The sequence below is a fragment of the Antechinus flavipes genome, chromosome 3 (genome assembly GCF_016432865.1).
Source record: "Antechinus flavipes isolate AdamAnt ecotype Samford, QLD, Australia chromosome 3, AdamAnt_v2, whole genome shotgun sequence".
NCBI classification, from domain to species: Eukaryota; Metazoa; Chordata; class Mammalia; order Dasyuromorphia; family Dasyuridae; genus Antechinus; species Antechinus flavipes.
Window position 1 is genome coordinate 287,673,970 of NC_067400.1, and position 72,089 is coordinate 287,746,058.

Genomic DNA, 72,089 nt, shown 5'->3' on the forward strand with positions numbered 1-72,089 from the left:
ACTACCAGAGTCCTAACAAAAAACTTTCCTTGCAGAATAAGACCACTATGTAGTGGCTCTTTGTAGGCCCAAAATATACAGGGCATGCTTTTGTGCAGAATTTAGGACACAAAGCTCCAGTTCTTCATGGTTGCCATAGCATGATTTCTAGGAAATTTAGTGATTTATAAAAATGATGCCAATGTATGTTAATAAAATCATCATACCAAAGCTGATGGTTTACATGTCCTTTGGAAGAAGAGTGTTCTGGTGGGTGGAGATCAATTCTGATTATTTAAAAATTAATGAGATAATGAACATTACAATGAAGGACTGAAGCTATCTCAACAAACTTTTATTATGTCCTTTACTTGTAAGCTATCCCCAGTCTTGGGCAAACTATTCAAAGAATTCATTCCCAACCATACCTTAGTAGAGCACAATGGCCTCATTACCTAACAAAATTGTTAAGAATGTTAGTCCATTCTCATGATCAGTATCCTTCAGGAGACTAAATTTTTGTAATCAAGACTTTAGAAAAAGGGGGGGAACTCTGGATCTCCTCAAAGCATTGGTTATTCTTATAGTTCTCTTAAAAACTCCATGTGTTCCTGTGAAATAATGCTGTAACCTAAAACTTCAGATCCACAGAAACAATCTTAGAGAGGTTACCATCACCCATTCATTTGAAAGACTTAAATCATACATCCAGAAATTAAACTTTATACTTTTCTTTTCCGGCGAAGAATTGCTTTTAGTCAGAGACAGAAAACAAAAGATAAAAAGTAACAGCTTTACTATGTATTATATTTGTAACCTATTTGTTATTTTACTTAGGTCTTATTTTTTCACCTTGAATTTCCATGTTATATAAAGAAATTCTGAAGGTTTTTAACCTTATTTTTTCTTTTTAGAAACTTCTGATGAAAGCAACCATTTCATGAAATGGTTCCTCAGAAGAAAAATATTAATCTGATTACTAATTAGCGACTATATTTCATCTCTGTTGCTCTTAAAAACTTATTAAATCTTGATGCCTTTGAACATGGTAATACTTTCTCTGTCATTTCATGGATACAGAAATGTCATTTCAGACATCTTGAGTTTCATAATAAAATGGTAGATATTTTCCCTACAGGTTCAATTTTACTCATGGCAACAATCCAACATGTTCCTAAAAAATGCTGTTCTCATTTAAAACTTTTGTTCCACAGAAGCAATCTGAAAGAAGTTACAATTCCAAGTTCATTTGAAAGACTTTGATCATACATTTAATACAATGTACAGAAAATAATCAATTCAGTTTTTGTCCCCACAGCACAACAGTCTTCAGTAGAAGTGACAGAAAAATGAGAAAAACATGAAAATTTATTATGTACATGAAATGCTTCTTGTAAGAAAACTTTAAAATCTTTCATGCTAGATAACTCACATGGATCACATAACAGAATATAATATTACATAAGCATAAACATAACATAACATAATCAATTATTCATTGAGCAGTGGCACTCCCAACAGCCATTTCTTTGGATGGATGACATCATAATGGACCTGTTTTGATTGGTCTCCATGGTAGCAGGAGCGGGCAGAGTAGTTACTGACCATTACTCCTGAGGAGAGTGCTGAGATAGGAGGTGTGGACTTTGTTGTTTATAGTATTTTGTATCTTCAGGTGAGGTGGTGTGATTTTGTTGCACTTTCCAGAATTGGCTTTGGAAACTGAGGTAGGTAGTGATCTCATTCATTTCCCATCGATACATAGGTATCTTAAACTCAGCATTTCTAAAGTGCCATTATTACCACTCTCTTTTTGAAACTTTCCCTATTTCTCACTTCCCTTTGATTACTGAAGTACCACTACCATCCTCCTAATCACCCAAGCTCACCATGGAAATGTCATGCTCATCATCTCTTTTTTTCTAAGCTCCCTTTCTTCCCACATCCAATCACTTACCAAAATCTCTTGATATTTACTATCTCAAAAAATATTCTATCCAACTTGTGATTTTTCTAAACTTTCATTTTCAAAACTGATGAAATAAGCTTTAAACACCTTTACTCTGGACTATTACAATAATCTGATGGTTAATTGGCCTGCCTGTCTCTTGGTTCAAAGTCATCTTTAAGCGGGTAAGATCATGGCAGGTCCAGCCTTCTACTCAGGCCAGCCATTTAGCTCCTTCAGCCCTGTAGGAAAGAATATAAAGTCATCTATTAGGCCTTCAAAGCCCTTCATAATCTGATTTCCCATCTGCAGGCTCAGTACCTCACATTTCCTCCCAAACATATATTTCCCGGGCTGAGAGTCATTAATATCATGGGTTGTATTTAGAGAAAGAAAGTTATTAAGAGCATATAATCCAATTCATGCTCTATTTTATCAAATTGTGGCCCAGCAGAGTTGTGTCTTGTCTATGGCCACACAGTTAATACATATCAGAGATCACAAAGTTCATACTCATCAGTGCTTTATCCTCCCTTAGTTGAAGGATTGGGATCCTTCCTAATTGATTCAAAAAACCAACTTTCATGGAGTGCTACTTTTATTTTATGAGCTGTTCTTGCTTCAAGTTAAAACAGACTCCTCCTAGATATGCAGCTCCCCATGGTTTGGGGGATTTCCCTTCATTTTATGCAGTAAGTCATTTTGAAAATGTAGGTATGTATATAATGTCTTGTATACATAAAGACATAGAAAAGGAAAATTTCACAAATGGAGAATAATGATTAATCAATGAACAGTTCCTAAATGCCTGCCATGTGTTAGCCATTGTACTAAGTGGGGGCAAATAAATAGACAATTGAGAAGTGTTTATACTTGAATGACAAATATGAACATCAGAACCGTAAACATTCCATATCTGAGGCTTATTGAATCTTAATGTAGCCTTTCTTTCAAGTATACATTATTTAGAATCAGGTCATTACCTTCTTTTTATAGTGCATTATTTGACATGTTTAATAATTACTCCCTTGATGTCAGTATTTTAGATTTTTTTGTAGGTAATGCTGAATTTCATGTTCATTTCTCTGTGAGAGGTAGACAAATGAGTACCACAGATTAGGATAATTCATTTTATCCCTTCAATATTTATTTTACATTGTCCATTTAGCATTTTTCCATCTTGATTTTCTAAAATACATGAGATGCTAGATGATTTCATTTGATTTTTTTTTAACTAACATCTGATGGAAAAAAATAATTTCATGAAATGTTTCCTCAGAAGAGAAATAGATTCTGGTTGCTAAATAAGATCCTGATACTTTTCATCCCTGTTGCTCTTAAAAACTTATTAATACTTGTTTCCTTTGGACATAGAGAGTCCTCCTCTGCCCTATCTTGGTACAGAAATATGTCTTTTAGATATGCTGAATTTTAAAATAGATAATATTTTTCCTACAGGTTTAGCTTGATTTATACCAACAATTCCACAGAAACACTGTTCTAACCTAAAATTCAGGTAGATAGAAGTAAAGTGTGAGAAGTTATATTCCAAGTTTATTTGAAAGACTTTGATCACACATGTGATGCAGTATATAGAAAGTAACCTATTTAGTTTTTGTCCCCAGTGTACAAGTCTTCACTAGAAGCGACAGAAAACAAATGAGAAAAATATAAAAACCTTATTATATACGTAAAATGATACTAGTAAGAAAAATTTAAGATCTTTGATGCTGAATAACTGATGGATCACGTAACAAAATATAACATGACATAAAACATAACATAATCATTCATTGAGCAGCAGCACTCCCAACAGCCCGTTCTTTGGGTAGGTGACGTCATACTGGACCTGTTTGGATTGATCTCCATGGTAGCAAGAGTGAGCAGAGAGTAGTTACTATTACTCCTGAGGAGATGTTGGGATAGGAGGTGTGGACTTTGCTGTTTGTAGTATTTTGTACCTTCAGATGAGAAGGTGTGATATTGCTGCACTTTCCAGAACTGCTTTGGAAATTGAGGTAGGTGCTGATCTTAATAATTTTCCATTGATACACTATAGGCATCTTAAACACAGTATTGCTAAAGCTTAACTCATTATCATTTCCCTCTTGAAGCTTCCCCTAGTCCTGACTTGCCTTTCCTTGTCTCCTACCAGTCACACAAACTCATCACAAGAATGTTATGTTCATCTGGAGTGTCATCTCCTTTCTCACCCCCATATCCAATCAAATATGAAAAGTTGTCAACTTTTACCATACAAAAATATATACAGCTTTTGTTTCATCTTGTCCTACATTGTCACATAGTATTTATCTGCCTTAATGTTGGGAAGGTGGTATTTAGCTTAGTTCTCCTCCTTGAACTTAATTTCAAATTTTTGTTAGGTACCAATTTTACTTCATTGATCACTGAGAGATAAAGATCCTTGGAGAACATGTTTAACCTATTGTTTTAAATTTTAGCAGAGTATCTTTTTAAGTTACTTGACCAAGATCTTATAGGTAATAAGCATAATTGATTAATCCATCCTTAATTTCAGGTATTAGGACAGCATTTGATTCTTAATAGAACTTAGGTAGCCTGCAGCTTTATTTCTCCATTTCAGAAAAAATGTTGCCTCATTCAGGCTTTCACTCTTGTGTAAAAAAAGTTAATAGTCTTCACCTAGAAGATCGCCATTTTGTGTTTTTTCTCCATTAATATGAACAAAACAAAAGTTGTGTTTTACTATATGCCTTTGGTATAATTGAGAAATTTAGAAGTTGCATTTGTGCTCTCAAACAAAGAAAAGCACATGTTTATAATGGTACCAGACATATTCAGTCAATGAACATGTCTCATATGCCTTATTTGTGTCAGACACTTTGCTAAATATTGCACAAGAATATATAACATAAATGTAAATAAAAAAGACAAATAGGAAGAAGAAAGGAATTGACCCAATGCACTTAAGTTTGCTAATCATAAGCAGAAACCGACACTAGTATTAAACATGCAATAACTCTGGCATCCACAATGCTATGGTGTTAGTGATGTTAGTCATGATGTTAGTATCCTGCTCTAATATTGCATTAAGATGTCTCATCTGTATGCTGCCCTCATTTCTTCTATATTTATACTGATTTTTCCTTGACTATTTTTCTTTTTACTAAATTATTTCTAGTTCAATGTACTTCAGAATATAAACAATGCATTTCAATTAAAATCTTAGTGTTTACATGATAGTGAAAATGGGAATCTGTTTTAGAATCTAAGATGATGATGTTCATCTAAAAGGAATGAGTTTGCATGTTTATCTTTAAATGATTATATGTGTGTGTTGGTGTTCTAGATATGTGTGTATATATATATGTATATATATATGTATTTACATATAATATATGGATGCTTCTGTGTTTATAGATTGCATATATATCCATTAAATGTAGTGCCATATTCCCATTATGTTTATGTCTAGAAATTCAAAGCTCTTATCATTGTATGAAAGTGTTGGATCTATCAGCAGAACAAGGTTTTCCTTTCATTCTTATACTTTTAAAAAATGTACATTTTGGGTTATCTGCAATATCTACTTTTTTGGAATTCTACAAATCCCTTTTATTCTGTCATCTACCTGCCAATTCAAATAAAGGGTAAAGGAAAGAACAAAGATCCTGTATAAGTTTTGAAAGTGAAAATTAGTTTTCCAGTCATACGGTCTCCACCTTTCAAAGTCAAGGATGATTCCTTTTTGAGAGAACTTCTCAAAGCAATAAAGAACAATTAAGGAAAAATTCCTTTCCCATATACCACTGCATATTTGTCTGTTTAAAACTTGGAGTTATATTTCAATAATTTTACTTCCTATTTAAGGGAAGCTGATGATAACAACATTTAGAAAATATGAAAGAGGAGTTCTGTTTTCCATAATCAGAGGCTGATGAGTTTATTAACTTTTTTCATATTTGTAGATTTTATGACATATACAGTCATTGAATAAATATTGAGAATGCAGCCAATCACTTTTAGTGAAACAGATTCTTGCTAGTTTTCAGCCTAATCTAGAGAAGTTTCTCCCAGTATTGTATCTGGAGTAATTTCCCTTGGGAAAAAAATACTTAATAATAGAGATTTTGCTAATCTCAAATGGCTATTTTTAAAATTATATTTTACTACACATTTTCATTATTTAGTGGTAAATGTTTATGAGTGGGGAGACATTTATTCCCAATCCAAAAGAGCCCATCTCAGATGGTGAATTCAAAATTGTTTCTACATATACTGTATCCATGCCAGTATCCAGTGGCTTATACTCTGAGCATCAAAGTTTCTATATTCATCCTTTTTTGTATCAGGCATAATAATCAAAGAAATTCTGAATATGTATGTTGTTACAATGAGTTGTACTGATAAAAAATTCTAGATGAGTAAGTAACTGCTATGAAAAGAATTTGAGTATAGTCTTATGAATATATGTGCACACATGCTGTCTCTCAGGGATGATGTGCTCTAGCCACTAGTACGCATGGTCAAAGCAGAAATCCAACCTGTACTTCCTGACTCAGGAGCACTCTTTCTACTCCCTGGGAGAATTAAGTTGTATCATGTAATTTTTATAGACTTCAGTTTTCTCATGAGTACAAAGAGTGTCAGACTGCATATCTCCTTTCTTTCAGACCTTCCTTCTTGCTCCAGCATATTAATCCCGTTCTGTGTCAAAAATAAAAATTTACTTATTGACAGTGGCGGGATCTAATAGCAGAAAAAGTCCTTTTTATTGGATTTGGATTTCAATGTTTTTCTTTCTATTCCAGGGATGTCAATGATGGAAATATCACCTTCAAAGATGGAAGATATTATGATCAATCAGAATGATGAACCTGGTCAGTTGGATTAAATTATTTCTGCTTTTGAAGATTTAACACGATGTTTTAAAGGAGACTTAGATGAGCTAAGTTTTTCATTATAAGAGTCTACATGGAAAATAGAGGGTATTAGAGAAGTTAGGCTCCTTCTTTATTCATTTTTGCTTCTTCAGCATGTCTAATTTCATATATATATTTATTGATAATGATTATGGGTTACCTAGTGAAGACAATAACAGTTTTATTTTTCAAACCCTTTACATTCTGGAAATTTCCTATTTATGATCATTGATAAGCAATGCTTTTCTGTTGATATGGTCGTGTTTTAGTTAAAAAAAAAAAGCACCACATCAATGTAAGTAACCTCAAGTTTGTAATATTCCTCCATTCATTCATTCATCCAATTAATAGCTTTAAAAATATCTTAGAGAATCCCCTGACATTTTAAGAGTTCTAAATGTTTTGATATGATTCACATTTAAACTCTTGATCATTATAGATGAAACTGTTACCATCTATGTAAAAGATGAAAAGAAGCAGACAAAAGGAGGAAGGGACAAAACTATTATGCAGGAAAGTATTCATGATCAGCAGGCATGGTGAGCTTTTTATGTTAGTTGAACTTTGAATATGATTGGTTAAATAAGTATACAGTTTTCTCAAGAAAATTCCATCTCAAAGAAAATATTACTTGTACATAAATAAATCATGCTGGAGGAAAATTCTTATATATAGCCATATCAAAGAGGATTTAAAATGGGATAGTTGGTGCTGCAAAGGTAGAAATGGCATTTAAGTTACATCATGATCCATTTTTTAAGTTGTCTGACAAAATCTGTTTATATGCTGATCAGTCTTTAGATACTGTCAGTGAAAACAGAGATTATGTCTTTTTATTTTTGCAGTAATGTTATTTCCAAAAATCTTTTGAGTTTAAAGAGAATGAATAATAGCGAAATTAGAGCACACAGATTAGATTGGGTTTTCCCGAGAAAGACTTGGGTTGAATTAGACTCCTGGAATTATGCTGCTTGTACAAAATGAACATGGAAATGTTTTACATGATTATTGCACATGTATAAACTATATTGGATTTAACATGCAGTTTTTTATGGGGCGGGGAAAGAATATTAGTTTAGAAAATAGTCTCCTGAAAGAGCATTCACTTTTAGAACAAATGGAGTAGAAATGACACATCTTTATCTAAAGGGTATTGCTATGTCAAACCACCAAGCACTTGCTTTGGGAAACATGTATCTTATAGAATTCCAAGATATTGAAAAAAATAAATTCCAGGATATAATGACACATAATTTGTTCATTTGTTTAAAGGATACTAAACTCTTTGTGACACCATTTGTTTTGTTTTTGTTGTTAGTAGTTTGTCATTGTCTTTTTCTGCTCACCATATAGAGGCAAATAGAGTTAAAAGTCTTGCCCTGGCTCACCCAGCTACTAAGTATCACATAGTACTAAGGTGCTAGAGTTGACCTCAGGTCTTTCTGATTCCAGGCCTAGAACTTTATCCCCAGGACCATCTAGCTAGTCTCACATAAGCAGACAGCTTCAACAAAACTATGGTCAAAATATGCTAAATAGATGATCATGCTTAAGAAACACATCTGAACTCTTTGAAAGAAAATAAACTTTTAAAAAAATTTTATTACAGCTTTTTATTTACAAGAAATACGCATGGGTAATTTTTCAGTATAGACCCTTGCAAAAACTTTTGTTCCAACTTTTCCCCTTCTTCCCCCCACCTCCTCCCCTAGATAGCAGGTAGATGCATACATGTTAAATATGTTAAAGTATATGTTAAATACAATATTGCACAAGAAAAATCAGACTTAGAAATAAGGTAAAAATAACCTGAGAAGGAAATGAAAATGCAAGCGGACAAAAACAGAGGGAGTGGAAATGCTATGTTGTGGTTCACACTCATTTCCCAGAGTTCTTTCCGCTGGGTGTAGCTGTTTTTCTTCATTATTGAACAAATGGAACTGATTTGGTTTATCTCATTGTTGAAGAGGGCCAAGTCCATCAGAATTGATCATCATATAGTATTGTTGTTGAAGTATATAATGACCTCCTGAATCTGCTCATCTCACTCAGCATCAGTTCATGTAAGTCTCTCTAGGCGTTTGTAAAATCATCCTGCTGGTCATTTCTTAAAGAAAAAAGTATAGTATTTTCACCTTGGTCTTTTGTTTGCTTTTTTTTTTCTTTCTAGTGATTTTCCCCCCACTTTGACCTGATTTTTATTGTTCAGCATGACAAATATGGAAATATGTTGAGAAGAATTGCACATTTTAACCTATGTTGGATTCCTTGCTGTCTAGGGAGGGGAAGAAGGGAAGGAGAAAAAATTGGAACACAGTGTTTGCCACAAGTAAATGTTGACCATTATCTTTGCATACATTTGGAAAAATAAAATGCCATTATTAAAAAAAATAAACATTTTTTCTTTAAAAAGTAAAATAGTCTCTCATATAAAAAAGGAAAACTAAAGTTCTCATGCATAAGTTTTTTTTTTTTTTTTTTTTTTTTTTACCTGAAGTAAATTTTCTGATGAGTACAATGGGGCTAATAGTATGAATGGCTATTTTTTTTCTGCACTTTCCTCTAGCTTCTTCCTGTTCCATGTCAAAAATTTCAAAGCTTTCCTGAGTCTTGACAGTGTGAGATCTGATAGTTAGAAATTTTCTTTCTTTCTTCTCAGTTCTTATGCTTTGTTTTAGGGTAAGCTATCTCTCTACCTTGATGATTTCTTATTCTAAAATTTCTAGTTAGATTTTTCAATAATCACATGTATTAAGGTAAAGGATAAGTATAGAGGGAAATTGAATATATTATTTGGGTCCATATATTTAAAATATTTAGTTTAATGATATAGACTATCTTTCCCATACTCTAGATTCTTTTGCAAAGGACTTTCATGAAGTGATAAAAAAAAAAATGCTGTTAGAAATAACATTATGTAGGCAATTAGGTGGTGCAGGGGATAGAACACGAGCCCTGAAATCAGGAGAGACCCAAGTTCAAATCTGGTCTCAGATAATTAGCACTTTCTAGTTTTGTGACCTTGGGCAAGTCACTTAACCCCAACTGCCTCAGCAAAAAAGGAAAAAAAAAAAAAAAAAAGAAATTTATCCAAGAAATAACATCCCAAAATTTAACAATTGGATTTATATTGAAATATTTTCCTTTCTATTTCAGGGAAAACAACAATGAAAATATTCCCACAAACATGGAAAGGGATGAGATCTACCACATGCACAAGCCCAGTGAGTTGATAAAAATTATGTTCATATTTGTAATTTCAGAATGCAATAGTCATTGGAGCAATGTGGTAATTCAAGCATATGTCAGTGAAATTCTTATAAATGTCAGTAAAATCTTGAGAAAGTTTGAAAGTTGGCAGAATGTGAAGAAGCATTCCCACAAATGAATAATATTTTAATTCCAGTGAGTTTCCAATTTATGAATATTTAACAAGAACCCTTCACTTACTGGAACCATTCAAAGGCTACTCTAGTTCCATTGCAATAGTCAATTCTAGCTGCTGACGTGAAACTTGTTGTGTTACACAATGTTTCATCCATACTGGTGGCCAAAATTTCCAGTATCAATGTTTTTGATTCTATGGTTCAATTTCTGTAACAAATAATTTAAGTGATATCCAACAATTCATTGTTGTATAATCATAGTCTCCAAAAGACAAAAGTTCTAGAGCATTTTAAAGCATTATTTAGTCCTATTTGATTCTTTAATGACATCATTTGAGATTTGTGTTTGTTTTTTTCAAAAATACTGAAGTGGTTTGCCATTGCTAATTCCAACTCAATTTACAGATGAGAAAACCAAGACAGACAAGGTTAAGTGACTTTCCCAGGGTCATAGAGACAGGTAGTTTCTAAGGCCAGATGTATATTCCTATCTTCTTGATTCTAACTTTGGGACTACCCAGATACTCTAAATGGAAAATCTTTGAGAACTAATGCTGTGAATCCTTGTTTATCTTCAATTCCTTAGCATGCCTGATTTAAGTAGATGGTTTATTTCATATCAGCTATAGGAATGACAATGAAAGTTTTTTAACATTTTTAACCCATTAATACTTTTGAAATTATTTCCATTTGTCATAATTTATAGGCAATCTTTTTCAATAATGTTTTCTTTGGGTTAAAAAAAGTCACATTGCATGAGTATAAGACTTGAGGTGTGGAAATTACTCCACTAATTCATACAATTCAGCTCTTAAAAAAAAAAAAAAAACCAAAAAACCAAACAAACAACACCCAAAACTCATGGAACTGCCTGATACTTCGGGGTATTCCAAATGATTTGGCATTTCATATTGGAATACTTTTCATTGCAGATGAGCCTGAGGCATGTGATACTGTGGAGATGAATGATAAAATAAATCAATCAAACTCTGAACAAATTGAGAGGATGATTTCTGAGGAAGGTGGGGGTGATCAGCATGCATGGTGAGTTCTACTTCAGCTTATATTTTTGGAACATCTAACTTTGAATAAAGTCATTTTTAACAAGTACAAAAATGTCTCAAGGAAAAAACAAGTGAAAAAATATCACCTGAAATAATTCTAAAGAAAAACTCAAAAGGTCAAAATGAATTTAGCATTTAAAATTGAAGGGATACTACTGTTAGGTGGCAATGACACAAAACTTCCATGAGAATCCATCTGGACATGGTCTGAAATAATGGACATCTATTTACATTTTGATAAATTATAAGGCCTCAGCTATTATCATTCAATGGAATTTCATTATTCTGGGCAGGGTTATTTTCAAAATTCTTTGAATTCAAAGAGAATAATCACATTGCTGATTGGGCAAATTGGGTCTTACCATAGAAGGCTTAGGTTGTGGTTTGAATTAAGCTCCTGAACTAGCAATTGAATAAAAAAAGACACTTAACAGCTATGATATATCTCTTAATGACTGGGTATTCCTAGGAAATTCCTAGGCAGCCACTGTTTAGGGAAGGATATCTTAACAAGTGAGAATATATTGATAAAGCTTTACATAATCCAGACTATAGGGACTCATAAGAAGCCAAATTCAATAAAAATGAGACCAAACAGCACTACCATCCATATTCAAGAAATATGTTTGAATTCCTTCAAAAACTAAAAGCAAATTTGCTCAAATATTCACAAAACTAAGAAAAAATATTTTTCCAAGTAAACTCTGGATTGGAAGAACTTCAGTTTTCTATTTCTAAATGGGTGGTGAAGTACTTATTTCAGGTGAGTTCACTCAAACTAAAGAAAACATTTTTAGATCATCCTTTTATTAGTCATCCAAACTCTTTCCTTGTCTCAAGGAGGCTTGGGATTTAAGCACAAAGCATTATTCTAGATTATATAAAAGTGTACCCATCCCAACCGAGGTAGTTCCTCACTGTATAATGACAATTGGTTTTTATGAATCAGATCAATATCATTTGGCCAAGATGGAATAATGTTACTCCAGTTATAGTCTGTGGGAATAGAATATGATTCAATCTATCTGATGCCCCAAAATGAAAAGAATTAGGTAGTATGAAAATACCAAGACAGCTGTCTGGGGAAAAAAAGATGAGACACATTGTTTGAATTGATATTCAAACTTCACAGATGAGAAAATATATTCTACCACTGAAGATTGAGTATCCTCAAATTCATTTTTAAAAAGAGAATCAAATACATATTCAGGTCAAATGATTCAGTGTTTAAGAAAGGAAATAGACATGGAAGAAACAGCACTGTACCATGTATATCCAAAATCATAAGACCACCTTCTAAAAGTCACTCTTGGTGATTTTTGATCTTAATATCTATGGGCCCTGGAGTTAACTCCTGGGTATAATGGGGTTGGCTGTCAGACTGCATGTCCACACTCTTTCTGACCTTTCTCCTCTAGAATATTATTTTCTTAGTTCTAGGTCTCAAAAGCCAAAGCTTTTAGCTTCATGAGACATCAGAGCAGAAATAAGCCTTTTCCTTAATTCCCAAGCTTTTATTTTATAAAAGCCCTCCCAAAGTTCTAACTCCCCTGCCTCCCTTCTTTGGATTTCTAAAAATCAGAATTCCACTGGGTCAGTATCCATATAGTCAGAATGAATGTTTCAAAGGTAAGATATGTGACTAGATTACAGAAATAAAAATTAAGTAGATATTATAAGAACAAATTTAAAACAGATTCTTGGAGTCATATAGACTGACTTTCACAGAATAGACTTCTTTTAAGTAGAACTTTGCTGATGTGCTAGAGGATAATGAAGATCCTGCTTACAAATAATATTTTTATCATATTCTTCATTTTAAAAATTGGATTTGGGGGCAGTTAGATGGCATAATGGTTAAGAGCACCAGCTCTGAAAGCCAGAGGAAGACCTGAGTTCAAATCTGGTCTCAGAAACTTAACACTTCCTAACTGTATGACCCTGGGCAAGTCACTTAACCCCAATTGCCTCAGGGAGAAAAATTGGATTTGCATTAAAGTGTTTTATTTTTCTATTCCAGCAATGCTAATACTGGCAACAAAAGCATAGGGAAACACCAAATATGTAAGGATAGTTATCCAGGTAAGTTTATTAAAATTATATTCTCATTAGCATATTTTATGGCATATGTAGTCATTAAAACCATATTGAGATTTAACCATGGCATAGTGAATGTCTTAAATCTCGCAAAAGTTTTGAAGGTGAGAAAATTTGGGGAAGTTTGCTCATAAAACAGGAACAAATCACAAGTCCTCAACTAATGAACATTCTCCACATCCAAAGGGCCTCCCTTATAGCAATATATCTCATTCTCTGAAAAGAGTCCATCTCTGAAGTGGGATTTGTGTCTACGCAATCATTTATCCAAACCACTGGTCAAGTGGAAGAGCACTGAATTTCTATTATCAACCATTCCATGAATCCTTAAGTTCTACTACAATACTAATGTTTTAAGTAGATATTAGCAGACTTGCCAGGAAAAATAGGAACTATAACAGGAAAAGAAATGGAAGGAGGTTGAGAACAAAGGTTTATGTCCTCCTTCATCTTTAATTCTTTCTCATGCCATCTCAAGATGCTTTTAAACCCACATTGCCTCTGGGTTTCCAACTAATGATAAAAATGTTTTAGATTTCAAACCATTTTTGCTTAAGAAATTCAAAAGCAAGCTTTTTAAGATTGGTGGTGGTTTTGCTTTTGGTATAAGAACAACATCGAACCAAAATAAGGAACTTCCAATAGGTGAACATTAGCTCCCTAATTCATCCAATCCAAAACTGTTTAGAAAGTTATTTTCTTAGGAAATACCCTGAGTTGTCTTAAGTGCTCTGAGTGATTTGGCAATTCATATTTGAATTAATCATTGTAGATGAAAATGATGAAGAATCAAAATTTGGAGTGAACAAGAAGGAAGGAGCTGGTGATAACTATGGATGGTAAGCTTTTAATTTGGTCCAGATCTTCACTAAATTTAACTTTGAATACTGGTTTTTCAGCAAGAATTTAAATGTCTCTTGTAAACAATGTATCTTAAAGTGTTCCTTGTAAATAAAAATCACTCAAAAATAAGGCAAAATGTGTAACTAGCATTTAAAAAGAATTGAACAAAGTTGTAAAGTTGGCAGGGAGAAAAAATTTCCATGGCAACCCAATTTCCAGTGCTTTTTACAGTAATGGGAACTTGTGTTGTTCAATTGCAAAGTTTTAGCCACTGCCAGTTCCTCCATGGCATCTTATTGGGATCTGGGATAGTATTATTTCAATTTAGAGAGAAAGTTTTAATAGCCAATATTACTGGGTGCACTGATTTCAGCAATGGGAAATAGGCAAAAAAAAAAAAAAAAAAAGGTTCAAAAGATGATTGGGGTTGAATTATATGCTTGAACCAGCATCTAATCCATGAACAAACTGATCAAAGATGATATATCTTTACCTACTGGATATTCTGAGCACTACAGAGCATCTGAATTACAAAGGGATTCATTATACAATCCCAAGATATTGAGAAAGATAAATACAAGTCTGGATATAGACTCAGGTAGAAAACCTCAACACAAATGTGATCAATGTCTTATTTTTATTCTACATCCATATTTAAGAAACACAGATGAATTTGCTTAGAGAAAATTAAATTCTCTAAGACAAGAAACACAATTTCTCATGCAAGCTCTTTGCTTTTCTGTTTTTACACAACTGACTTATCTGATGTTAGATGAAATATTTGGCCCCTCTTCTAATCCTCTTAGTTCCTGTTATTCAGGCTTAAGTTGAGGGACAAAGCACACCTTTCAGTGCCCATGACTATGGCTCAAAATATGTGTTTAAATTATTTTTAATTTGAGGTGGTTTCCTCCAATAAAATGACCATTATCTGAAAGGGAAGAATTCAATGTCATTTGGCCCACACCACAATGACCAGGTTGCAGTAGTCTTTTGGAGTAAACTATTTTGACTGACAAATTAACCAAAAGAGAATGTCCTGACCAGAACAGAAACAGTAGGCATGACTAGTTAGTCACAAGATAGTCTCCTGTCAGAAAAAATGAGAGAAATATAGATTGGGGTGGGAAGTTAATTGGTATTGAGAATGAATACCGCCTAGAAGAAGAAATACTTTTTATCAATTCAAGTTCATTGTCTTCCCTCCAGTATATAGGGACAGATGCTGAGTACTCAGAGTGATAAAGTGGTAAATTTACAAGCAGACATTGGAGAGGAACTCTATAATTCCTTAACCGAAGGGCATTGTGTCTACTTTCTAGATGAATCTGCATGAATCACTTAAATTTTAAGGGGTTGAGTTTTTCAAAAGTCTGATGGTGCTGTCAGACTTGCTTATAGTATCCATATATTTTGTCCTTCCTTCATCCTCTAGCCTATTATATCATTCTCTGTCTCAAAATCCAACTCTCAGGCTTCTAAAACCACACTCATGATCTTGTGAGATCTGATAGTTAAAGTAGCCCTTTTCATTGTTTCTCATGATTCGTCTTATAATAAGCCATACTTCCAATGTCTTTTTTTTTCCCTTGCTTAATTTTTTGGATTTCTAAACATCTTGATCAGGGTGGTCCATATTCACACATTGATTTAACTTTTCACCAATAAGATGCAACTAGGAATGGAAATTAATATAGAATCAAAGTTTTCAAACAATTTTTGGAGGGATATCGACTGATTACTCTAAAATTCAGTGGATTCTGTTGAAAAAGACCCTTTTGGAAATGAAAAAACAATGATAAAAATAATTCTCTTTACTCATAATAATATGGCCTATTTATAATTTTAAAAATTGCAATTATATTAAGATGTATTACCTTTATATTCTAGTGATTCCAATGATGGTAATATGCAGGTAACTATGGAAAACAGTGAGATCACCCACAATAATGACTCAAGTGAGTTTAAATTTTTTTTTATAATTTTAAACTTTGTAATATATAGCCATTAAATCAATTTTTAGGACTTAATTAAAATTCAATAAAACACAAATAGTCATGAAACTAGAGGAAGTTTTGAAGTTAATGATTGTTAGAAATTGTCAAAACTCCCCATGTCTAAATGAATCATTTCTAAGCATAATGAGTTTCCAACTTAAGAACAATTATCAAGAGATATCTATTCCTTGAAACATCTAAAGTCTAGTCTACACCCATATCATCAGAGTCGATTCTCATGGTTAAAGTGAGACCTGTTGCTGGTCAATTGTTCATCTAAACAATGGCTAAAACTACCACTTGTTTGTAGTTCTTATTCTGTTACTACAAGGACTAACTGCTAAAAATACTCTTAAATTTTATGTTCCAATTCACCATTGATTGAAAAAACTTAATATGTTAATCATGAAATTCTGTGAATTATAACAATAATATCAGGAAAATAAGAATTACTTTAGGCCAAGTCTGCTTACCAATTCATATTGGATTCCTTACTATGACTGATATGTAGCAGCCCTTTTATACTTGAAAAAAATTTGGTTAACTTCCTTTTCTTACAAAATAATTACTTTTAATTTTTTTAAAAATCAGAATGCTTTTTCTCTCTATTCCCCTATGCTTTTAGATTTCAACCCTTTTATATTTGACAAGAGAACTCTAGCTGACTTTTTAATATTTGTTAAAAATTTTTTAAAAATTGAGTTCAGAAGTCTCTTTTCTTTAGTCCTCCACCCACTGAGAAAGCTCAGCATAATGAAATAATTATATATGTGAAATCATGCAAAACATTTCAACATTAGTAATGCTGCAATAGAAAATGAAAAAAAGTGAAAAAGTATTGTGTCTTCAGTTCATCAATATTCTCTATAGAGATTGATGCCTTTTTTATTTTCTTGGATCATTTTCTTGATTAATGTAGACAAGTCTTTCACAGTCCCTGTTTATAATGTTCTACTGGTATTCTGCTCACTTAAGTTTCCCCAGTTTTTTCTGAAATTATTCTGTTCATTATTTCTTATAACACAATAGTATTCCTTCAGAATGATACACCATAATTTATTTAACCATTTTCCAATTGATGGACATCCTCTTAGTTTCTACCCCTTAGCCATCCAAAAAGATTTATTTTAAATATTTTTGTACATAGATGTAGTTTTTCCTCTTAGAAACTTTTGGGATGTCAAAGTAGAATTCGTGGATTTAAAAATATGTCATTTTATAGAAATAGTTTAAAATGTTTCACCATAATGATCGTACCAGATCACAATTCCACCATAGTTAATTGGTGTCCCCATTTTCCCACACCCTTTTCAGTATTCCCCATTTTCCCACACCCTTTTCAGTATTTCCCATTTTCCTTTTCTATGTCATTGTCTATGGTAACATTTTTTGCCATATATACTTTCCCAGATAATGCCTTTATTTCCTAATTGCTTTTTTTTCTTTTCCTTAGTCTGAGGATCATGATTGCTATACCCCTATCTATTTTTTACTTCAGCTAAAACATAATAGATCCTACTCAAGGCCTTTATTTTAATTCTGTCTGTTTCAAGTGAGTTTCCTTGGAGATAATATATTGTTGGATTCTGGTTCCTAATCTATTGTTTCATCATTTACATTTATGGGTGAGCTCATCTCATTCATATTCATTGTGATTCTTGTGTATTGCCCATTTTTTCTTGTTTTTCCTTCTTTCATTCTCTTTTAACCTGCACTCTCCTTAAAATGCAGTTTCCCTTCTAAGCACTGCATCTCTTCATCTACCCTCCCATTTATTAAGCCCCCCTCCCATATTTTCTTCCCACCCTGCTTTTCAATTGAGAAAGATAAGGTTTCCATGTCTAATAGTCTTTGTGTGTGTGAGTGCATATGTATACATACATATGTATGTATATATGTGTATTGATATGTGGGTATATACATAGCTGATCACTTTTTAACCAATTCCGTTTAATAAGATTTGGTTTAACCAATTCTGAGGACAGTGAAGTTTGAGCACTGTTGTTCATTTCCCCATACTAGTTTTCTATAACATTTAGTGAAATAGTTTTCTTCATTCTTTCTCTTACTTCTCCCTTCTCCCAATGTATTCCTCTTTCTCATTTTATTTATTCACTTTTAAAGAGCATCTGAATAAAACCAGATCATAATTATATCCTATAGCTATGGAAACTCCTTATATAAGTGTCTTGAATAATGACAGTTTTCTGGAATTACATAAACTATATTCCCATAAAGACAATCAAGTGTTTTAACCTTGAATCCTTCATGATTTTTTTTCACATTTCCCTTTTCATACTTCTCTTCAGTCTTCTATTTAAATGTCAGATTGCATATTTTTCATCAAAAATGCTTTTGAGAGGCATCTAGGTGGCACAGTGGATAGAGCACCAGCCCTGAAGTTAGGAGGACCTGAGGACATTTCCTAGCTGTGTGAACCTGGGCAAGTCACTTAACCTCAACTGCCTAAGCAAAAAAAAAAAAAAAAAAAAATGCTTTTGAGTCCAAATTTATTTCATTAAATATCCATTTTCCTTTTTTTTTTAAATGATAGCTTTTTATTTACAAGATATATGCATAGGTAATTTTTCAACTCTGAATATCCATTTTCCTTTGATGGATTACTGTTTTGCTTGGTAGCTTATTTTGATTATAATCCAAGCTTTTTTGTCTTCATATTCTAATCATATTACTTTAACATGAAAATCTTGTGAGATCTTGACTATGGCTCCATGATATTTGACTTTTTTTTCTTTCTAGCTACTCATACTATTTTCTCTTCAATTGTCATCTCTGAAATTTGGTAATAATGTTCCTAGGACTTTCATTATGAGATATTTTTAAGGAGTTTATTTGTGTTGTTTTTTTATTTTGATTTTGTCTTTGATCTAATATACCAGAAGAGCTTTTCTTTAAAATTTTTTGAAATATGATGGCTATTTCTATTTATCATGGCTTTTAGTTAGTATAATAAGGAGGCAACTGGGATTGACTTCTTCAGGGTCATACAACTTGTGTTTGAGGGTTGATTTGAATTCAAGTTATCCTGAGTCTAGGATCCCATGCTCTATCCCCTCCACCAACTATATCTACCCTGCAAGAATACTTAACTGATATTCTCCTCTTCTATTTTCCAGATTAGTCCTTTATTAATATGAATTATTTGACATTATCTATTTTTCACTCTTGATTTTTTTTATGGCTCTTTGATTTCTCATGGAATCACTGGCTTCCACTTAACCTAATTCTACTTTTAAAAGAATTAAAATTTTCAGTGATGTTTTGTGCCTCTTTAACCATTTGGCCAATTTTGATTTTTGAGGAGTTCTTCTTTGTAATACATTTCTGTGCCTTTCCCACCATTTAGTCAATTAAGATGTTATTTTCTTCGGTGATTTTTTGCCCCATAAAACAAGCTATTAATTTATTTTTCATTTTATTTTTTGCACCACTCAATACTTTTTTTTTTTTTTTTCCAATTTTGCCTCTTTCAGTCTGATCTTTATTGAGCTTCTGCTAAGAATTCTTATGGGCTCTTCTCTTGTTTTCTTTGAGGCTTTGTTGTGCATCCTTTTCATGTTATTTTCTAAATTTAACACTATAATGACTTATCGATTTCTTCTTTTTTGTGATTTGCTCATTTTCCAGCATGTTTCTTGACTTTTAACTTTATGTTAAAGTTGGATTATGTTTCCAGGATGTGGTGGAGGAACTTTCTCAAGCTCCAAGCATTTTCACAGTTGTTTTCAAAGCTAGCTATTATGGACTTTAAACATTTTTCAGTACTTCACTGTGGTATTGATGCAAGGAGAAATGTCAATCCTCTCCTGGTCTGTACTCTTCTCTTTGCATGGGAAATGTCCCCATTCCCTGGTGCTCCAAGTTCTAGAGCTCCTCTCAAATTACAAATTGTCACTAGGGTACCCTTTCCCCTGCAAGTGCAAGTGCTCATGCTTCTCTCTAGTACTAGGACCAAGAATTATGTATGATTAATGTATCAGAATCCTGCATCCAGTGCTAATTTGGGGTCCACTTTAATTCCTTTCTGATCAATTGACAAGAGTCCATTACAATTTGTGGACTAAGAGCTCCTGAAGCTGCAGAGCAGCTGCTGCTACCACCTCCAGGATCCACTTCCAATGGGTATACTTTGGTCCATGTCTCAATTCAGTGTCACAGACTTCTCTTGGGCCTGTCTTCTCCTAGAAAAGAGTTTTATTCTAAAGTTTCATAGTCCTCATACTCCAGAATTTGAATCAAGGTACTATTTTTAAAATTTCTGGAGGGGAATTTTGGGAGACTTTGGCTGGTTTCTTGTTCTACTTTATCTTCTTGGCTCTGTCTCCCTTTGAATTTATACCAAAATAATTGCTAAACAAAAGATACTTTCTGCTCTTATTATTTCTCTTTTGGCAAAAAAGATATCCTTGCATGAGAGTACAGCACTTCTGGCATAGGATCCTCTTGTATTAAGTCATCACTCAACAACTACTATTTTACGGAATAGCCTAATGTTTCTTAGTGCTTTAAATTATTTAGATGCTCTTACCTTGAACTCTTTTTATTATTGTAGGTGGACCTGAAGTTAATATCACAAATGTACAAATTGATATGAATCTACAAAAAAGTGATAACATGATAATGCCGCTTAATATAGATGACCAGCAGGCGCGGTGAGCTCATACTTTAGTCTATCTATTAAAAGTAACTTAAGAATGTGTACAAATTAAGGAGTAGATGTTGTTGCAAAGGGGGACCATAATATATAACATCTCTGCTCTTCTGTTTTTTAGAAGGTCTGAAATAATGGGCATTTCTTCAAACAGTAAAACATTTACAAAGTCTTTACTATTATCATTTACTCCCTGGGGTGTAATCATTTGAAACAGAATTGTAGAAAGTTTCCTCTTCTCACTGAATTACTGATGGGCCCTTATGATCTGTTTGATTATGAACTAGTTACATAATTTGTTGGCACTTCAGTTTTCTCATTAATTACAATAAAGCAGATCAGATGTTCTTTTTCTGATATTGTTTTACAATTCTAAAACACTTATAATTCAATTTATTAAAAAAAAAATTCCACCACATTCCACCACATAACACAATTATATTTGCTATTAAGAACAAAGACTTTTATTATATTTCACATTTGTTCATTTGAACAACAAATTCTTTTTTGTGAGTTACCTTTCAATTGTTAGATAGATAGATAGATGATAGATTTTCTATTGTTAATTTCTTTGAATTTCTATAAAACTCGATTAGTTTTGGTGAAAACCAGAAACTGTTTTATCCTCTCATATAACCAAAATATAAATAGAAAAATAGAAAAAAAGAGAATGTCAGGCTAAATTTAGTTATTGATTCGTTCTGAAAAGCAAAATTTACTAAAAAAGTGTTAAAATGGGTTTTCTTCAATCTTATAAATTCATTTTTCAAGATCCTTACCCATGTGGAAATTTGGTGGCAGAGCTGTTTTTTAAAAAATCAAAATTGTGTATTCACACATTTTGATATATTATGAAAATTTATATTCAAAAACTCTTACTACTTGTTCAAGGGTGGTCAACATGTGCAAGATTGCAGAAAACAAAGAAGATTCTTCTAGTGATAGTGGTGGTAAGTTTTTTTTTTTTTTTTACTGTATTTTGATATTTCCAGATTATAAATATGTGATCATTGGAAGAATGTAGAGATTTAACCCTGTGAGTCAAGTAGATTCTTATCTATCTAACAGGTTATAAAGCAAACTTTTCAGTATGACATGTTTTGAGAATCTCTTTTTAAACTAATAACTCCTACCCATTCTGAGTTTCTTACTTGGTGATATTTAAGAGGAAAAATTCATTTATCTGAACATTCAGTGAGCACCTTTGCTCTTCACTACAAGTAGACTCTTTCCTTCCAGTTTTCACAAGGGTTGTGTTTACTAACATAGTTTGTTTTTTCCTACACACTCCTATTCAATCACCAAGTTCCCTTTCCTACACATTCCTGTTCAATCACCAAGTTCCCAAAGGCCCAAACTATCACAAGCAGAGCTCCTTTTTATTCTTCCTTTTTCATAGGGACTTAGTGTCCAGTGATACACTGAACTCTTTTGTTCAGCTACAAAAGATATTGAGAAAACTTTTATGACTTAAAAAAATTTTTTTAATATCATTAATCAATTAGAATGTTAGCTATGTAACAGCAAAAGCAACTTTGTTGCTTAGCACCACTGGTGTTAGTGTGGCTATTTTTGTTTACTGAATAGATGTTAATTCAATGGTAGAAATAATTGATTTACAAAAAGACAATAATGGTGTTTGATTTTAATCCATTTTTTCCTTTGGAGATTTTCATGTAACTGGTTTATCACGTTAGTGGATAAAGCTTTCTTTCTAGTGGATGGAGAAGACTTATAGAAATCTATTTCTGCATCAGTGTAAGGAATTTACACTTTAAAATTTCTCAACTGGTTCATCATAGAAACCTAGGATGTGAGAAATTTTTTTGATACTTTTGTATTATCATTTGAATACTTTGTGTATACTCATTTGAATTTTCTGTATTTATAGATGAAGGAGGGATATGGTTCACAGCTCCAGTGACTTATATAGAAGAGTACCACCTACCAACTTATTTTGATGAGGAAAGACCAACATATTATGGATGGTGAGCTTCCACTTTTTTGCCTATTACTTAATTATAGAATTAGCTTTATAGGAAGCATCAAGAAACTTTCAATAGATCTTTTAGAAAATGCACAGAGAGTTCTGATGAAAAATTATTTCCAGCAAAAATTGAAAAGGTCAAACAATATAGGGTGTAAAAAGGATTTAAAATTATTGCTGCAAAGATGGCAGAGGAATGAATGATCTCCACATTACTTTTATTAAAAAGTTTTGCTACCCTTAGCATTTATTGATGCATAGATACTTTCAGTCATTCTTCAGAAGCTCTTCATATTGCTCAGTGTGGAATTGTTTTTGTAGTCTGTTTACATTTATTGAGAATGTGTGAAAATCATGGAGTGAGTCTACTATTTAATACTATCACTAAGTAAAAAGAGTTTATGAGACCAATTAGGGTTTAATTTTACTTTTGATATAGGATGCAATTCAACAATTAGCCATAGAATATACAACTCAATCTACAAAGTTTTACTATAAAACACCATTATAACCAACATAGGGTTTTTTAAAAATTGTTTTTGTTTTTGTTTTGTTTTTTGCCTTGGGTCACACAGCTAGGAAGTGTTGAGTTATGTCCTCCTGATTTCAGGGCTGGTGCTTAATCACTGTGCCACCTAGCTGCCCCCAACCATATGTTTTTAAGGAAAGAAACAGTTAAGAAATGCAAAGTGTTGAAATATTCATATTTTTATAAGGAGCCATCAGTTACCATACTTAATAAAAATACTAAAATTTTATTTACTATATGTCCAAGTTCAAGAACCACTTCTGAATTCCTTCAAAGAAAGTAAATACTTCTCTAGATTTGAATTCAGTTGTAAAACAGATATTAGGGAAGGAAAATTTATGTGAAAACTCTATGCTAGACTGACAGTTTAATTTTTCTATTCATTTGAGATTTAATTGATAATGGTCCGATTTACTTGGGGTAAAGGAACCATTTCTTACTTGTTTCTCTTGTAGTGCCTACAAGATTAGTCACTTAGATTAATGACTCCATGGATCTAACATGGATTCCTTGGATGGCATGGATTGATTCCTTGCTTAACTCACTGAAAATTTTTTGAGCAGAAGGCACTCTTTAAATGATAGGAATTGTTCTACACTGTTGTATCCCTCAACATATGCTTAGGATCTATTTGAAATGAGGTAACGGTTTCTCGTAACGAGAATTCTTTTAATAGGTACAATTAATGGCATTGAGTCCTCTGTTCCAGGAATGGTTGATAGCCATACAATGTAGGTTCCAATCAAGCAGACTCCTCAATAAGGAAGAGCTTGATGGCATAGAAAGACAACAAGGATAGGAATTAGACAGTGATGGCAAGTGGGATTGCACTCAAGAGGAGGAAATTCCCTTTATCAGTGAAGTTTAGACTTTTCTCCCTAATTTATTAGTACCAGATGCCAAGAACTCAAAAAGCTATTGTTATAGGAAACCCTCATCCCAACTTTTTTTGACTAAACCTTTCTTGAGAATCTTGGGTAACTTGGTCTGAATCACTTAACTTTTGAGGGAATCAATTTCTCTATGAGTGCAATGAGTGTCAGAGTGGATGGCCACTTTCTTTTTGACCTTCCTTTCTAGCTTGAAAGATTGGTTTTTTTAATGTCTCAGTAAAAATCTACAGCTTTTGTCACTCTATGGGAATGAGACTTGATGATGGAGTAAAAGCCTTTTTCATTTGGTTATTCTATTTTTCAGAAGGGAAAATAGTACTTTCATGGTCTTTCTCTACAGCCTTAAAATTCTTTAGGATTCAAAAAAACCCAGTGTTCTCAATATCCACAAGCTAAATATTTCAAAGAATAAGGGACAACTAAGAAAGAAGGTTGAATAAAATGATGCATAGATTCAGAAAGTTAAAATATTTTTAGAAGTCAAATGAACAGAGTCTGCCTTAATCAACTGGATTCATCTTCTAGTGTCCTTACCAATGGAAAAAGTGATTGAGATTAGGAGATCCTTTTGGCTAACTTCATATTTACATATTTGACATTTGAAAAGGAGGAGAGTTTTGGCTAACTTCATATTCACATATTTGACATTTGAAAAGGAGGAGAGTTATATTTAAATTTTTAAATTTTTGTTCAAGGGATGAATCTATGTGGAGTTATGTAGAAAGGAAAGAAAAATTCTCTTCTTACTTTGGTGGTGAGTTTCTTTTCTTTTCTTTTTTTTTGTCTAGTAACTTTTTATTGACAGAACCCATGCCAGAGTAATTTTTTACAGCATTATCCCTTGCACTCACTTCTGTTCCGATTTTTCCCTTTCCTCCCTCCACCCCCTTCCCCAGATGGCAAGCAGTCCTTTACATGTTGAATAGGTTACAGTATATCCTAGATACAATATATGTGTGCAGAACTGAACAGTGTTCTTGTTGCACAGGGAGAATTGGATTCAGAAGGTATAAATAACCCGGGAAGAAAAACAAAAATGCAAGCAGTTTATATTCATTTCCTAGTGTTCTTTCTTTGGGTGTAGCTGCTTCTGTCCATCCTTGATCAACTGAAACTGAATTAGCTCTCTTTATCGAAGAGATCCACTTCCATCAGAATATATCCTCAAACAATATCGTTGTTGAGGTATATAATGATCTCCTGGTTCTACTCATTTCACTTAGCATCAGTTCATGTAAGTCTCACCAGTCCTCTCTGTATTCATCCTGCTGGTCATTCCTTACAGAACAATCATATTCCATAACGTTCACATACCACAATTTACTCAACCATTCTCCAATTGATGGGCATCCATTCATTTTCCAGTTTCTAGCCACTACAAACAGGGCTGCCACAAACATTTTGGCACATACAGGTCCCTTTCCCTTCTTTAGTATCTCTTTGGGGTATAAGCCCAGTAGAAACACTGCTGGACCAAAGGGTATGCACAGTTTGATAACTTTTTGAGCATAGTTCCAAATTGCTCTCCAGAATGGCTGGATGTGTTCACAATTGGTGGTGAATTTCTTTTATTCTTTCTATACTTGCTGATTTCACCCTATATATAATTATTGGAACAATGTTGATATTGACCCGTAAGATAATGAAATAGATTTTTTTCAATAGAAGCCTAATATAGCAAACATTTTTAGAAAGAAATTCTTCAAGGAGTTCCCTTGTAAATGGATGGCACATACCCCTTTTTAAAGTAGTTGACATAGGAACATTCAACATGACCAATCCATGCATAGGAATTTTTAAGTGGCCACATTTCCTCTAACTTGCCTGAGACTTGTTGCCATGTAGTTTTTTTTTTTTTAACATAACTCCATTAAGCCAACAAATCCCTTATTTCTAAATTTACCAGCAGGAAAGCTACCTTTTTTAAATTTTTTTCTTTTCATATTCACTTAGTGTACAATGTTATATTGAATATTCCTATGCAGTTACTAAGCAGACTTTTCTGTATCACCCAAAAATATGTAGAATAATGACTGCTTTGGGACAAAAATTGTATCTTCTTTAACTTTTGCTTACTGAACCACCCTAGCTTCTCATATCATTAGAAATCTGTGGTCTTTCATAATTGTCTGACATTTATTATCACTGTCAATGCTTTGTGTGTGTATCCATTGTATTTAAAGATAAAAGTGACATATGGATTGCAGAACCTGCTTTGCATGCAGAAGGACATTCCAGTCCACCAACATATAGAGAACCAGCCAATCAGTATGCAAGGTGACTTTCCATTTTTGCCTATAATTTTATTAGCATTATATTTGTAGTGAGGACCAAGAGAATTTGAATCTGTTCGTTTTAGAACATGTACAAAGTTTCAATGGAAAAAAAATCTTTCAAATTTAACTCAAACAAAAGAGTCTGAGCAATGAGCAATTAAAAACTTAATGCACACTATTACAAAAATGGTAGGAGGATGTAGCACCCACACTATACCTTTTGTTAGAAGACCTCAGCATCTGTTTGTGAATTGACCAGTTTCAATGTCTGCTACTTTGAGTCATTCCATGGAACTTAACTTTTCCTAGTCAAATTGTTTCAACAATTCTTTTTTTTGAAAATGGATGAAATGACTACAAAGACATTCTCAAGGTTCACTGCAACCTGATAAAGAAAGGCTTATAAAAAGGTTCAGGTTTCATTCTGATCCTGAACCACTATACAATTCAAGAACAAACTGGAAAGGACAAAGTTCTACCTAAAAGAAATTATATAAAACACTACTCACCATTTTTTTTAGAAAAGAGATTGTCTTATGAAATTCCATCTATTGACAAATATTCGTATTTTTCAATTGATAAAGACTCATAAGTTGCCACAAGCAATTAAAATGCTATCAAATTATACTGTTTATATGTTCATATTCAGAAATTTTTAATGCCTTTTTAAAAAAAAGTTAACTTCTCAAGTTGGATCTTTTCCATTTGCAACATTGTGCAGTTTTTTTTGTTTATGTAGCTGAATCAGAATTCATTTTAGCTCATGTTGTTTGGTCAAAAAATACCCTATCTGTAATGTTATAAGGCTTTAATTTTTTTCCTTGCTCAGTAAGTCTGATGAACCTATGTGCAATCTGTATGGATTCTGTGCTTATAAAATAGTGGAAACTTAAAGAAAAGGTATTCTTTTACAAAGCAGAGAATTCTATAAAGGAAGAATGTCATCCCTCCAAATACATTTATGTTGTTTTTTGGACCATTGTGACATTTCTTCTGAAATCCATATCATGAAGCCAGGAAAACTTCATAGGTTTTTCTGCTAGTAGATTTGCATTCTTGATTTAAATATTTGTGGTGTAATTCAATCTCTGCTTGCCTACTAATACATCAGAGTCCATCTTAAAGAGTTTTGGCAATGGAAAATTCAAACCATTAATAGATGTTTGATCATTTAGGTGTTTGATCATTTATTTGATTTAAATTTTCTACTGTTTAATTTCCATATGTATCAAATAAGGCAGTAAGAGTTGAAGATTTTTGTTTCTTCTAACTATAAATTATGGGATCCAAAATCTCATCATCCTTCCATAGCAGTATAATTTGAAAATTTTCTGTGTTATTCTGTGTTTTTCTCTTTCCCTACCCTCTTTTTCTCTTTGTATGTCTTCTCCTCTTTTCTAAGCTACATGCTTACAGCTGCACAATTGATCAACTTAGTCACTCCCATAATTATAAATGGAGATTGAAATGTAAAACTTGAAAGTGTATTCACACTCATATTACTGAATAGATCAGTCAAGCTAGATGTTCTCTAAATTCACTACAGTTTAGGAAGTAAAATCATGGTGAACAAAATAAAAGTGTACAGAATCAATTCTAAGGAATCAATGAGAGCACTACTATAGAGGGAATCTTTTTAAAATTAAGAGTTGAAAAAGGAATAAATGGCGACTCTGAGAATTACTATACCGAGAATTTTGTTCCCTTAAGCATTCTCCTTTCCTGTAGTAATTCCTTAATGGGCAGCTTAAGAAAATTCTATGAAATTCACAGTAGGAGAGAATGTATATATCATAGTAAGATCAGGCATATTTGTTAGGCACATGGGACTGTGATTTCTTACTTTTTTCATAGTTAAGACAACAATTACAACAATTATGAATTTTTGTATAGGTTGTGCCCAAATAAAATCTTAGTAAAGGAAAGCTTGGCAGGCCAGAAAAAAGGGGCTAAGGACGGGACTGAGACAATTGCCTATGATAGAAAGTGTGACTGCAGAGAGAAAAAAAAAATCCCAGATGAGGAACTCCCTCTACCATAACAAATGGAACATTTTCTCAAAATATCATAATGTCGGATACATACAAAAAAGAGAGATAAAGTGATTGATTACCTGAGCATTCAAGCAATATGTATATAGGTAAGAAGAGACAGAAAAGCATGAATTTTTCTCTTGCTGATTGAGAGTGAGGTTGTTATTCCCTGAATAACTTTTGGTGAGTAACTTCATTCATTTGGGCTTCAGTTTTTTCATCAGAATAATAATTCAGAGAATTAGAGGTTGCTTCCTTTGTGATCTCCTCCTCAGTCCTAAAAATACCATTATTCACCAATGTCTATCAAAACAAAGGTCTTTCCACGCTATGACAGAGGCATGCCTGGTATCAGAAACAACTTATTCAATTTTTTTCCTTCCTTGATGTTAAACTATACTCTTTAGGCTTTTCATTAGCAATGTTTTTTGAATTTTTTTTAAGTTGATGCATTAGTCAATACTGAGAAAAGATTATGATATCTCCAATGAAAAGAACAATCCCCATGGTAGGTTAGACATATGTAAAGTATTTCTACAGATATAAAGCTTGCACCAGCCACTCTATAGATTCCTATTCCCGATAGAAAGATTATGGCAAATTCTTTTCTGAAATTGCCCACTTGCTTGTTTGTTATTTTAAAAGCAGAATTTCATTTTGAATGTATTTTTACTTGCTACTGTAGAAAGATCAAACTGTTCCCAACTCCAGAAATTACAGAAGACCCTTGGCCTAGTGAAAGTGGTGAGTTTCACTTTCATTTTGTTCTTTCTGGTTTCATGCTTGAACTTCAAACTGATTTAAGTGCAATAGATGCTCTCCAAGAGCAGCCTAATCTAGAGAACATTTTCAAAATGACATTCTTTCAGTCTTTTAGAAGAACAATGCTGTCCTCAGGACTGGAACCAATCTCTAACCTGTAGATAGCCAGAATTGCACAAAGCAGGCTAGAGATAAGGAGAATCAGGACACCAACTTAAGTTTAATTTGTTTCAGAGTGAGGAATACAACAGCTGCAAGCAGAAGACCCCTCTCCTAAGAGGAAGGCTTGAAGCTGTTGATGTTGGGGACCACTCTATACAAGATCTTTCCAAGATCCTCAGAGATTTTTCATGGTTAGCATTTCTTGGGACAATACAGATTTTCTGTCATGTGTCCCATAGTTTGACAGAACCAGAGTGAGAGGAACTTGAATGTGCAGTACTTGTCAGTGACAAGGAACAGGGATTGTGAACATGTGAAAAATAGGGAAAGCTGAATCATCAAGTGAATACCTGGGGCTGGTCAGTCCAAGCAATACACTTTGTCCAGGGTGATGTAATCTTTAACTGCAAAGGATTAATGTTAAGCCAAGATTGGGACATGGCCTCTTTGTTGGGCCTTAGCTCTGGGAAACAAGGTATTTCCAAAATATTTTCACAATATATCTAATCATAGTTCCTCTACAATTTAGGGCTACTTAACAGGGAAAATTCATGCCTTGAAACTTCCAAGCGGTATACTAGTCCTTTGCCACAAGAGTCTTTCTCTGTAGTTAACACAAAAATTGCTGGTACATTATTTTTTTATAGCTTTGGGCTTTCCATTAATTGCTAAATCCCTAGCTTTGCACCCCCAAAATTAGGGATTTAGCAATTAATGGGAGGCCCAAATCACCTAGAATAAGGCTTCCATATTTACTTTTCTCTTGGTACCTAAGGTATTTTGGGTGCTTCTGTTCATGCATCAAGTAAATTTGTAGATGACTCAGAGAAAATCTTATTCCTAGCATTGTTGTCCTAGTAAAATATCAGTTGCTTGAGAGTGTAAAGGTTATCTTTTTATTCATCTTTCCTTCCTTAGCCCTCTAGCAGAGTTGATGTGCATTCACATTTGCTCAACTGATTTTAATTCAAGAGGGGAAAGAAAAAGCTTAGTTACACAACAATGACATAGACAGTAGTAATTTTCGATTTCTTTTTACTATGGGAATTACTTGTAATTGATTTATTGAGTCATAACTGTCGACAATCACCTTGGGGGTAAGGAGAATAACAAAGGTTGTATAAATCTTTGACAACAATAATCACTAACCTTTATGTAATGCTTTAAATTTCCCTAAGAGCTTTACCTAAGTCTGATTGATTCTGTTCTAATTTTACAGATGTGGAAATAGTCCAAGAGAAACCAGTGGTTATATGACTAGTTAAGTGTCTGAGGGTGGATTTGAACTTAAATCTTCCCATTTCCAACAGCAGTGCTCTATGCACTAGGCCTTTTAGATGCTTTTGAAGCCTGGATCTCTGAGAGAATCCTTGGATTTGGAGGGTTTTAGGTGAATGTCATTTTATAAAATGGATCAGCCTTCTAAGTCAGGTATTAGGTAGGGAACATCTTCACAGAAAATATTTGGTGAAACTTGGATTCTGTTTGGAGTGGCCACACTTTCCTACAGTCACATAGGATAAAGTGGATCCTCTCAGTTCTTTCCAAGGCATTAATTAGCAGAATAGGGAAGAGTTTCAATATAAGTGATGCACTTTCTGGTAGGCATTTCTTAGGCTGATTTTGCTGAGTATTATTCACATGACACCATTATGTTGGGATTTAGGTACTTGAATTTTTGTTTCCCAGTTAGTATTTGGATTGGTCAAGTCCAGCTTTTTTGGCATTCAGCTGCTACTGTAGAGGGAGAGGACAATATGGAGCTATAGATGTTCAGTACTGGGAACAAGGCTGTAGGTTGTGGATTTCAGTCTCTCTATGCTGTAGAAGAAAGCCCACTTCAGCTGGTAGCTCTCTCTTGCCAACATTATTTGCATAGTTTTAGTGTCTGAATCCCTGAATTATTCTTGCTCCTAGAGAGAATAAGTGATGACACAGCAAAGAACACAATACAAGGGAAAAGCAGTAAAAAGAGGAGGCTGCTTTCATTCTTTCGGTGAGATTTTGTGTCCCAAGAACAAAATTGTACTGATGAAAACCATTTTCTCCTGACTTCATTTTGACTCTTTGGTAGCTGGACAACTGCTAGGGGGCACAGTGTATGGAGAGTCAGGACTGGAGTCAGGGAGACCCAAGTTCAAATATGGCTTCAGACGCTTATTGGCAGACTCTGGACCAGTCAGTTCACCCTGTTTGCCTCTGTTTCCTCATCTGTCCAAAGGAACTGGTGAGGGAAATGGCAAATCACTTCAGTGTGTTTGTCAAGAAAATCCTAAAATGGTTCACAAAGACTCGGATACAACTGAAATAAGACCAAACAACCATCTCTAGAACCCTATTTTACTTTTTGCTGGACAACAAGTCCTCCCTAAGTCTTATTGGTTCATGTTGCACTCCAGTGAACCATGATGCAGAAGAAAGAATATTGGGTGGGAATTCTGAGGATTGCTCTGGATCCAAATCCTAGCTCTGCCACTTCTCACTATACATCTAATGCTAGTCAGGTCATTTAACATAACCAGGGCTAATTTTCCTCATCAGATGTAAGGAGAGAGTTAGGGTAGATGATTTCCAAGGTCCTTTCCCATTCTATAGGTATGATCTCACAAGTTTTCTAAATTATAGAGGAAGGTCCAGGAAGCCCTTGATGTCACATGTAGAAAAAAGTAACCACTAGGCAAACAATGAGCCTATAGAAAAAAGTGATTAAATATTTAAGAATTTCCTTTTGAGAAGATAAATCTATCAATGGAAAAGAAATATTTGCTACATACAGTCACACATATACATGTATATATACATCTATACACATACATAACATAGAAATACAGCCATATAATGCACACCTAATCATCTTAGGTATACACCCTTATATTAACATACATATTAAACATGTTTCAATTTATACACATACTCATTAACACACACACATTTAACACATTCACTCACATTCATCAAAACAAAATAGATTTTTCTACACACATGGATTCTTGCAATGCAGATATTCACAAATATATAATACATATAGATTGAGACATACAAATATATGCATATATTCTCATACTCTCAAACTGTTCACATAGTCTTCCTAGTCTTATTTTCCTTATGTAAGACTGAGATGTGAATGTTCAAATGTAGTTTGATTATATCATTGCTAGAACAGAGAATGTATAATGAATGACAACAAATCTTTTCCTCATCATGAATTTCAGATGCTTCTCACGGACAGCTAGAAAACAGAAAAAGGTACATCATGAAAAGTCAATTTCAGGGGATTCAAAAAGGTATTTTCAGTTTCATTTATGCTTTGTTAACATCCTATTGGGAGATTTGTTGATAGTCTTGGCGTCCTAGCCACTTCATCATTCCTTTGTTTTGTCTGATATGAAAAGTCATTCCTACTTCTGAAATCCATGTAAATCTTCATCTGATTAGTGAGCTGACATGTTCCCAGAGGTGCTCTGGGTGCTTGAAGTTGGTACTTTGTAGACAAATTCTATAGCCAAATGAGAGAGCAGCAGGAGACTAGTAGTTTCAAATAATACACTGTTCACATATCAAGATACACCCCAGGTGACCTTACATTATTCTTAATGAGCTATCCTGTTTAACTCCTTCACAGACATGTTCTCTGAGAAACTTAAACTTGTTCTCACAACGACTTCATTTTCTAAAATTTTCTTTGTCCTCCATTGGAGACTACTAATTTGTAAATTGTTCTGTATTTAATTTTAAGAAGTCTTAAATCATTGGAGGACATAATTATATTCTTCCTTATTTTTCCTTAGAGCCATCGATGAATCCAGAAAAAATGTCTCTGAAGACATAGTGTCCCCAGGTTGCAGTATTTTGTCATGGTTTTTTTCTTCTAGGAAATAGAGGGGGGAAACCCCAAGAAATAAAGTTAGGAGAGGAAATTTTTGTCATGCATTTTGTCATGCATTTTGAAGCATGCGTTTTTCTCACTCTAATTATTCAGTGTATCATAAGCAGTCAGGAAAGTTTTATTAAGCTCCTGTGAACTAAACTCAGCGCTAAATGTTGGGCCCAGAGAGAGAAAAGATAGTGCCGTAGTGCCTCACACCGAAGATCACAACCTCGGCCCGGAGACCAAAAGGAAACCACGTGCAAAAAGGCGTGGCTACAGGAGCCCTGTGACATCATGGAGGGAGCTCCGGGGAACTCTGGGATTGGGATAGGCGGCTGTAGGTGTTGCGACTGGAGCAGAGCCGTAATGGCAGGCTGGAGGGAAAGGCGATGTTGCGAGATTCTAATGCTGGCTCCGGAGCCCGCCAAGGGCCCTCCTTTCCCTTCCCCATCCCGTTTTGAGAGGGAGTTTAGGGAGTTTGGCCGGGGGCGGGACAGCTCGGGCCGCTGGCCAGGGGCGCCGAGGGCGCACTACTGACCTGTCAGCGCCGCTGCTGCTTGTGCCTCGGCTGCTAGGCGACTCAGAGGACCTCCAAGCCAAAGGGGGCAGGACATGCTCTGAGGGCCTAACGATCACGTGGCCTCGGACTAAAGAGTGTGACTAGCTGGGCACTCCCTAGAATAAGTTTCCTCAATTAAGAAATTACATGATTTCCATATACATAGCTATATTAATATGTTATATACACACACACATACATAGGTATAGAATAGGTTCTAAATTTTTGAAAACTTTAAAATGGAGAAATCACATTTTTTCTAAATGAGAATGTCATTTTAAAAAACATCTTGAGATACTAATATATGTTTTATAGACAGGTATATTTAAAATGTAACTTTATGTTGGAGTGGGAGGGACTAAATTATCCAGTTAATATTTTCCCAATTATATGTAAAAATAATTAACATTATCAAAATGTTTGAATTTGAATTCTCTGCCTTGCTGTCTCCTCCTTCACTGAGTAGACAAGCAATTGGATAAAGGATAAACCACATAATATTATCCATAATTGGATAAAATTGGATAAACCACATTTGTGGTCATGCAAAACCTTTCCAGATGAGTCTTTGAAATAGACCAAAAAAAAGTTTAAAATTATGCTTCAATCTGCATTCAAAATGGTATTTTTAATCTTCAGTCCTTCATAGTTGGAGACTGAACCAAAATGGCAAAGGAAAACCAGGAAGTTGGTGGCACTCTTTAACAGTTTCCCTAGAAACAACGTGAAATTAAACTATAACAATTTTCCAGGCCTAGATAACTTAGGGAAAGGTTGGTCGGTCTTGGGTAGAAGAGAATCTCAGCTCAGCCCAAGGTGTTTCTGAGCAAGAAAGCAAGAGGCTCTTAACCACTGCCTAGATCAGCAGGCCTGCAGCCTCACCAGCCATCTGCTGGCCTCTACCCCCAAATCAATCGGCAAACTATCAGCTCTGGAACCTCTAACTCAAGCACCAAATACTAGGCTGGACTACTCTAGCCCAGAGGAGAGGGGTAAGCCTGCCAACTTGGAGACACTGGCTCAAAAGATTAGTGACCATGTTCCTAGTCCCTGGCACCAGAAGCTTGGTAAAGCACCCCTCCACTCCAGGAACAGAAGTAGAATATTCAGTGAGCCTAAAAAAAGACCCAATACCATGAAAAGCTAGTATAGCAGCAGAAAAGATCTCGAGGACAATGTCAAAGACAAACATATGAAGTTTCAAAAATGACTTTGCATCTTCCCAAGTCCAAAAAATCCTCTTGAAAGAAGCCAAAGAGGATTAAAAATTAATTTCCCTCAGTTCATATAAATGTTTTACATTTTAAAACTTTGATTTCCAGATTCTCCCCCTTCCCAACTTACTCCACACTGAGAAGGCACTGGCATAGTTATGCAAAACATTTTCATAAAAAGCATGAGATGGATGAGCCATCCTTTGGGTTGGCCAAGTAGAGATAAAACATACCCAAGAACATTTCAGGGGTGGGGATTAAGAGGCGTCCCATTATGCCAGCACGAAATGTGGCAAAACAAGATATTTGTGTCAGTATTCTCATGATACTGTAGTTAAGCAAGTAGATCTTGTGCCTGATCACAACTAATTATAAAATCATGAGGTTTGCAAAAAGACTTCTCAGAATCTATATTCCTATATGACATACAAACTGGTAATTATTTTAATCTTTACTATTAGATGAGTAGGTGTTACTAAATGAGTAATTGGTAACAATTATTGCCCCTCAAAAAATCATAATGAACTGATTAATACTGATTAGTGTTTTAGGTAGGTATCCTCAATAAATCAGCATATTTCCCATTTCAATCCAGAGAAAGAGACAAGTCTTTAGATTATTACAGTGTATATATGGAGAGCAGCAAAACCAGAATGGGGCGATCCCCTTTACTGAGGTGCAAAGATGACATTGGTGAAGAGGGAAATCGGTACAAGTTACACTGATTATGTTCCATTTGATTAAACAGTATGTATATGAGATTATCTAAGATCTTATATGAATCTTTGAATAAAAAACATGCTCTACACAGGTTATATAAATTGGGAGACAGCATTTGATCAAGAGAAAAAGCACAAGCATAGTTTGCTTTACAAATGGATTCTGATGTCATATGTCTTTTGAGAATATGATGCAAGTTTACAGAAATAATTACAATACATCTGTGAAAGAAGTGCAATCCTTCCAAATAAGACAAACAGCTATAGATGATTGTAATCTAAAAGATAAAGTATCAGTCATCGGTAGTGAAGGAAAAACTGGAGCAGAAGACTGAAAAATAGAAATCAAAGTCCCAATCATTGAATGTTCATGTACAGTAAGACCAGAAATCTTATTTTCCAATAGTATTTTGTTCTCCCAAGTACATTTAAAGATTGTTTTCAACATTCATTTTGGTAAAACCTTGTGTTTTAAATTTTTCTCCCTTACCACCCCTTCCCTAAGACAGCAAGCAATCTGATATAGGTTAAATATGTGCAATTCTTTTAAACATTTCCATTTTTGTCATGTTGTTCAAGAAAAAAATCTAAAAGGGGAAAAACCCTCGAGGGGAAAAAAAAATGTGATGATTCTCTACTTTGATCCACATTCAATCTCCATATTTTGTCTCTGGATGTGGATGATACTTTTCATCCCAAGCCTATTGGAATTGCCTTGAATCACCACACTGTATAAAAGAACCAAAGTCATCAGAGTTGATCATCACATAATCTTGTTACTATGAGCAATATTCTGGTTCTGCTCACTTCACTCAGCATCAGTTCATATGTCATTCCAAGCTTTTCTAAAATCAGTCTACTCACATTTTTTATAGAACTATTATATTCCATTACCTTCATATACCATAACTTATTCAACCTATTCTGATGGGCATACACTCAATTTTCAGTTTCTTGCTGCTACAAAAAGAACTGCTATAAACATTTTTGGACATAAAGGTAATCTTTTCCCTTTTAAATTATTTCTTTGATATTCAGACCCAGTAGTGAGAATGCTACATCAAAGGGTATGCCGAGTTTGATAGCCCTTTGGCCATAGTTCCAAATTGCTCTGCAAAATGATTGCATCAATTCACAATTCCACCTACAATGTATTAGTATTCCAGTTTCCTCTCCCCTTCCCCCAATATTATCTTTTCCTCTCATCTTGACCAATTTAAGAGGTTTAAATAAGGTGCTACCTCAGAGTTGTCAATTCACATTTCTCTAATCAATAGTGATTTAGAACTTTTTTTAAAAATAAAACTAGAAATGGCTTTAATTTCTTCATCTGAAAATTGCTTGTTCATATTCTTTCACCATTTATCAATTGAAGAATGACTTTCATTCTTATAAATTTGAGTCAATTATATATTTTAGGAATGAGGCCTTTATCAGAAAATCTGCCTGTAAAAACTGTTTCTAGCTTTCTGCTTCCCTTTTAGTCTTGACTGCACCATTTTTGTTTGTATAATACCTTTTAAATTTGATATAAAATCAGAAATATACAGTAAATATTTCATAACATTTTCTAATTCTTTTTTCTCTCTCCTAATTTGTTTATATCACCCTTTATGTCTAAATCATGTACTCATTTTGACCTTATCTTGGTGTGGGGTATGAGAGGAAAGTCTATGTCTAGTTTCTTAAATACTATTTTAAAGTTTTTCCTAGCAATTTTTGCCAGATAGTAAATTCTTATCCTAAGAGCTACAGTCTTGGAGCTTACCAAACAATAGATTATTATATTAGATTATCAGATTACATAATAATACATATAATTACGTAATATTAATAATGATACTATTAATATGATTATATTATGTTAGTAGATTATTATATTACTGACTACTATGTCTTGTGTAGCTAATCTATTCCACTGATACACCACTCCATTTCTTAGCTAGTACCAAGTTGTTGCTGCCAGCTTTTAAGAGCTCATGGCCTATGAGCCCTTTGATCTCACAGGTGAGATGAATGTGGTGGAAGACTCATAGGGTGTGAAAAGAGCTCCAGTTTATTATGCTGTACAGCCTTGTTGATACATATTTTTGCAAGCATGATTGGATATCCCCAATCACCATGCAGAGAAGTAACTCGTGGGCATTGTGTATGCATGGTAGCTACCAATCGGAGGAGAGCCAATCCAGTAATTCAGCAGCTTGCTCACAGGTGAGAGATCCTTGTTCAGGCAACCCTGTTCACATAGCCACTGGCTTATAACCCTTGGCTTACACCTGTGATTACAAATCAATGCTACTTGCTCAATAAGGGCATTTCTGCAACATGGCAGAAAACTCATTGTGCCCCAAAGGTTGAGATGGTCTTGGTACTCCCTCTCAGCAGAATTCCATATTCTTGCATCAAGTGGTTTTGATGATTTCTTCTTTATAGTGCAGTCTTTCCATAGCCCTTTATTACACAGTTTCTTTTGCATCATGATGTCCAAATAATTCATTTAGTATTTCTGCCTTTGTGCATTTCATTGTGAGGTTTTTAATGCCTTAATATATGGTCAACTTTTGTATAGATGTCATTTCCTGCTAAAAAAAAGTATATTGATTTCTATCTCTAATAATTTTTCTCCAAAACCATGTCATATAAAACTTCTATTTCCCTCCTTAACTGCTTTTTTTTTTTTTTTGTTAGATGTCTCTAGTTCTGTGAGAGTGAGGTTGAGAGTGAGAAGTGAGAGTATAGTTTTGCTTTCTGACTTTTCCTGTAACTTACTAAATTCTCCTCTAGGAAATTAAATGCTATTCCATTTGGTACATATATGTATGTTATTGAGATTATTTCATTGTCCATACTATCCTTAACAAGATATATTTTCCTTGTCTCTTTTAATTTCCTTTGTGTTTGCTTTTGCTTGTCTGAGATCAGCGTTGCTATCGGACCTTTTTATTTTTTTAACTGTAGCTGAAGAATAATATATTCTGCTCCAATCCTTTACACTTATTCTCTATTTCAAATGTGTTTACTAGAAACAACATAAAGTAGGATTCTGGTTTTTAATCCATTCTATTTGCTTCCATTTTATGAGGGAATTCATCCCATTCACATTCACAGTTATGATTATGAACAGTGTATTTTTCTCAATTCTATTTACCCATTTATACTTTTCTCTCTTTACCCTTTCCCTCCTCACCAGGGTTTTGTTTCTGACCCCAATCTTTCTCAATTTGTCCTGTATTCTATCACCCCCCATTTTTCTTTCCCCATTCCCCTCCCACTTCTGCCCTCTCTTCTATTAGCCTCCTCTTTACATTTTCTTAAGACATAACCTTGGGGTGGAGCCAAGATGGCAGAGAGCAGACATGACTTTCTATGACTTCCTCTGACCTTCTCTCAAACCAACAGCAGATTAAGCCTCTAAACTGGTTTTGGAGTCACAGAACCTACAGATATTTGAGTACAGCATATTTCCAGATGAAGATACTTTGGAAGTACTTTTGATATTTCAGAACAGATTTGTTTCAATTGGGCAGAAGTCAATGTCTACAGAGTCCAGATCGTAGAGTATAGAGCCCAGGGCAAGGAGCTGGGGTGGGGAGACTTTTTTGTAAGATTTCATAAAGGATCTTAAAAGGAAAAAAAATGGGTAAAGGAAATGAGATCTTTGCAAGAAGGGATGGGAAAAGCATATAACTCCCTACAAAATAGATTTGATGAAATGGAAAAAATATATAATTCCTTACAAAAACAGACATGAAAAAGATACCAATTCATTGAAAAACAGAATTTGTGAAATGGAAAAAAAATGCAATGAACAAAACAATTCAATTGGCCAAATACAAAAGGAGCTAAAAAAGTAACTGAAAGAAATAATATACTAAAAATAGAACTGAACAAATGGAATTTAATGACTCAATAAGACTTCAAGAATCAAACAAAAAAAAATGAAAAAATAGAAGTAAATATGAAATACCTCTTAGGAAAACATCGGATCTGGAAAACAGACCCAGGAGAGACAATCTAAGTATTAATGGACTTCCTGAAAGTAATGTTAAAAAAAAAGAACCTAGACATTACAAGAAATCATAAAGGAAAATTATCCTGATGTCTTAGAATCAGAAGGTAAAATAGCCATTGAAAGAATTCACCTATCTCCTGAAAGATACCCCAAAGTTAAAACTAAGGCTATTGTGGCTAAATTTCAGAACTATTACACATAGGAAAAGATATTGCAAGCAGCCAGAAAGAAACAATTTAAATACCAAGGAGCCACAATCAGGATTGCCCAGGATCTAGCAGCTTTTACCTTAAAGAATCAATCTGATTCTGATATTCCTAATCATAAAGAAACTTGGTTTATAGTCGAGAATAAGCTATCCAGCTAAAATGAGCATTATCTTTCAGGGAAGATGGACACTCAATGATATAGGTAAAAGATATTGCAAGCAGCCAGAAAGAAACAATTTAAATATCAAGGAGCCACAATCAGAATTACCCAGGATCTAACAGCTTTTACCTTAAAGAATCAAAGGACCTGAAATCTGATATTCCCAATCGCAAAGGAACTTGGTTTATAGTCAAGAATAAGCTATCTAGCTAAAATGAGCATTATCTTTCAGGGAAGATGGACACTCAATGATATAAGTAAATTTCACCTATTTCTGATGAAAAGACAAGAACTGAACAAAAAATTTGATCTCCTAACATAGAACTCAACAAAAGCATAAAAAGGTAAAAAGGAAAGACCTCTCGAAAATTATTTTTGTTATAAAGAGTGCAGGAATGATTTGATTTTATTATGGTAATATAAAAAGGTAACTAGAGAGGGAAAAAGGTAAAATAAAGAAAATTACATCTTACAAAGAAGCAAAGAAGATTTATTATAATTGAGGGAAAGAAGGGAGGGAAATGAGCATTGTGTGACTCTTACTCTGATTAGATTTGGTTCAAAGAATATCAAAAATATTTGGTTTCACAGAGAAACTTATCTCACCTTATAGGAAAGTGGAAGAGGAAAAGGGAAAGAAAGGAAGGCTAATAGAAGGGAAAATAGTAGTAGGGGAAAGGTATACGAAAGGGGGAAGGACTCTAAAGGGGGAGAGCTGTTTGAGGAAGGTGGTAATCAGAAGCAAAATACTGGGGAGGGGAGAAAGGGAAAGGAAAGAGAAAACTAACTCAGGGGTAAATAAGGTGACAGAAAATACAAAATTATTTTAACTGTGAATGTGAACAGGATGAACTATCACATGAAATGGAAGCAGAGAGCAGACTGGATTAAAAGCCAGACTCCTATATGTTGTTGACAAGAAACACATTTAAATCAGAGTGATACAGAGTGAAGGTAAAGGGCTGAAGCAGAATCTATTATGCTTTATGCAATCTTTATGCAAGTAGAAAGAAAAAAAAGCAAGGGTAGCAATCCTGATCTCAGAGCAAGTAAAAGGAAAGATAGATCTAATTAAAAGAGATAAAGAAGGAAACTATCTTACTAAAGGATACCATAGATAATGAAGCAATATCAATACTAAACATATATGCACCAAGTGGTATAGCATCCAAATTCCTAGAGTAGAAGTTGAGAAATGCAAGAATAGACAGCACAACTATACTAGAGGGGGATCTCAACCTTGCTCTCTCAAAACTAGATAAATTGAACCATGAAATAAATAAGAAATTAAGGAGGTAAACAGAATGTTAGAAAAGTTAGGTATGATAGATCTTTGGAGAAAATTGAATGGAGACAGAAAAGAGTTGACTATTTTCACCGCCGTTCATGGAACCTATACAAAAATTGACCATGTATTAGGGCATAAAATCATAAAAATCAAATGCAGAAAGGAAGAAATATGTAAATGCACTTTTTTTCAGATCATGATTCAATAAAAATCACACAATAAAAGGCCAGGAGAAAATAGACCAAAAATTAATTGGAAATTAAATAATCTAATCCTAAAGAATGAATGGGTGAAACAAATTATAGACACAGTCACTTCATCCAAGAGAATGACAATAATGGGACAACATGCCAAAATTTATGGGATGCAGCCAAAGCAGTTATTAGGGGAATTTTCTTACTTGCATAAAACAGAGAAAGAGAAGATCAATGAACTGGGTTTACAACTAAAAAAGCTAGAAAAAGAGCAAATTAAAAACCCTCAATTAAATACCAAATTTGAAATTCTGAAAATAAAAGGGGAGATTAATAAAATTGAAAGAAAACCATTGAGTTAATAAAACTAAGAGTTGGTTTTATGAAAAACCCAACAAAATAGATAAACCTTTAGTTAATTTTATTAGAAAAAGAAAATCAAATTGTTAGTCTCAAAAATGAAAAGGGAGAACTTTCCACCAATGAATAGGAAATAAGAGCAATAATTAGGAATTATTTTGCCCAACTATATGCCAATTTGATAATCTGCTAAATTATGGGATTCTGCTGAGAAGGGACTATTGGGGCCACCTCAATCTTTGATGCACAATTAAGTTTTCTGCCACATTGCAGAAATTCCCTTGTTGAACAAGGAGATATGATTTGTGATCATGGGAGCAGGTGTAAACTAAGAATCACAGTTGTTCATGAGCAGAGATGGCTTGCCAGGGCCTCTTGCCTATGAGTGAGCTGCTAAATTGCTGGATTGGCTCTCCTTCTATTGGCAGATGCCATGCATATACAAAACCCACAAGCTGCTTCTCTGAATAGTGATTGGGAATTGCCTACTGTTCACGCACTGATTGGGCTTGCAAAAAATGTGGATCAGCAAGGCTGTATGGCATAATAAACTGCAACTCTTTTCACACTCTGAGTCTCCCACCCCATTTATCTCTCCTCTGAGATCAATGGGCTCATATGCTTTGAGTTCTTAAAAGACAGCCATAACAATAATCTAAGTAAAATGGAGGAATATCTACAAAAATATAAATTGCCCAGGTTAAAAACAATTATTTAAATAGTCCCATTTTAGAAAAAAAATAGAACAAGCTATTAATCAACTAAGAAAAATTCTCCAGGGCCAGATGGATTTACATGTGAATTCTACCAAACATTTAAAAAACAATTAAATCCAATACTATGTAAAGTATTTGAAAAAAATAGGGAAAGAAGGACTTCTACTAAATTCCTTTTATGACACAGATATGGTGCTGATAGCTAAATCAGGTTGGGGGAGGGAGGAACAGAGAAAGAAAATTACAAAACAATTTCCCAAATGAATATTGATGCAAAAATCTCAAATAAAATATTAGCAAAGAGATTACAACAAAGTCATCCCCGGGATAATACATCATGACCAAGTAGAATTTATACCAGGAATACAGGGCTGGTTCAATATTAGGAAAACTATTAGCATAATTGATTATCAATAACCAAATTAACAAAAACCATATAATCATCTCAATAGATGCAGAAAAAGCATTTGATAAAATCCAACACCCATTCCTATTAAAATACTAGAGAGTATAGGAATAAATAGACTTTTCCTTAAAATTATCAGTAACATCTATTTAAAACCATTAGCAAGCATCATACATAATGGAGACAAACTAAAACCATTCCCAATAAGATCAGGAGTGAAACAAGGTTGCCCACTATCACCATTAATATTCAATATTGTATTAGAAATGTTAACTTTGGCAATAAGAGAAGAAAAAGAGATTAAAGGAATCAGAGTAGGTAATGAGGAAACCAAATTACAATTCATAGCAGATATGATGATATACTTAAGAGAATTCTAGAAAATCAACTAAAAAACTACTAGAAACAATTCACAACTTGAGCAAAGTTACAGGAAACAAAATAAATTCATATAAATCACCAACATTTTTATATGTTACCAACAAAGTCCAGCAGCAAGAGGTACAAAAAGAAATTTCATTCAAAATAACTGTAACAGTATAAAATATTTGGGAATCTATCTGTCAAGGCAAAGTCAGGAACTATATGAACACAACTACAAAGCACTTTCCACACAAAGTTAGATCTAATCAGTTGGAAAAAATATCAAGTGCTCATGGGTAGGTTGAGTGAATATAATAAAAATGGCATATTTATATAACTACTTATTTAATGCCATATCACTCAAACTCCCAAGAAATTATTTACAGACCTAGAAAAAAATAACAAAAGTTCACCCGGAATTACAAAAGTCAAGAATTTCAAGGGAATTAATGAAAAAAAATTCCAATGAAGGTGATGACCTAGATATGCCAGACCTAAGCTATATTACAGAGCATCAGTCATAAAAATCATTTTGTACTGGCTAAGAAATAAACTAGTCTGGGTAAAATGAAAAAGTCTCATGATCTCAAATGTAACCCCAAGGAGAAAGCACACTAAGAAATGCCATAGCAGTATAACTCAGATCTAATTTCTGCACAGAAGCATCTCAGTTCTACTTCCAGCTTTGTTTGAAGATTAGAATAAGAATAAAAAACCCAAACTAAAATAAGCCTGTAATCATTATGAATTAGCAGAGCAACCAAGAAGGCTAACTGTGGATGGGACCAGGAGCACTCTGTGGTTGTTTATATCGAAACCCAGATCAGAAACATGCAGAATTTAGATCAAAAGGCCAGTAATGTCATCCCTGACTCAGATCACTTTGGTCCCATGGAAAACATGTTCCTGAACGTGGCCTATCTCTGGGATCCTGAAAGAACACAACATTGTTAACCTCAAAGTAGAAGCAGTACTTTCCCTTCCCTTCCCTAGAGAAGTGAACATAGTCTAACCCTGATATTAAGTCCAAAGTCAAGAAGTGGAATGGAAGAATGAATGAATAATATCAACAAAAACAAAAGAATATCACCATAAAAAGTCCATTTGGCTTCAAGAAATCATTTCTCAAGTGTACCTCATATAATCTTTAGAGTTACTTCTTTGTCTCAAGCAGGGACAAAGAATTCCTATGATAGAAAAGTTTCCTGCCAGTCTCCATTCCTCAAAAGTATACATATTTTCTAATGCAGTTTGTGGGTGTTGCTTAGCCCAATGTATGGAGTTTTTTTAAAGAGAAAAACGCCATTTTGTCATGCAACAATGATCACACGGTAGGAATGGTTTATGGAAGTAGAATATAGATTCCAGTCCACTAGACTGCTTTAAATGAGATAGAATTGTGGATTGAGATGAGAAGTATGATTTCATATATTAGAGGACCTCTCAGATTGAGGAAATGCCCTTGATCAATGAACTTTGGGAATCTCCCATTCAATTTATAAGAACAGGGGCCTGATGTTCAGAGATATGTTCAAGAAGTGACTATACACCATGCAGAGGGAGCTCCTATTTTAACCAAATCATCATCAAAAGTTTTGTCCTGAAGACAATAGACATGTTTGGAAGAGGTCCATTTTTAGAAGTGAGTGGATTCTGCTGCAAACACAGCAATGGTATATGATAAAGGATGTTTTTCAAGATTTCACAGCATGATGTTTTGTAGATTTAGATGAGCCAGAAAACACCAAACTCTGCATTATGACAGTCTACATGGAAAATAAGCTGCTGGATAATTGAGGCTTCTTTATATATTTTTGCTTCTGCAGCATAATCCTCTTCAATAATGACTATGGGTAACATATGGAAGACAATAAAAGTTTCATATTTCAAACCCTTTCTATATTGGAAATTCTCTGATTGATTTCCTTTATGATCATTGATAAATAATGTTTTTCTGTTGATATGATCATGCTTTGGTAAAAACATAGCACCACATCAATGTGAGGAACCCCAAGTTTCCAAACACTCATTCATCCAATCAACAACTTAAAAAAATAAAATATTACCTAGGAGAATTCCCCGACATTTCAAAGAGTTCTAATTGTTTTGGTGGTTCACATTTAAATGCTTGATCATTGTAGATAAAACTGTTATTATCTATGTGAAACATGAATCGAAGTTGACAAAAGAGAGAGGAGGGAAAAAACTTACGTAGGAAAGTATTCATGATCAACAGGCATGGTGAGCTTTTATTTTAATTTATCTTTACTAGGTTAAACTTTAAATATGGTTGTTTAAATGTATAGGTTTTTCAGGAGAATTTTATCTCAAAGGAAATATTACTTGTAAATTAGTTATGCCAGGGTATAAAAGCCTTAGAATATGGAATTAGCAAAGAGCATTTAAAATGGGATGATCAATATTGGAAAGGTAAAAATGGCATTTAGCTTCTGTGATCATCCATTTTTGAAGTTGTCTTAAAATATGAAAATCTATTTATATTCTGATCAAGTTATAATACCTTAGATAGTATCAGTGAAACCAGAAATTCTCTTTGTTTTCAGGGTAGTGTTATTTCTAAAATTCTTTGAATTTAAAGAAAATGAATAACCTTATCCCTGAGTGCACTGATTAGGTGGACTGGGTTAAATCAGGCTCCTCGAATTATGCTACTTATGTCAAAAGCAGGAGTTTGAGATAGAAAAACCTGCCCATCAAGGACTGTTATAATGGATGGACTGGGAGAGTCAAACATAGATTGGTCAGTAGCCTCTTTTATGACTGAATTAAGCATGGTCTGTGCACAGACACACAGGACAAGCAGATGTTATTCCACAGACGCTTAAGCAAAATTGACTTTTTACATGGAGATAACACAGAATACTCCATAAGTTATATCTTCTAAGAAGACTGTTTGCACTAAAATTCTCCACTTTAAGTTCCATTGCATTACAGTAGTAGCTGAGTCTCATAAAGTGCTGTATCAATAGCTAAATGTTCTACATCTCGTTATAGGCAGATGACTAAGACAAATGTTCATCTTACCCAATGATTTAAACATTTCAGATGAAAAACAGCAAGATCTTACACACTTGCCATTTTCTCTGAATATATCAATATGGTATAAGAGAAAAAAGCAGGGTCATGATTTTGACAGAAAGCCTCTTCAACTCTGTTTGATTTCAGGTATGAATGACAACCACCCTATATACCTAAATTCAAACTCAGTTATAATCCGAAGAGATTTTATCTCAACTAGCAAGTCTCCTAAAGCACAAGTTTCACAAAGAGAAAATAATCATGGCTTTGGTAGATTCAGCTCCCAAAGGTCATATGTAATAATAAGGAGATCATCACCAAAAATTCACAACTTATCTTGATATCTAAAAACATTGTTTTAAGCACTACCTTACAGAAATTAACTTATTTTTAAGATGATCAATAACCAACAACCAAAGAGTTGGAATACAAACTATTAAATTAATCTTATCATAATAACAAGTTTACTAGATCTTACATGCATAAGAGATTTATTTCACTTAACATCTTTCAATTGTTTCTCTTTATTTTCCCTTCTTGAGTTTAAACCTATCTTGATGTAAAAAACTAACCAACCAACCAAAAATATCTAATTATCAGAAACCATTTCTATGCAAAAAGCTTATAGATTCCTAGTAAGCCCTGTTTGGGAACTATATAATCCAAATACTCTCTTTTCCCAAGGTTGATGGGGTCCAACCCCTTCTATCCTTAGAAGTGCTATGGGCTATGCTCTTTCATCACTATCACCCCTCATCTTGTGAAGGGGGAAGCAGAATAGACTAACCCTGCTCCATGCATACTTTTCATCTTATTTTAGGTTTTCAATTCATTCTCTACAAACATCCAGGTTACCGGATGACAGTCCAAATCCAGCTTCTACAATCTCATAAAGAACAAAGATGGAAAGATATTTGGATGTATGACAAAAAAAGCTATCAACTGTGTATGATATATCTTTGACTCAGTATTATCATAACCAGGTCTGTATCCTAAATAAATCAAAGAAAAAGGGAGAAAAATATAAGTACAAAATATTTATAGCAACTCTTTTGGGAGGGCAAAGAATTGCAAAATGAGAAGATGCTCATCAATTGTGAAAAGGCTAAGCAACTTGTGGCATATGATTGTGGTAGCATACTATTTTAATATAAGAAGTGACAAAAGGGAAGAGGTGGTTACAGAAAGACATCACAATTATATCACAAATGATACGAAGGGAAGTGAGAAGCAATAGGAGATCATTGTGTACAGTAATAGAAATAATACAGTGATAATCATCTGAAAAATTTGACTATTTTTAATGATCCAATGATCTAAACGAAATTCTAAAGGATTCATGATGAAAAGATGCTTTCCACCTCCAGACAGAGTTAACTTGAGTGAAAGCTGAAGTATTTAATGGCTTTTTTTTCTGATATGGCTAAAATGAAAATATACATGGCATTCTTTCACATGTATAAGCAGACTGCTTGTACTCAATGAATGGGACAGAGAGACTGAATTTGGAACTCAAAATTTCAAAAGAAGAGAATTGTTAAAAATTTCAAAAAAAAATTTTTAATGTCTAAAATATAACTAAAGGGGGAAAGTAGAGGGTGGTGCATTGAGAAGCACTCCCCTCAAACTCCTCTAAACAAGGAGGACCAGACCAAATGTTAATGGGGAATTTTAAAAAAATCTCAGTCATTCTTTTTTTCAGCCCAGCATAGGGACACAGATAAACAAGACTACAAACACATGATTCAGGTCCTAAAAAAGAGCATGTAACAAAGAAAGCAGCACATCTGCCCATGGCGAAGTTTGTAAAACAGGTTAAGAAAATGTCCAACCAAGGCACATAACTGAGGTCAGTGTGAACTGGACTTTTTGTCAGTCACTCCACAATTCCAGGACACATCCCAGTTCTGGGCAGAATGAAAATGTATCTCATTGCCTCAGATGTTATCCCAAGGAGGAAGCCCACTAAGAAATGCCACTTCAGTATATCTCAGATATAACTTCTGCACAGAAGCATCTCAATTCTACTTCCATCCTTGTCTAAAGACTAGAACAAGAAGAATAGAAAACCAAACTAAAACAAGCCTGTAATAACTCTGAATTAGCAGAACATCCCAGAAGGCTAAATGTAGATGGGACCAGCAGCACTCTGTGGTTGCTCTTACCCAAATCCAGATCAGGAACATGCAGAAAGGCCAATAATCAGTTTTCTCTAGATCAGTTCACTTTAAGCCAGTGGAAAGCCTGTAGTTCCCCAATCTTACCCATCTTGAAAGAACATAATATTGCTAACTTCAAAGTAGAAACAATACCTGCCCTACTTTCCCTAGAGAAGTGAATACAATACAGCCCGGATTTTAAATCCAAAGTCAAGAAGAAGGATGGAAGAATGAGTAAACTACATCATCAACAACAAAGTCTCACCATAAAATGTTTATTCACTTGGCTTCAAGAAATCATTTCTTGATTGTATTTTACATTATCTTTTTTAATTCCTTCCTTACATTAAACAAAGACAAAGAATTCCAATAAATGTTAGAAAATTTTCCTGCCCAGTCCATCTCTGAAAGTTATCATATTTCTTATTGCACTCTGTGGGTGTTGCTCACCACAATGTGTCTTTTTTAGGATAGAAACGCCATTTTTCTATGCAAGAATGATCATATGATAAGGATGGTATGGGAATAGAATATAGGTTCCAGTATGATAAACTAGCCAAAAGAGTAAGGACTGTGGATTGAGATGGTTAGTGTGATTTCATTGATTAGAGGACCTCTCAAATTGAGGAAATCCTTTTGATCAATTAACTTTGGGAATCTCCTATCCAATTTATAAGAACAGGGTTCTGATGATCAGGAATATGTTCAAGAAGTGAGTACATCATGCAGAAGAAGCTTGTGTTTTAACCTATATCTTCATCAGAAGTTTTGTCCTGAAGACAGAGACATGTTTAAGAAGAGATCATTTTTAGAAGAAATGAGTGGATTCTGCTGCAAACATTGCGATGGTATATGATAAAGGACAAACAGTTTGAGATTCTTCTTCTTATAATGAACATAATTTTCTTAAAGAAATATACCACCATGTAAGAATGATCATGTTTCAGGAATAATCTATATGAGCAGCATATTAAGTGCTGATTTAGCAGATTCCTCAGAACAAAAAAACTAGGAGAACAGAAAAACCTTTTTGAGAAAAAACTGGGCATGGGATGGGGAGTGAGTTTGCAATGTGTTTTTTTTAAGCCCTCCTCCCAGATGAGGAAGTAACTTTATGTTGAGTGTCTTCTTACAAATATATGGCACAGATGTTGATCTCTCAGGGAGGTTGTGCTCCAGCTGTCAGCACAGATGGTCCAGGAAAAAATTTTCATCTGGGAGCATCCTTTGTACTCCTTAGGAGAATTCAGTTGAATCATTTAACTTTTATAGACTTTGGTTTTTTCATGAGTACAAAGTGGGTGTCAGACTGCATAGCCATTTTCTGACCTTCCTTTTTTCTCTCACATATTAATCCCATTCTGTGTCTAAATATTCAAAACTTAACCACTCATTGACAGGATGGGATATAATTGCAAGAAAACTTTTATTGGATTTGGAGTTTTATTTTTCTTTCTATTCCAGGGCTGTCAATAATGTAAATATCCCTCCCAAAGATGGAAATTATTGTGATCAGTCAGGATGATGATCCTACTGAGCTGAATAAAATCATTCCCATTTTTGAAGATTTCACTGCATAATATTTTAAAAGGAATTTAGTAGATGAGCCAAAGCCCCCAAACACTTTGTGGTATGACACTCTATATGGAAAATAGAAGCTTCTGGAGAACTGAAGCTCTATTTTTATTCATTTTTGCTTCTTTAGCACACCTGATTAGGTATATATACTCATTAATAATGGTTATGAATTACCTAATGAAGACAATAAACATTTTATATTTCAATCCTTTTATATTTTAGTCTAATTGACTTTCTATTTATGATCATTTATAAGCAATGATTTCTTGTTGATATTGGTCCTATTTTGATAAAACACAGTACCACATCAGTATACAGAACCCCAATTCTGTAACACCTCTGCATTCATTCATCTATTTAACATCTATTTAAAATAATTACATAAGAGAATTGCCTGACTTTCACAGAACTGTAAATGTTCTGATAATTGACATTTAAACTCTTGATTATTGTAGATGAAAATGTTACCATCTACATGTAAGATTAAATGAAGTGACCAAAACAGGGAGGCAGGCAGAAAACTATAATGCAGGAAGCTATTTATGATCAATATGCATGAAGAGCTTCTATACTAGTTTATGTCTTCACTTGATTTAGCTTTGAATAGGGTTATTTAAATAAATTTACAGATTTCTCAAGAAAATTTCATCTCAAAGAAAATATTACTTGGATATAAATAAATTGTCTTGAGGGAAAACCTCTTAAAATATAGAAATAGAGATCCTGGGCAAGTCATTTTACCTCAACTGCCTCAGCAAAAAAAAAAAAAATGGAAATAGAAAAAAGCATTTAAGACTGAATGGTCAATACTACAAAAATACAAATGGTACTTAAAAGTTCAGAAATTTAAAATATGTATTTCAATGATATAGACTTTCCCCCAATCAAATGGATTCCTTTGCAAAGGACTTCCATGAGATAATAGAAAAGATCTTGTTAGAAATAACATTTTGGCATAGCTAGAATTTTAAAAATTAGGTTTACATTTAAATGTTTTCTTTTCTATTTAAGGGAAAACAATGAAAATATTCCTTCCAAACAAAGAAAATGATGAGATCTGCCATGTACATGAGTCCAGTGAGTTGACTAAAATTATATTCATATATGCAATTTTTCATCACATGGAGCATTGTCATTCGTGTTAGTAAAATTCTTATTTCAGAAGAAATTTTGAAGCTGATGTATTTGAAAAAAATCTTCTCCCAAAGAAGTCTCCAATTTATGAATATTTAATAAGAACCCTTCACTTACTAGAACCATCCAAAAGCTAACCTAGGTCCAGTGCAGGCAGAGCAAATTCTAACTGCCAAACTGAATCTTGTTACTACACAATATTTCATCCAAATGAGTGGACAAAATTCCCAGCATCAGTATTTCTGGTTCACTCTTCTATTTTTGTAACAAATAACTTAACTGATACCCATTAGCTCATTGTATAGTGAGAGTCTCCAATACACAAAAGTCTCCAATACACAAAAAAACTTAGAGCAGTTTTAAAGTGGTTATTTCAGTCCTATTTGATTCTTTATGATCCATTTGGTTTTTCATTTTTCTTTTTAAAAAGATATTTTAGTGGTTTGCCATTACTAACTCCAATTCAATTTACAGATGAGGAAACCCAGAATCACAGAGATAGGTAGGTATGTCTGAGGCCAGATGTAGATTCAAGTCTTCCTAACTCTAAGCTTGGAACTTTAATCATTGCTACCCAGATGCTCTAAAAGATCCTTGAGAACACAGCTGTGGTTTTTTTTTTTTTTCACTTTCAGTTCTTTAGCATTATTGTTTAAGTAGATGATTTATTTTCCATATCAACTATAGGGATGACAATGAAAGTTTACACTTTTAGCCCATTAATACTTTTGAAGTTATTTCCATTTGTCATAATTTATAGGCAATCTTTTTCATTAATGCTTTCTTTGGATTTAAAACAAAAATCACATTGCATGAGCATAAGAGATGAAGTCTGGAAATCACTCCCCTAATTCATACAATCAATAGCTTTTAAATGACCCAAAACTATTGCCTCAAGAACTACCTGACATTTCCAAATATTTCAAATGGCTTGGTATTTCATAGGAGAATTTTTTATCATTGTAAATGAGCTTGAGGTATCATGAATATGAATGATAATGTAAACTATTCAGACTATGAAAAAATTGAATGATTTTTGAGACAGATGTACATGATCAGCATGCATGACGTTTTCTACTTTAGCTTTTATCTTTAGGGAGTTTCACTTTGATTACAATCATTTTCACAAGCATCTAGATGTCTGAAGGAAAATAACTACTGAAAAAAAAAAAACACCTGAAAACGTGAAGAAAAGTTCAAGAGGTCAAAATGCAATAGTATTTAAAATTAAAGGGATGTTGCTGGTAGGTGGCAATAACATGAAACTTCCATGGCAATCCATTTCACGTGGCCTGAACAAATGGGCATCTATTTGTTTTGATAAATTACAAGGCTACTGTAATGTTCTTCTTTAAATTATAATCTTCTCTGGGAATAGGTTTCTTGGGAGGCTTCTGGGAGCAGCCTTCATTTCAGTGTAATAGTCACCTCAACTGCAGCCAGGGATTAAAGTCCAAATCCTTTATTGTCTCCTTCAAAATAGCCCAATTAGCTTTCTTAGAAGCCTGTCTCTCTCCTTGGTTCTGAGAGCTCTTGCCACTAGTCCTTTGTCTCTTCCAGCTTCTGCCTTTAGCTCCCTCCAAATGTCTCCAGTCAGCACAAGGGTGGAAAATGGAATGAATCTGTCTCTGCCTCCGAGAGTGGCTTGTGTGTCTGGCCCTAAGAGCTTCTTGCTTATATGCTATACACTGAATACACACCAATCATTACATCACTGGGAAACCATTATTTGTTTTTGGATTAAATCAATTCTAAACTAGATTTAAGCATTGTCTCCTCAATTCCACTCAGTGCCTTGTTTTACATTCTGGCCCATAACATCTCCTTGTAGGAGCAGATCAATCATACTGAACCATGCTAAATTAGATAATTATTGTCTCTATCAATCCTACTGTCTTAGTACCTTATAAGAATCTTAACAAACTACTGTCAGTCACTCAATGGAATCTCATTTTTCTAGGTAGAGATATTTCCAAAATCCATTGAATTCAAAGAAAATGTTCAATAGCCATGCTGCTGATTAAGCAAATTAGGTTTTACCATGGAAGGCTTAGAAGAGGTTATGGTTTGAATTAAGCTCCTGAATGAGCTGTTCAATTAAAAAAAAAAACTGAACAGTTATAACAAATCTCATAACTTCTGGTTATTCCCATGTAATATTAATAACCACCTTCTTAGGGAAGGTTTTTTAAAGAATTTTAAGAAGTTAAAATATATTGACAAAGATTCACATAATCCAGGCTATGGGACTCACAAGAAGCCAAACTCAACAAAAATGGGATCAAATTGCACTAACAATTCAGAAGAATTGAGTGGATGTTGCTGCAAAGAAGTCAGTAGTATAAAACATCCAGGCTATTTCATTCTTTAAAAGTCTGAAACAGTGGGCATCTCTTTTTATTTAATCAATTACAAGGTCTTGGCTATTGTAATTCATTCCCTGGAATGTAATTATTCAGGGAAGAATATGGTAGGAAGTCCTTTACTTTCCCTCAATTAGTGATGGGCCCTAATTCTCTGTTTGACTATTTAGTCACAGAATTTGTTGCAGCTTCAGTTTTTTAATAACAAACAACGAGTTTGTCAGATCAGATGTTCTTTCTCTGATGATGTTTGCAGCCCTAAAACATTATTGGTATTCTATTTTAAAAAATCAAACTCATTTCACCATATGACAATTATACTTAAGTCTAAAACAAACTCATTGTATTTCATGCTTGTTTGAACAGCAAACAATATTTTGAGGGATATCAATCTATTATAAAATTCTTTGAATTTCTAAAATTTCTAAAAATCCAAATTTTGTGGAAATCTACAAACTAATATTTTATATGTTCATATATCCAAAATACCTCCAATTCCAGGATAAATGAAATTATTGGTTCTAAAAGGTAGAATATTATTGTAGAGAGGTGAATTAATACTCCTAATACTCACAGTCAAATGGATCCATCCTTCAAGGTCTTGTAGTGTGAAGAGTTTTATGACAACAATAGTTTTATCAAAATTACATATTTAAACATTTGATGATTTTATAATGAGGATTTCCATTCAATAGATTTTACTTCTTATTCAAGGGAGGTCCACATATATGAAAAAGTAGGAAGTACAAAGGGAAAACTTAAGTGACAGTGATGGTAAGTTTTTTCTTTTTTTATATTTGGTGATTTTTATCACATATGTAATCATTGGATGAATGTTACTATTCAACTCTGTTAGTCAAATAACTGCTTATTAATAGAAATCTAATCCAGCACACTTTTCAGAATGACATACTTTGAGAAACTTCTCTTGTAAATGAATAGTACCTAAGTATATATACTAAGTCTCTGCCCTAGGGATATTCAATGACCACTTTTGGTCCATTGCAAAAGAACATTTCTATCCATAAAAGTTGTGACTATATAGTTTTTTCTTGTACATTCCTATACTATTACCAAATCCCCAGTCTCCAAACCTATCAATATTAGAGCCACATTTTTCCCCTTTCCTTTTTCATAGGGATTTCTTTTCTCATGGGGCCTTGGTACCCAATGATAGACTGAGTGCTCCTCTTAAGCTACAATATGGATCGAGAAATTTATTGATGTTATTCAAATACAATGTTAGCTGTTTGAGGATAAAGGCTGTTTTCTTTATCTTTCCTTACTTAGCACCACTGGGAGTAGAGCTGATATTTTCTACATTTTCACTTAAATAAAATTAATTCAATAAAAGAAATACCTGATTTAAAAACAAATGACGATAGAAATTTCAGCCCATTTTTATTTTGAGAATTTTCAACTGACTTATTACTCACATGAGAGAATAATTGGTTTTTTTTGTGTGTGTGTGTGTGTGTGTGTGCGTGTGTGTGTGTGTGTTAAAGGATTATGAAAATCTGTGTCTGTACAATGTAAGGAATATATACTAAGAATATTGCCCTGATTCATTTGATTGACAACACATTAGAAACTTGGGATTTTAAGAGAACTGTTAAAACATTTTCATTATCACTGTAAATGGTTTGTGTGTTGCCATTTTTTAACTCTTTGTATTTATGTTTTGCAATCCCTGTTACACATACAGATAAGGAATACAGCCTACCTACTTGCATGCAAAATTATAATAGTAAGGAAGGAGACAATTCTTTTCATGGATGGTGAGCTTCTACTTTTGCCTACAACTTTAATAGTTTTTTAGTAAGGACTGAGACACTTTGAATAGATTCTTTTAGAAAGAGGACAAAGTTCTAATGAAAAAGCATTGCCCAACAAAATATAGCTTTTAAAGTATCCTTCCTAGCAAAACAAAACTGTCATTTAAAATTTTATTGGATTTGGCTGTATAGATGGTAGTAAATATATCACCTGCACTTTATTTTATTATGTATTGGCATGATCAGTCACTCTTTAGAATGGGACTGTTTAGTGTAGAATTGATTTCCATAGCCTGCTACATTTATTGACAATGTTATAAAAGCCACTATAGTGATTCCAGTAATTGGATTATTGTGTCACCTGTTAAGATTTATGAGACCATTAAAATTTAATTCTTTTGCTTTAGCACCCAATTCAAGAATAAATTGACCAGAGACAATACAACTTGTATTGTCAATTGCATTGTGTTATATCATCAATACAATACACTTGTAAAATTCAAAGTATTAAATGATATATTTTTAAGTCTAAAAGATCTCTCAAGTTACCATACTCAACAAAAATACTATCAGATTTTACTTATTATAATGTGTCCATATTCAAGAAATACTTCTGGGTTCCTTCAAAGAAAAGTAAACCTCATTCCAAGTTTGCTTTCTTTCAGTTGCAAAACTTAAGGGAAGAAAAAATTATACACTAAACAGTATGTTAGAAGGAAAGCTTCATTTTCCTACTTCTATATTTGAGATGAAATTCCTAAAAATTCAATTCATTTATCTTCAAATGACCATTACTCACTAGTCCCCTCCTCTAGTTCTTTTAAATTTTTGTTTTTGTTTTTTAAAGCCCACTTAGGTTGATGACTCCATGAACCTAATAGTTCCATGCTTATAAGATATGAAAAAAATTTTAAGCACAAGCAATTCTTTAAATTTTAGAGAAGTATTCCATATTGTTCTATCCTTCAACAAATGCTTAGAATTAATTTGAAGCTTGAGGCTGCTTCTCATTATGATAAAAAAAAAATTTTAAAGGAGCAGTAATGTCATTGATACATGCTAGCATGATCGTTTTCCAGGGATGGTTGATCAAACTATCAGAGATTCTAAGTACATAGATTCCTCAAAAGGGAAGGCTGTGGAAGACATGGAAAGGTAGAAAGGATAGTGCTGAGATCTGTCAAAAGAAATAAAATACATAGGTTGTGATAAGAAATATGACTGCATTGACCCAAGACTCCCACAAGGAGGAAATTTAGGCTTCTCTTCAAATTATAGGAGTAGATTCCAACATTCAGAAAAGTATCAAGGTACTTTGTGTGTTCTAACAGCAACAAGTATGGAAAAGGCAGGAATTCACCTTAACTTTCCTGACTGGGGAAGTGGGTGGTGGAAGGTAGAAGGAGCTTTTTTTCTTCCTTCAGTTATCTGGAGTGAACACAACTCCTAAAGTCTTAAGTTTCTTTATGAGTATAATGAGAATGTCATACATTCTCAATGGCTATCCACATGTCTTTTGACCTCCCTTCCTACTCTAGCCTATTATTCTCCTTATTCATCTCAAAATTCAAATCTACTTTTTAAAAACCACTTTTTTGATCTTGTAAGATATGACAATAAAAGTAACCCTTTGTTTCCCATGATTTGTTTTATAAGTAAAACTTCCATTGCTTTTTCTCCCTTGTTTAATTCTTTGGATTTCTAAAAATTCTGATCAGTTAGTTGCTGATTCCTAAAAATCTTTTGGTCCACATCTCCACACTGATTTAACACTTCAAAAGTAATGTGATTGTGAATGGAAATTGAACATAATATAGGATCAACATTTTCAAATAATTTTTTGGAGTGATTTAGACTGATTCTCCCCAAATCCAACACATTCCTTTGCAAAGACCATTCACAAAATGAAAGAGCAATTATAAAAATAATCTTTTTAAAAAACTCATAACAATATGGCACATTCATAATTTTTAAAACTGCAATTATATTGAGATATATTACCTTTATATTCTAGTGATTCCAATGATGGTAATATTCAGCTGATTATGGAAAACAGTGAGATCACTCACAATAATGACTCAGGTGAGTTTTTAAATTTTTTTTCATAATTTTGGACTTTATAATTATATAGTCACTTAATTTTGGAACTCAATTAAAATTCAATGCAACACTTAATAGTCACAAAACCTAGAGGAAGTTTTGAAGTTGAAAGGCTGTCAAGAATTGTCAAGAACTCTCCACGTGTAAATGAATCATTCCTAATCACAAGTTCCCATCTTATGAACAATTATCAATAAGTAAAGTCTACTTTACTCCCATATCAACAGAGTCCATTCTCATGGCTAAAATGAAACTTGGACTATCCTTTATCCAGACAGTGGTTAAAATTACCAGTTGTTTGTAGCTCCTTTTTTCAAGCTTCTGCTTCCATATGGAATAATTGCCGAAAATACTCTAAATATTTATCTTCCAATTCAGTATTGACCAAGACGATTTGATATATTAGTCATGAAATTCTGTTAATCATAACAACGTATTAGGAAAATAAGTATTACTTGAGGCAAAGTCTGTTTCCCAATTCAGTAATTTTATTTTTTACTATTACTAATTATGTAGATGTTTTAAGCCATATTAACTATGTTTACCAAATATAAGGACATCTAACATTTTAGATTTCAGCCCTTTTATAACAAACTTTTCTTACAAAATATATTTTAATTTTTTTTATTTAGAGCTCAAAACTCTTTTTCTCACCCTAGTCCCTTCCCCTTTTAGATTTCTACTCTTTTATAATGGATTCAAGTTTCTTTTTTTAAGAAAAAATTTATAAAATTCTTCTCTGATCTTTTAAGAGTCCTTTATTTCATTAAAAATCCATTTTTCTTAGATGAACTTCACTTAAAAATGTTCATAGAAGAAGCAAAACTCCCGTTTTCACCCTTTTTTTTCATAGGAACTTGAGTGTTTAAAGATACACTGAACACTCTTGTTCAGCTACAATATCTATTTAGGAGATTTCTGTGGTTACTCCAAAATTTATTTATACTATTAATCAATTAAGAGTTCTAGCTACTTGACAGCAAAAGCTGTTATTTTTGCTTGCTTAGCATCACTGGTGGTAGTTTTGATCTATATGTGTGTATATACATACATACATATATGTATATATAATTTGCTGTTTACTAAATAGACGTTTATTCAAGGGTGGAAATAACGGATTTACAAAAAGATGATAATTGTTTTAGATTTTAGCCCATTTTTACTTTGAAGATTTTCATGCACTGGATGCAGAGGTGTTTTACAAATCCATTTCTGCAGGAGTGTAAGGAATTTACACTTTGAAACTTTTCAGCTGATTCATCAGATTAGCAACTCATAGAATCTTGGAACCTTAGAGAATTATCTGACACTTTGTATTATCACTTTGAATACTTTGTGTATACCTGTTTGAAATTTCTGTCTTTATAGATGGAGGGATAGAGTTCATAGTTATACAAAAGAGTACCATCAATCAATTTCTGTGGAAAGTTAGAGAAAAGACTCACTTATGGATGATGGACACCTACATTTGCCTATGACTTTATTAGAATTAGCTTTGTAGTGAACATCAAGATACTTTCAATAGGTCTATTTTAGAAAATTCACAGAATTCTGATGAAAAATAATTTCCAGCAAAAACTGAAAAGTCAAACACATGGGGTCTAAACAAGCAGCATTTAAAACTAAAATGCATATTGCTGCAAAGGTGGCAATGAAGAAAATCATCTCCACATTATATTAAAAAGGTTTACTGTACTCTGCATTTATTGATATGTAGACACTTTCACTCTTCAAAACCTTCTCAGATTGCTCACATAGAATTGTTCCTGTAGTATGTTTACACTTTTTGAGAATGTATAAAAACCACAGCAGTGATTCTACTATTAATACTGTTACCTAGTAAAAAGAACTTATAAGACAATTAGAGTTTAATTCTATTCCTGATGTTGCATCCAATTCAAGAATTAATTGACCAGAGACAACACAAGCTTATCTGCAAGGTTTTACTATAAAACATCACTAACCATGTGTTTTAGGGAAAGAGACAATTATGAAATTCAAAATGTTGAAATAATATTCATATATTTTAAGTCTATAAGAATCTATGAATCATTATACTCAACAAAAATGCTATTAAAATTTACTTGCTTTATGTCCAAGTTCAAGAAACACTTTTGTGTTCCTTCAAATAAAGTAAATACCTCTCTGAATTTGAGTTCATTTGTAAAACTGAGATAATAGGGAAAGTTTTTATGTTAAAACTATGTTATGCTAGACTGCAATTTTAATTTTCCTATTTCTTCATTTGAGATTTAATTGAAGCCATTCTCCAATTGATAAATGGTCAAAGGATATGAACAGACAATTCTCAAAGAAATTGAAACTATTTATAGACATATGAAAATATGCTCCAAATCATTATTAATCAAAGAAATGCAAATTAAGACAACTCTGAGATACCACTACACACCTGTCAGATTGGCTAGAATGACAGGGAAAGATAATGTGGAATGTTGGAGGGGATGTGGGAAAACAGGGACACTGATACATTGTTGGTGGAATTGTGAACACATCCAGCCATTCTGGAGAGCAATTTGGAACTATGCTCAAAAAGTTATCAAACTGTGCATACCCGTTGATCCAGCAGTGTTTCTACTGGGCTTATACCCCAAAGAGATACTAAAGAAGGGAAAAGGGCCTATATGTGCCAAAATGTTTGTGGCAGCCCTGTTTGTAGTGGCTGGAAGCTGGAAAATGAATGGATGCCCATCAATTGGAGAATGGTTGAGTAAATTGTGGTATATGAATGTTATGGAATATGATTGTTCTGTAAGGAATGACCAGCAGGATGAATACAGAGAGACTGGCGAGACTTACATGAACTGATGCTCAGTGAAATGAGCAGAACCAGGAATTCATTATATACCTCAACAACGATACTGTTTGAGGATGTATTCTGATGGAAGTGGATCTCTTTGATAAAGAGAGCTAATTCAGTTTCAATTGATCAAGGATGGACAGAAGCAGCTACACCCAAAGAAAGAACACTAGGAAATGAATATAAACTGCTTGCATTTTTGTTTTTCTTCCCGGGTTATTTATACCTTCTGAATCCAGTTCTCCCTGTGCAACAAGAAAACTGTTCGGTTCTGCACACATATATTGTATCTAGGATATACTGTAACCTATTTAACATATAAAGGACTGCTTGCCATCTGGGCGAGGGAGTGGAGGGAAGGAGGGGAAAAATCGGAACAAAAGTGAGTGCAAGGGATAATGCTGTAAAAAATTACCCTGGCATGGGTTCCGTCAATAAAAAGTTATTAAAAAAAAAAGATTTAATTGATAATGGTCTCATTTACTTAGGTTTCTTATTCCTCCTCTAATCCCTTTGTCTTCTAATCTCACTTAAATTGAGGACTCCATGCATCTACCATGAATTTCTTAATAGTTACTGAGGCATTTTTCATTACAAAGCACTGTTTAAATGGTAGAATTATTCTACACTGTTGCATCCCTTAATATATGCTCAAGATCTATTCGAAGTTTGAGGTAATAATTTCAATTTTTTAAATAGGAGAAATTAAGGGTCTTGAGTCTTATGATCCAGGGATGGTCTATGGCAGAAAAATATTGGTTCCAATCAAGCTGATTCCTCAAAAAAGAAAAGCTTGCCTGGATAGAAAGGCCACAAGGATAGAGTTGAGACAGTGATGGAAAGAGTAAACTCACTGATTTCCTTCCCTCAAGTGGAGGAAATTCCCTTTACCATGAAAGTTGAGACTTTTATCCCCAATTTATAGGCTCAGATATGTCAAGCATTTAGCAAACTATTGTGATAATATTATATATTCAAGCAGCAAGTGAATATGGAAGTGACAGAAACCCCATTCTAACTTTTTTAATTGAGTCTTTTTTTGAGAACAGTGGGTAGCTGAGACTGAAACACTTAACTTTTAAGAGATTCAGTTTCTCCATGAGTGCAATAAAGATGTCTGGGTAGCCACTTTTCTTTTTGACATCCTTTTTAGGTCAAATATATTATTTTTATTATGTGACTCTCTGGGAATCCACATTTTTTGTCACTCTGGGAGAGTGGAACTTGATAGTGAAGAAAAGCCTTTGCATTAGTTGGCATGTTTTTTCAAAAGAAGAAATAATATTTCATAATCTTTCTGTACAGTACTAAACTTCTTTAGAATTCAAAAAAATCCCAATCCATTTTCTCAATATATACAAACTAATTTAATATGTCAGAGAATAAGGGATACCAAAAAAGGGAAGTTGAAAAAAATGATAGATTCAGTAAGTTAAAATTATTTTTAGAGTCAAATGGAAAGAATCTCCCCTAGTCAAATGGATTCATCTTCTGGTGTGCTTATCAATGGAAAAAGTGATTGGGAAATTAATTGCATATTCACATATTTGACATATGAAAGGGAGAAATTATATTTAAAAGTTTTTATTTCTTGTTCAAGAGAGGAATCTATGTGGAACTGCTCAGAAATGAGAGAAAAATTCTTTTCTCCCTTTGGTAGTGTATTTCTCCAATTTATTTCTATACATGCAAATTTCACTCATATATAATTATTGGAGGAATGCTGACATTGACCCCTAACATCGTGAAATAGATTTTTACAAATAGAAGGCTAATCTGGCATTTTCATAAAGGTATTTTTCAAGGAGCTCCCTTGTTAAAAGGTTATCAAATTATACTGGTTATTATGTCCATATTCAGAAATTTCTAATGCCCTCCTTTGATCTCTTTCAATTACAACACTGAGAAAAAAATCTAATATGTTAAGTTTATGCTTGAAGGCAAACTGCAGGGGGTTTTTTTTGTTTATGCACCTGATATACAATTTATTTTAGCCAATCTTGCTTGGTCAAAAAATCCTATCTGTAATGTTCCTATTCTTATGCTCTAAATTCTTTACCTGTCTAGTAAGGCTGATGAATCTGTGAGCAGTCCATGTATCCCATGCTTATAAAGTAGTGGAAACTTCTAGAAAAGGCATTCTTGTACAAAGCAGGGAATTCTCCAAAAGGAGGATAGCAGTCTTCCAAATAGGTTTATGCTCTTTTCATGAAAACTTCATAGAATTTTATCACTTGGAATCATTGTGTCTATACTAGTTGATTGCCATTCCTGATTTAAATTATGTGTGATAATCCAATCTTTACTCTTGTAGTATACATCAAGAATCCATCTTATATAGGTCTGATAAAAACAATTCTTATCAGTAATATTTGTTTGATCACTTATTTGATTTAAATTTTCTGGTGTTTAATTTCCACATGAATCAAGTAAGGCAGTGAGAACTGAAGATCTCGTTTCTTCTCAAATATAAATTGTGGAATCTAAAATCATCATCCTGTGTTTTTTTTCCTACTCCTCTTTTCTAAACTGCATGCTTATATTATAGCTGCACAAAATTTATAGTCAACTCCCATAACTGTAAATGGAAATATGTTCACAATAGCACATTGATGTTGCTGGATAGATCAGCCAAGCTAGATGTTCTCCAAATTCACTACAATTTAAGAAGTAGAACCATGGTGGACAAGCCAAAGTGTACAGATTCAATTCTAAGGAAGCAATCAGCACCACAGGGGGGCATTTTTTCAAATCAAGGCTAGAGAAAAGAGTGAAGGATGGCTTTGAAAACTGCTACCCTGGGAATTTTGTTCCATCAAGTACACTCTCCTTCTATGGTCATTTCTTTGAGGACAGCTCAAGAAAACTGTATGAAATTCATGGGAATGAAGAGTCAGATGTTTCAGAGTAAAGTCAGCCATTTGTTCAGATACCTGTGATTATAATTTCCTGTTTTCTCATAGCCAAGGATGCAACAATTAAGAATAATCTTTGTAAACATTATGCCCAAATAAAATCCTACAAAAAGGTAAGGGCAGGCTTGGTAGGCAGGAAAAAGGAGGTAAGGGTTAGACTGAGACAGTTGTCTATGATAAAGTGTGACTGCAGAGATTAAAGAGAACTTGAAAGATGAGGAAATCCCCTCTAACATAGTATTTGAGACATCTTCTCACTATATCATAGTGTCAGATGCATACAGAAAAAAAAGATAAAGTGACTGACTTAAGCATTCAAGCAATAAGTATATAGGTAAGACACAGAAAAGCATGAATTTTCCTTGTCCTGGTTGAAAGTGACATCATAATTCCCTGAGTAACTTTTGGTGAGTAACTTACTTCATTTGGGCTTCAGTTTTCTCATCAGGATAATAGAACAGAGAATTAGAGGCTTCTTCCTTTGTTCTCTCCATTTCTAGAAGACTACCGCCATTCAACAATGTCTATCAAAACAAAAGTCTTTCCATTCTATGACAGAAAGATGCCTGGTATCAGCCATCCTTTCAATTCTTCTCTTCCTTTCTTGATGTTATGGTAGTACTATTTAGCTTTTCATTAGCAATGTTTTTGAACTTTTTAAAAAGTTGCTATTTTAGTCAATACTGAGAAAACATTATGATATCTCCAGGGAAAGGGGCAATCCCCATGATAGGTTACACATATATATTCAGAATTTATAGAGATATAAGGCTTACACCAGTCACTATAAAGTGGATTTCTCTTCCAGATATAAAGATTATGGCAAATTCTTTTCTCAAATTGCCCATTTGCTTATTTGTCATTTTAAAAGCAGGGTTTCATTTATAATGTATTTACTTGCCACTCTAGGAAGATCAAATGTGTTCAACCCCAGACCAAAGAGAGTGGTAATTTTCTCTTTACTTTTGATCTTGATGATTTCCGCTTTGAGCTTCAAAAGCAACCTAATCTAGGGAACATTTTCAAAATGACATTCTTTCAATCTTCTAGAAGAACAATGCTATCCCCAGGACTGGAACCAGTCTCTAACCTGTAGGTAGCCAGAGCTACACAAAGTAGGCTAGAGATAAGGAAAACCAGAACACAAACTGAAGTTGAATTTGTTTCAGAGGAAAACAATAGCTGCAAGCAGAAGCCCCCTTCCTAAGAAGGCGGCTTAAAGCTGGTGATGCTGGGACCACCCTCTACACTATCTTTCCAAGATCTTCAGAGAATTTTCATGGTTAGCATTTCTTGGGACAATACAGATTTCTTGAGACAATACATGTGTCTCATATTTTGACATGAGTTCTATGAGAGGAACTGGAATGTGTAGTACCTACCTGTCAGAGACAAGAAACAGGGATTGTGAACATGTGGTGAACATCCCTGGAAAATAAGGAAAGCTAAATCATTTAGTGAATACCTGGGGCTGACCGGTCCAAAGCAATGCACTTTGTCCAGGATGATTGTTAGGCCAAGATTGGGACACAGCTTCTTTGCTGGGCCTTAGCTTTGGGAAACAGGGCATCTCCACAATATTTTCACAATATATCTGATCATGGCTCCTCTACAATTTAGGGCTATTCAATAGAGAAAATGTTTGCCTTAAAACCTCCAAATGGTAAACACTAGTCCTTTGCCACAAGAGTTCTTCTCTATAGTTAATATAAAAATTTCTGCTACATTATTCTTTATAGCTTTTCACCCCCAAAAGTAGGGATTTAGTGACTAATGGGAGGCCAAATCACCTAGAGTAAGGCTTCCATATTTACTTTTCTCCTGGTACTTAAGGTATTTGGGGTGCTTCTGTTCATGTATCAAGTAAACTTGTAGATGACTCAGAGAAAATCTTATTCCTAGCATTATTGTCCTAATAAATTATCCGTTGCTTGAGAGAGTAAAGGTTATGTCTTTATTCGTCTTTCCCTCCTTAGCCCTCCTGGCAAAGCTGATGTGCTACTTACCTTGTTCAACTTATTTTAATTCAACAAGGGAAGGAAAAAGCTGAGTTACACAACAATGACATAGAAAGTAATAAGTTTCAGTCCCTTTTTACTTTGGGAATTACCTGTGACTTATTAGTCATAGAATTCACAAGGCATGATCTTGGTTGGGTGGGTGGGTGTGTGTGTGTGTATAACAAAGGCTGTAAAAACCTCTGACGATAATTATTAATCTTTGTGTAATGCTTTAAATTTTGCCAAGACCTTTTCCTAAATCAGATTGATTCTGTTCTAATCTAACAGATGTGGGAATAGTCTTTAAGAGAGCTCAAGTGGTCATATGACTAGTTTAAGTATCTGAGAGTGGATTTGAACTTAAATTTTCCTAACTCCAATGCCAGTGCTCTATGTACTAAACCTTTTAGTTGCTTTTGAAGCCTGGATCTCTGAGAGAATCCTTGGATTTGGAGGGTTTTAGATGAATGTCATTTGAGCTACATAATAATTGATATTATAAAATGGACCAGCCTTCTAAGCTAGTCATTATTAAATAGGCAACAGTCTTCACAGAAGTTATTTGATAAAACTTGGATTCTGTTTAGAGAGGTCACATTTCCCTACAGTCACATAGGATAATGTGGATCCCTTCAGTTCTTCCCAAGGGAATAGTTAGCAGAATAGGGAAGCATCTGATCACAATTGATGCACCTCCCTGGTAGATATTTCTTGGGCTGTTGATGCTGAGTATTCTTCCGATAACGTATTATGAATTTTTGCTGTCCAGTTAGTATTTGGGTTGTTCAAATCTAGTTTTGTTGGTATTCACCTGCAGCCACTGCAGGGGAAGGGAACTATAGATATAGCAAGGTTGTGGACTTCAATCTTTTTATGCTGTAGAACAAAGCCCACTCCAGCTGGTAGCTCTCTCTTGCCAATACAATTTGCAAAGTTTTAAGAGTTGACTCCCTGAATTCTTCATGCTCCTAGAGAGAATAAGTGACGACACAACAAACAACACAATACAAGGGAAAAACAGTAAAAAGAGGAGACTGCTTTCGTTATTTGGGTAAGATTTTGTGTGCCAAGAACAAAACTGTACTGGAGAAAACCAATTTCTCTTGATTTTGACTCTTTGGTAGCTGGACAACTGCTAGGGAGCACAGTGCATGGAGAGTCAGGCCTGAAGTTAGGGAGACCAGAGTTCAAATATGGCCTCAAGACTTTTACTGGCTGAGTGACTCTGGGCCAGTCACTTTATCCTGTTTGCCTGTTTCCTCATCTGTCCAAAGGAACTGTCAAGTTGAAATGTCAAACCACTTCAGTGTAGTTGCCAAGAAAATCCTAAAATGTATCACAAAAACTCAGCTACAACTGAAATAAAACCAAATAACCACTATATATATATATACATATATATATATATCTATATACATACAGAAAGAGAGAGAGAGAGAGAGAGAGAGAGAGAGAGAGAGAGAGAGAGAAGAGAGAGAGAGAGAGAGAGAGAATCTTCTTTATATGCTATATTCCTTATTTTCAGAGGCAGGGATGAATCAAAAAAAAAAAAAAATGTCTCCAAAGATACAGCACCTACAAATTGCAGTATTTTATCATGTTTTACTACTAGGAAATTGGCGGCAAACCTCAAGAAATAAAGTTAGAAGGAAGGGAAATTTTTATCATGATTTTGTCATGCATGTGTGTCAGTTAAGTTTTATGAAGTTCTACTGTGAGTCAAGCTCAATGCTAAGTGTTGGGCATAGAGAGAAATACAGTGCCGTAGTTCTTCACTCACACTGACGCTCACAACCTTAGCGGGGAGACAAGCTGGAAATCACCAGGAAAAAGAAGGCGTGCCTACAGGAACCCTATAACGTCATGGAGGGAACCCTGGAGAATTGAGGGATTGGGAGGGACCGGCTGTAGGTGGTGCGACTGGAGCCGAGCCGTAATGGCAGCTGGAAGGAAGAGCCAACGCGAGCTCGGGAGCCCGCCAAGGGTTCTCCTCCTCATTCTTCCTTCCTCCTCCCCTTCCGTTTTGGGCGAGGGCGGAGGGAGTTTGGGAAGCGAGGGGTGAGTCATCGGGTCGGGGGGCGGGCCGCACGGGCCACGGGCCAATGAGTGAGCCCTCTTCCTTCCTCCCTCCTCAGGGCGCACCACTCACCTGTCACTGCCAGTGCTGCTGCTAATACCGCTGGTGCTGCTGCTAATACCGCTGGTGCTGCTGCTATCGTCCCTGACACCACTGCTTCTGCTATCGCTGTTGTCACCGTTGTCGCCGTTGACAGCGTTGCCAGGCGACTGTGAGAACCTCGAGGCCCTAGGGCTCACACGTTCGGGCGGCCTGACAATCACGTGGCCTCGGACTTTCTTGCATGAGCGCAGCGCGGGCCCGAACCCCGCCCCTTCCCCATCCGCCTTTCTTGGGGCCTTTTCTCTGGGGCTCGAGGGTTGGGCGCCAGTGCCTCCTGGGTGTTGGCATTGAGCACATGGACCTTGGGCTGAGTTTTGGGGGTTCCCTGATTGCGTGTTCTGGCCCCTTTTGGGAGCCAGGTTCATCCTTGGACCAGGAATATTCTGGTATGAACACGTACAGCATTCTCTGGCATCTCTTAGGGTCATAGAATGGACTCTACTTTGTGCTCTCTTGACTTTTTGGAGCTGCTCTCAGCCACTTGACCTCTACAGGGCGCCCCCTCCCCCCACCCTAGAGTCAGTAACAGACCCCTACCAGCTTTAGTCATTTATGATGAAAGAATGAATGGAAGGTGTACATATTCTGAATATATATTTCTGAATAAATATATTCTGAATATAGTGCCTGAGTAAAGTTTCCTCAATTATTGAGAAATTGCATGATTAAAAAACATACACACATATATGAATGTATGTTTTTAATAAGTTAAAAAGAAATTACTTTTTGACCACTTACATGGTTGCTACATCCAAAGGAATATAAATTTGATTAATTTGATTGCTCATATTTTGTAAAGTATCTTGGGGTATGGGGGCTAGATTTTTTCTTCCCTACTTATTTTATCATTTCTGCCCCTCCCCCCAATCCCTGGAACAGTTGATTTTGTGTGTGTGACAGGTAGTTTTCATTTATGATTTATTGAAATAAAGCTCTAGGGGGGCAGCTAGGTGGTGCAGTGCATAGAGCACCAGCCCTTAAGTCAGAAAGACCTGAGTGTGACCCTGAGCAAGTCACTTGACTCCAATTGCCTCAGCAAAAAAAAAAGAAAGAAAGAAAGAAAGAAAGAAAGAAAAAGAAAGAAAGAAAAAGAAATAAAGCTCTAGGGGAAAAAACAGGTTTTGATAATGCTCTCTGAGATTTAAGTGGAGCTACTTAATTAACTTTGTCTTTAAAGCCAAAGCTCAAAGGTTGACCAATAGTAGACTTCAACTCAATCCTCATTTGCTCATTGTTTTGTTTTTGGTTGCTCAGTGAGTTGTTTCTGTTCTGGCCAGAAATTCTGGGAGATTTCCCCTCCTAGACCAATTCTTTTGGGAGATCCAACGAGGCCATCTTTTGCTTCTATTCTTACCTGGCTTTTCATTACTGAAAGGTATTGCCTCAGACAAACTGAGACCTGGGAATAACCCTAGCCAAAAAAAAAAAAAAAAAAAAAAAAAAAGACTAGAGTCTCCCACTGTATCTGGATTCATTATAAGTAGTCCTGACCTATGTCTTGATAAGAGCCTGATAACTCAGGAGGAATGAGGCTGATAACTTTGCACATCCCTGCCTCATTAAATCCAGTTTATTTGCAGGTCAAGAAATCACCCCTATTACTAATAAAGGAGGCAGATATAACCCAAGATTCCTGGAGGTGCCAGTTGGGCTAGGATAAAGTGTCCAGAGGGTTAGGTCCTTCAGGGGACCATGGGGAAACATGTTCCAGTGTTACCCCTTGTTTAGTTCCAAAAAGTAAAAAGGGGGGCCAAAAATATAGAGGGAGAAAATACCAACACATGCTTGAAAATGAATTTTGGTGGTTGGGCAGGTAACTAAAGGGAAGAGAAAAAACCGGGACAGTGTACTCAACCCTCTTCCAGACTCTTGGACTATTGTCTCTTCTAGATGTCAGCTGCTTCTGTATCTGTACTGGACAAATTATGGAGGTCTGTGAAGACTTTTGGCATGCACTGAAAAGCAGGGGCTTTCATCAGAAGATCTAGGAGTGCAGTCCCACAAGTTTGGCAGCTGTGAGAGTAATCAGAAGGGCATGGTAAGGTTATTTAGACACAAAAATTTATTGATCAATATGGTGCCAGTTTTCTGATAGGAAGAAACCTTGCGTGGATCCTTGGAGCTGAACTTCTCAGGATAATCTCTTATATAATCTTATATAATTCTTATATAATCTCTAAACAACACAAAGATATGATCTGCTTTCCCATTCAGGAAAAGTTAGATTCAAATAATGCAATAAAGTTTTCTTTTCATAGTTCCCATAATTGCATAATTCCATTAAGTCAAGTATAATTCAAACTATTTAGAGTTCTTATAATGGGCAAGTTTTGAGAAAGGAGATTTACATTTCATCAAGGGTAACCAAGAAAACTTAAACATAAACCATACAAAACAATCACCAAACCTATATCTATCTGACTAGAACATTGTGCATTCTAGACATTCCACATACTTAGCTGGTCCCTAAATATCTTTTGGTCAATATGTTTTATTTTCAGGACGGCTCTAAAGGGACTCTGTTTCTCTGTAGCAAACCTAGAGGTTTCTAGATAATTCTGAATATAACATAATCGCTCAGATTTGGCTCTCCAATTTTGAAACAAGAGAATTTTAATTTATGCACCATTTACTATTTCTATCCTTATCTAAATGCTGTACCTGTTGTAAGAATCTTTTTAAAATTTATGAATATTATTTTTCTGTTTCTTGACCAGCATCAGACAGATTTGATAATGACTGCCTTATAATATAGTTTAGATCTGATACTGCTAATCATTCTTCCTTTACATTTTATATGAGTTCCTTTGATATACTTTACTTTTTGTTCTTCATATTTATTATATTGGCCCTACTTAAGCCTGAATAATTTATATTTTTTCAACTGGTTTAAGCTAATGGAGTTCCTGGATTTGTTTTGGCAAATGTTGCTTTTCTCAAATTTTACTGTTTCATTTAATTTTGAGATTTCACATTGCATTTATCTTATTACTTTGTTTTATCATTTCCCCCTTACAAGAAGGATACCATCCCTATGTTATAATTTGACCACATATAAAGATTAAAATTGTAAGTTATTCATTTTGCATCCTATTATATTAACTGAGAGATGCTTCAGTATCAATCTATTATTTAATATAGATTTAGTATTGTACTTACAAAACTTCTTGAAATATAGAAATTTTCTATAAAAGAAAAAATAGAATCATGGTTATAACTATATCAACATATAATAGAGGAAAAAAGTCCCTTAGCTCTTTTTGGCTCCAAGCAGGAGTCACATCTGACATCTAGTCATGCAGTCAGAGGGCAAGTCTCAGGATTAACCAGATGGGAATTTTCCTTTTCAGAAAAGAAATAGCATTTCCCAGACTGAAGCTTCTACTGTTGGCTTTATGATAGTCCAGACAACTATTCCTAGAATCAAAGTTCAAAACAATAATAAATTATAGTTCCAGGAATTTTTACCTTGAATATCAGCAAAATTTCACTAACTACAACTTAAGGCTTATTTCTTGATATTTTCCTGACAGTTAACATTTCATTAATTCTTGACTCATCCATTAAAACTACCTATATTCTGAGGCTTCACACGTATAACAAATACCATATAGCTGACTCATCAGTATGTTGAATCAAGATCTTTAAACAACTTTACATACTTCCATAATAGCCAAGATTTTCAAATGAAAAATTACAATTGTAGAAAATCTCTCATATCAAAATATGCTTCATTAAATATTTAACAGTTTTCAAATATAGTTTTTTACTAAATTCTTTTAAAAAGCCCAACTCAAAATCTAACAGCATTCAGATTAAAAGTTTTGTCTAACAGTATTTTTGGTTTATAGTGGTTTCTCAAATTATATGATATAGATTTAGAAATACAATAATAACACAAACAATAACCTTCAGATGACATCATTTGCATTTCCAATTTATGACATGTAAAAATCATATTTATTGTATTTGGCATTTGAAAACCATTTTAAAGTTATCAGGCATGGAATAATTACATTCAATTAAAGAAATAATAATATAGTATTTAGCATATTCTAGCCACTGTTAAAAACTTTACAATCATTATATCATTTTGATCTCACAATAACAATCTTGGGAGGTGGGTTTTATTATTTTTTCTTTACACATCAGAAAATAGACAAACAGAGGTAAGGTAGTTTGCCTAAGATTACACAGCTAATATGTTTCTGCAACTGGAACAGAGAAGGGTGGGCTCACCAAGGGCAGAGGTTGGTTGGCTCCACCATCTCACACTGCCATACCAGTATGAATACTAATGATTTCAAAAAGGCCTAGAATGAACCGAATAGGTTTTTAATATAATTAAGATAATTGATTTCGACTCAATAAATCATGGTTCTACCCCATGAATACCTTATGCTTTCTATTAACCTAAACCTAATCCCTT

The 72,089-nt window shown here is 34.1% G+C and overlaps 1 protein-coding gene across 6 annotated transcripts; it reads left to right on the forward strand.

Annotated features, from left to right (window-relative positions):
- Positions 1-1,304: 1,304 nt before the first annotated feature.
- Positions 1,305-33,453, forward strand: LOC127553989 (uncharacterized). 6 transcript variants are annotated; one of them, XM_051985159.1, is made up of 17 exons: positions 1,306-1,706; positions 6,721-6,789; positions 7,271-7,370; positions 9,988-10,055; positions 11,150-11,261; positions 13,302-13,363; positions 14,151-14,217; positions 16,112-16,179; positions 20,792-20,891; positions 21,782-21,840; positions 22,782-22,878; positions 24,995-25,053; positions 26,483-26,576; positions 29,294-29,352; positions 31,450-31,528; positions 32,745-32,816; positions 33,321-33,453. In XM_051985159.1, exons 2-17 carry the CDS (start codon positions 6,723-6,725, stop codon positions 33,409-33,411), a joined length of 1,254 nt encoding a protein of 417 aa, XP_051841119.1. In that variant the 5' UTR covers positions 1,306-1,706; positions 6,721-6,722; the 3' UTR covers positions 33,412-33,453. The 6 variants fall into 6 exon arrangements, with proteins under 6 accessions (XP_051841123.1, XP_051841119.1, XP_051841122.1 ...); XM_051985160.1 differs by lacking the exon at positions 1,306-1,706 and adding an exon at positions 3,852-3,945; XM_051985163.1 differs by lacking the exon at positions 7,271-7,370 and having other exon boundaries at positions 1,305-1,706.
- The last annotated feature ends 38,636 nt before the right edge of the window (positions 33,454-72,089 follow it).

Coding starts and splice junctions, on each gene's coding strand:
- LOC127553989 (XM_051985159.1), top strand. CDS start 6,723: ATGTCAATGATGGAAATATCACCTTCAAAGATGGAAGATATTATGATC. Junction 26,577..29,293: donor CCAGCCAATCAGTATGCAAG/GTGACTTTCCAT, acceptor TTGCTACTGTAG/AAAGATCAAACTGTTCCCAA. Junction 32,817..33,320: donor ATTTCAGGGGATTCAAAAAG/GTATTTTCAGTT, acceptor ATTTTTCCTTAG/AGCCATCGATGAATCCAGAA.